At 40.8% G+C, this 71,611-nt stretch overlaps 4 protein-coding genes across 9 annotated transcripts; 2 read left to right on the top strand and 2 right to left on the bottom strand.

The window, feature by feature from the left end:
- The first annotated feature begins 7,364 nt into the window (after positions 1–7,364).
- Positions 7,365–9,374, top strand: LOC113160740. Its single transcript, XM_026358148.1, has one exon. The coding sequence runs from the start codon at positions 7,512–7,514 to the stop codon at positions 9,360–9,362; it is 1,851 nt and encodes a 616-aa protein (XP_026213933.1). The 5' UTR covers positions 7,365–7,511; the 3' UTR covers positions 9,363–9,374.
- A 2,297-nt stretch (positions 9,375–11,671) lies between these two features.
- On the bottom strand, positions 11,672–18,636 carry LOC113158843 (pyruvate dehydrogenase (acetyl-transferring) kinase isozyme 2, mitochondrial-like). The gene is made up of 11 exons (XM_026355125.1): positions 18,390–18,636; positions 17,205–17,346; positions 15,605–15,676; positions 15,275–15,462; positions 14,993–15,082; positions 14,424–14,501; positions 14,252–14,328; positions 14,060–14,158; positions 13,442–13,552; positions 13,221–13,334; positions 11,672–12,869 (listed from the first exon to the last, which is right to left on the bottom strand). The coding sequence occupies exons 1-11, from the start codon at positions 18,517–18,519 to the stop codon at positions 12,726–12,728; spliced, it is 1,245 nt and encodes a 414-aa protein (XP_026210910.1). The 5' UTR covers positions 18,520–18,636; the 3' UTR covers positions 11,672–12,725.
- A 12,893-nt stretch (positions 18,637–31,529) lies between these two features.
- On the top strand, positions 31,530–49,748 carry LOC113152032 (TANK-binding kinase 1-binding protein 1-like). Of its 3 annotated transcripts, none has more exons than XM_026344956.1 (13): positions 31,530–31,658; positions 40,388–40,622; positions 40,761–40,892; positions 41,553–41,657; positions 41,773–41,923; positions 42,456–42,649; positions 43,002–43,069; positions 43,181–43,287; positions 44,158–44,348; positions 44,451–44,732; positions 44,898–44,978; positions 45,067–45,294; positions 47,579–49,748. In XM_026344956.1, the coding sequence occupies exons 1-13, from the start codon at positions 31,576–31,578 to the stop codon at positions 47,705–47,707; spliced, it is 1,986 nt and encodes a 661-aa protein (XP_026200741.1). In that variant the 5' UTR covers positions 31,530–31,575; the 3' UTR covers positions 47,708–49,748. The 3 variants fall into 3 exon arrangements, with proteins under 3 accessions (XP_026200741.1, XP_026200732.1, XP_026200750.1); XM_026344947.1 differs by having other exon boundaries at positions 40,388–40,628; XM_026344965.1 differs by lacking the exon at positions 31,530–31,658 and adding an exon at positions 31,785–32,137 and having other exon boundaries at positions 40,388–40,628.
- Positions 49,749–53,153: 3,405 nt separating this feature from the next.
- On the bottom strand, positions 53,154–68,918 carry LOC113158119 (oxysterol-binding protein-related protein 7-like). 4 transcript variants are annotated; one of them, XM_026353832.1, is made up of 24 exons: positions 68,902–68,918; positions 68,453–68,501; positions 61,943–62,162; positions 61,493–61,636; positions 61,127–61,180; positions 60,860–60,973; positions 60,534–60,701; positions 60,035–60,173; positions 59,725–59,843; positions 59,522–59,611; positions 59,256–59,412; positions 58,498–58,631; positions 57,336–57,428; positions 56,878–57,058; positions 56,671–56,745; positions 56,086–56,300; positions 55,850–55,987; positions 55,681–55,744; positions 55,503–55,581; positions 55,083–55,227; positions 54,825–54,975; positions 54,560–54,686; positions 54,346–54,468; positions 53,154–54,172 (listed from the first exon to the last, which is right to left on the bottom strand). In XM_026353832.1, exons 3-24 carry the CDS (start codon positions 62,108–62,110, stop codon positions 54,064–54,066), a joined length of 2,787 nt encoding a protein of 928 aa, XP_026209617.1. In that variant the 5' UTR covers positions 62,111–62,162; positions 68,453–68,501; positions 68,902–68,918; the 3' UTR covers positions 53,154–54,063. The 4 variants fall into 4 exon arrangements, with proteins under 4 accessions (XP_026209617.1, XP_026209627.1, XP_026209608.1 ...); XM_026353842.1 differs by lacking the exons at positions 68,453–68,501; positions 68,902–68,918 and adding an exon at positions 63,437–63,663; XM_026353823.1 differs by lacking the exons at positions 68,453–68,501; positions 68,902–68,918 and adding an exon at positions 63,452–63,663.
- Between the last annotated feature and the right edge of the window lie 2,693 nt (positions 68,919–71,611).

The following is a 71,611-nucleotide window of genomic DNA, read 5'->3' as shown; positions in this document are numbered from 1 at the left end:
TCTCACGTGATATTGCTTATAAAATATGTGTTTTTTGCAGGTATGATCTTCTATTTTATTCCAACTACAGAGAACACAGCTGAGATAGGCTGTGTGGGCAGTGATGATAAAGGATACTCTGTAAATGGTAGGCCTGTGTGACTGCACTTCACTGGCCTTTTGTACTTCCCAATCACAGCTCCTGTGAAAGGGACGAATTATTTTCAACTACACTACAAACTGTATTAATATTCTTTGCACCAGGACACAACTAATAATAACATCCTTGTGGTTGGCTGATATATTTTAAATATATCTATGATTGCTTTTTTTTAGATAAAATCTTGAAAAGTAACAGTAGTAACAGCCTCTTTTGAATGACTGCCAAAAACAAACAAACATACTATTTAATATAAAAGACAAGATACTGAAACTTAAACACTTACCTCTGAAATGAACCATTGGGGGCAAGATAGTTTGTGGTAGTAACACTGTCAGGAATTGAAAACTATACACACCTGCCTAACTCCCACATATAAACACAGTAAATACATAACGGCTCTCACAATATAACTGCCGAGTCCATGAAGTGGTGTTGTTTATTGAAGGGTCCTGGTAATTAACCAGGACCTTAAAATACCAGTTAACTGTAAGAAATGTAGGAGGACATTTTTTAAAGAAATTATTTGCGTTTAAAGTTCAGCAAATTGCCTCTTTTTATTATCAGAGTCTGATAACAAGCTGTTTATTTTGTATATAACTAATGGATGTCATGTGATCCAGGCTCTTTGAAGTGCAGTGGCAACAGTTATATTGCATAATGTAGCTTTAAGTAATTTAAAAATGTGAACTTTCAGCCTTAAAATTTGCAGTTCTTGATCTGTGCCCATTATGGTGTCACACTCGAAAGCAAAGTTTTGGAAGAAGCACAGTGTACGGTTTCTTTCATGCTATAGACCATGTTAACTTAACTTTAACAGTATATTTATACTGTTTATATGTGACGTGAGAGAAGTTGCATTAAGTCACTTTCTGATTGGTTGGTGGGCGCCACACCTCCAGCCAGTCACAGTGGTTCATGAATAATTTTTCTGTAAATAGCAGGAAACAGGTGTTAGAGGACAGAGGGGAATCTGGGCTGAAGCCAGAGAAAGAAAACTTGATGAACTTTTGGTGAATAAACTGTTATGGATATGCTGAAAAATACAATTAGCATGTCAACACGAGTCACGACAGGTTATAATATCCTTTGTAAGATATTACTGATGTGTCAGATGGGTGCAGATATAGAGCAGCGTATCCTGGACTATGTTTTGCTGGAACAGGGCCCAGTGTTGGTTCTTACAGCTATCTGTCAAGAAGCTACCATGGTTAAACATACTGCATTCATACTGTGTTGTGTGTGAGTGCATGGTCAATACTTACGTAAGACCGAGGTCATTAGCACCATTCTGCTGACTCATACTTTTAATACTTTACACGTTTAGCTTTGGGGAGTATCTATTCTCTGATTCTAGCGCTTTTGGAAAAGGAAGTAAAAAGCTTTATAAAACATTTTGTTCCATTTTTAACACATCGCAGGCTGTGTGGACCAAACTAGTTCTAAGAAGTTCAGGATTAACTGATTTTGTTTGGGTAGAAATAGAGCTGGCTCTTGGCATAGGGCATGTAGACGTTGGCCTAGGGCCAGAATAAATCAAATCAAATAAATAATGATAATAATATTAATTTGCAGCCAGGTCTGTACAGATACTTCAGGTCCAGAGTCCAGCTCCAGAAACAGGTCTTAAATAAAAAACAAATTACTGAGCCAGGGTTCAGAGCAAAAGTCAGATCCAAATTCCAAATTGGCTAACAGAGAGGCTGTGTTTCTGGTGATTTAAGTGGGGGAAACAACGGTGCAAGATATATAAACAGAAGATATTGAAAAAATAAGGCATTTAAACCAGGATCACAAATCAGGGTTATGACGATATATTCTATTCTATTGCCAGGTGTTGTCCTTATGTCTGTTGTACAGTTAAAATGTACTCATCAAAGCCCAACAATAAAAAAAAAAAAAAAAGCTTCAATCGCCAGCAGCTTTTATTAACACAACAGACAAAAAGAAAAGTCATGTACACTTGAAACCATAGACTAACTAACTAAATTAACTCTAGGACTTACCTAATACACAGACAGTTATTCCAATCTCCAGTTTGCACTCAGAGGTTTGGCCTTGTCCATCTGCAAACACTGTGTGTGAAACCTGCCACAGCTGGCACACTGTATCTATAAAATGGCATTTCCTAAAAACATATTGTGTGACATGACTGAACTCTCTGGATCTGAATCTTACAATTATTGACTTCTCTGTTTAAAATTGTATCTTTTATAGAGTAAACTTCCATATTATCTAAAACATCCGCCAGCATCATGAATACAGTACTTTACCCAGTCTGTGAAGGAGAGTCCTGGTCCTGGCGGCTTGGATATTGGACATTGCTCAATTTGTCTCTGTGTTGAACACTGTTAAAGCTGACTCGCATAAATAAGTGGCTGCCTTCGCTTTTGTGGTCAGCTGTGAGTAAAAATGACTTCTGCCCGGATATCTGTCATTCTAATTCCTTCACCTTTCTCTTTGTCAGCTCGCTTTTCGGAGGGAAGTCAGTCCAAAAATGTAAGCACATGCAGGGTGAGCCATGTGTCATTAAAGATCAGACTGCTGCCCTGTGTGTCCATCAAGTGACAAATCATAGTGAGGATGGATGACAGCCCGACGTCTATTTTTTTGATGTCATGCGATCTACCCACATGCGATCGACCAGTAATACATATTACTGTTACTGTAATGTTATTGTACTATAGATGGGACATTTATGCAGAATCCAATATAACATTTACTAAGTTCTTTTATTAGCATGACACTGTCACCTGGAAGCCACTGATGCAGTCTAAGTGATCTTAGCTCACTCTGGTGGATGATTTAGTGTTGGCCCCCTAACATGAGAGGGTACCACAGACACAACCACTTCTGCGGTCTTTCTTTTCCATAAGGGTGAAAGCTGGACACCACATAGCTCTTCTTTGTTTTTTTGTTGTAGGGTGAAATGTGAAATGAAAGTCAATAATGGTAAGGGGTTCGACTAAGGGGCTCACATACTGTAGAATCCTCACTCCTTCTTTGTTACAGAGGCTCCTCGTCTATGTGACGTCTATTAATAAAAATAGAATAAATCTTAACTTGAAATACTGCCTCATTATGTCATGGCATAGACTCTGAAAGCATCCCTTCCTAGTTTATCACACAATATCACAATTCAGCTGTGTTATTTTATCTTAAATTAAAGACTTGAATTTTACGCATGGATTTACTCCACGCAAGGTCCCACTGGCTCTTCTCCATGATCCTCTGTGTATGGTTGTCCTGAGTAATTTTGGAATATTTAAGACTTAAGGAATCACTTTTATATATTTAGAGTATATTCCATATCATAAAAATCATGTTTTGTATTGGCAGATTTAAACAAAGGCTTAGAACAAAACTAGATCTTTTAAATTACTGTACTTGTGTTGGTTTCCGGACTGCTCTGATGAACGTCTGTGTAGGCCTGTATCATCAATTCTGAACCATTTACAACATACAAAGCAAAGGATAATAAGGTCCATGACTGACTACTTTTTAAAGGCTGACATCACCTATGCAAGATGTCACCACTACATGCAAATAAGTAAATAATAAAATGATCTCACACGTGACCGAAATGACCACTGTAAGGACATAATTAGCAAGTAGTACCACTGTAAGTTAGATTATACTCAACTGTCAACAGCTCAAAATACTAGGCTTAACTGAACTAAACTTAAGGACCTTAAGGTTAAGAACCTTCAACCCTGTCCAGCTCTCCTAGAGTAACTGGTCTCCTGGTTTCTCCTCCACACTCTTGAGACTGTGCTGTGCTGTAATCTCATTAAAAGTCTTTGAGCAGTGTATCTACAGTATATTATCCACTAGGTTAATGATAGCGTCACATACTGAAGCTTTGCCCTGTGGTGTAACCATGTGATGCTCCTGAACGTGGCACTATACGACACAATGGAAATGATGAAGGCTACGTGTCACATCCGTCGTTGTGACAACAATCAAATTCTTAATTACGGTTGTGGAAACATTACAATTTGATCTTTGGCATAAAGATAAAAGATTTCAGGTCAGGTGTTAAAAGATACAACGAGGACTTCCTGGAAAGTTCTTCACACCTATTCCAATGTCTTTCACCGGGCTTGAACTACTGTTTCTTGTGGGATAGTCCTGCATAATGTTGTCCTATCCAACTACCCCGTCTTCCTACCCGCAGACTTTTCGCTTAATATACTACATCATTGCTCTAGGTTCCAAATATTTATGTGCCAAGGTTATTATTGTGGTCACTATATTGTGGCACTGTGGGAATTGTCAGCCCGTACAGCACATTCTCATCAAATAACAACTTAAAGAAATGTATTCAAAACTGACACACATATAAACAAGTACACTTTGACTCAACAATGTACTGTTGTATTTTGTTAGAGGGTCAAGGTCACCAAGGTAACATTGCGTCTGTCACATTCTCATGGAGGCAGTAGCTCTAGAGTTGGAGGGAATATCACTATGGCACACATGTCCACATGGACCCATGCATGAGTGTAGGCAGACATCCATGCAAATTACAACTTCACTGGCTGGCAAAGGTAGTTTTATCATAATTTAGCATTGTCAGTATGTTTTAAAAAATTGATAAAACTAAATATAACTTACTAATTAAGTACAGCTGATTCTGATGAGTATGTTATTAGGTTTTCATGTATTAGGCAAAAGGCATTTGACAAATAAACATTTTGACACAATAAACACAGTTCATCTGGATGAGAAGATGGACGCTGGTGCCAAACAGCTGTCCAAAGTGTTGACTAGTTGACACTGCCATCCCTACAGCCATGAAAGATGTTACCAGGGTATTGACCAGAAACCAAAAGCAAGTTTATGCGTGTGCTCACACACAGCCTTTTTCTCCCCTCTCTCTGTGATAAGTGACGTCCATGTTCAGACCAAAGTTCCAGCCTTGCAGCAGCATTGACTGTTGTGACCTATATTCCAGGTGATAAAGCGCTCTACAAATAAATTTACACAAATACACAACTTTCCATGAGTGTTATATAACTCTCTGTCTGATTGGTCTGTTTTATACTTTGCTCTATGAGGACATTCATTGACAGTACTGTTACATTAACCATCAAAACGAAATGCCCAACCCCAACCCTGACCCCATAACATTACTCCAAAACCTAGTTCTAACAGAAACTATGTCTCAGAATGTGAGATCAGCCTCGAAGAGCACAAGTTGAATATTCCTTAGAGAATCAAACTGAGTAAGAGTGAAAGCAGGAGACTGGTGAGGGAGGCCAACAAGACACCTAGCTGAGACGAGAGACTCCACACTTAATACCCACATTCAGGTTTTTACGTTGCAGGCAGTTAAGGCAAAGGTTGCAGGGTGCAGGTATCAGCCAATGGCGTAATATGTTGACTCTGTCCAAACATGGATCCCTGATGTGCACGGTGCCTGTGATGTCAGTGAATGAGCTGGATATCTGGGTGGATTATGATTCTTTGATAACAAAGGTTCATGAAGTTTATGTAACGTATTTCAAGAGCTGAACAAAGGGGAGTTTGGGTGACAAGAACAACAAGTGAACTTAAAAACGAGAACGAGATGAAAACATCCACTCTTATCTTGCTTTTTATGTCTTTTTCTTTGACACATCACATATTTTCCTTACAGTGCTTATAATGGATGTTTAAAATGCTCCAGTGCGGCTTTAGTATAGCAGGATCCTTCAGTGACTGGAGTCACAAAAACTGGGGTCTAAACCCGCTCCTCATCCAGTCAGCATCTGTTCAATTCAATTCAATTTATTTATTTGTATAGCGCCAATTAACAACAGAAGTTATCTCAAGGCACTTGAGGTGTGGACACTGAAGTGGTGCCAGCCTACATATCTCTAGGTGTGAACCTGGACAATAAGTTGGACTGGTCAGTTCATAAGGCAGCTTAGCTCATTAGAAATCAATAATTTGGTGACAAGAAATGTCAAGAAAGAAGGTGGCAGCCAACAGGGGTGAGGAAAAGGAGGGTGACCTGAAGCAGGCGAGCGCCTTGGCGACACAGGTAACACACACACACACATCATATAGGGTAAATGAGGCTACGGGGGTGTAGATGAAGAGATAACAGCATGTGAAACAAATGAAACTATGCTGTTATTTATGTTTTGGAAGAAGCAGGTTGTCTGTGTTTCTCTCTTCCACACGTGAGCTGTTGTTTACAGATGAACAGCCATGTGTTAGTGGAGACTGCAGAGTCTCAGTTTAGCCCTGATCACAGAGTACAGCTTCTGTCGCAACAACAGACAAACACATTTGCGGTTGACATCAATAATATAGCACCTGAGATCCGGAAAATTCCAAAATAAAACCAGGATGAAACTAGAATGAAACCAAAGTAAAACAGATGAAGGCTTAACCTGGATGCTTTAGCTGTCCTCAGTTCTCCTGACAGATCTAAAAGCATGTAAATTCACAGCTGGAGAGGACAACGCCTGCAAAAAAGCAGACACCCATGACATCCCTTCAGACACTCAGGGTATTCGTGTTAAACATTGTGCTTGTTGTGTTGTCAACATTGTTTATTGTGTTGCTAGTGTTGTTTCTTTTTAATTCTAAACCAGGTGACCCGTTGCCACCCACCCCCCTCTGCTTCACTTTTAACCAGGAAGTCTACGGTGACTACAGGCTGTGACAAGTTTACTGAGCACTTGCTACACAACTCATAGCTTATTTTGTGTAGTATGTGTTTAAACTGAGATTTACAAATTCTAGAATTGCGCCACAATGCCATGGATACACTGCATGCAGAAATGTGTTTAATCACTGAAACAGGCCATTTAGCATCCAGCTGGTTCCATGTATAGTTTTATAGTTTGTAAGTTTTCTGCAGGAACAGGCTGTTGTCCGAAAAGAAATCACCAGCCCACACAAAATGTGTATAAATTCTACAGGACGCCAGTCACAAACAAACAAACAAAAAAAAAAAAAAAGACAAAATAAAAAAATAAATAAATAAATGAAACAGTAAAAAAAACACTCACATTTCTTGTTAGCATATTTATTTAATTGTATATTAAATTTATGGAACTATATTTATTATCTTGTCTTTTACATCTAATGATCAAAGATGTCAAACTGTAAAAAAAACAAACAAACAAAAAAAAAAAACAATAGTTCATAAAGTTTAATTTAAAAGAAAACAAATGTCAGTGTGGTGCCACAGCATAAATCATTTTAAAAACAAACATAAAAGCCAGAATCTTGTGATGTCACAGCATAAAAATATTTAAAAGCCAACATCAAAGCTAGAATGTTGTGATGTCACAGCATGAGGTGAAAGCCCACTGCCTTTTGAAGACTGACATTTGCAAGGAGTATAGTACAGGGAGTCTGCACCAAACTAAAGATGTCTGATTTGATTAAAGTCGCTTCGAGGAAAGACAGCAATGGCCTTACCGTCGCTGAACGGGAGATAATACTGCTCAACGTGAGTTTGGATGGAATCCGTTCAAAGATGGTAAAAGTGAAAAAGGCCATTGCAAGAAGAAAATATGTGATTCAACACCGTCAAAAAATGATTGAGAGAGGAAAACTCAACAGCAAAGAGTACACCAGGAGGAGTGAGGCAAAAGCTGCTGAAGCCATAGCAAATGTAGAAAACCTGAAAATGAAGAAACTACATTTGATGACAGAGATGGAGAACAACGCTAAGGAAATACTGGACATAAAGGTCAACATGAGCAAGGGCCGTGAATTAATAGAAAGATCTAAAATCTACAAGGACCTTTTGGACAGTCTGTCACCTGCAGACTGGCATGAGACAGTACAGAGTGAAAACCAAACGCTGGACACCGATAGCAAAAGTGTACAACACAAGGAGAAGAAGACGCTCTACTTTACTGATACTGAGCAAATGACAGATCTTATATCAACGATGGCAGAAAGGAGTGTGTATCTAATTAGATGCATCAGGAATACAAGAAAGGCATCAGAGGACATAGAGATTTCATCCGTTGAAATCCTAGGGAGAATTAAAGAGGAGAGTGCCGAAATGACACAGCAGTTTAATGAGTCGAAGGCCAGCCTTGAAGCGAAAAGGAAGCGACGTTCGACACTTTGCAAGACAATAAAACTCCACCAAAGGTTAAAACTTGAAGACCAGGACGCCGCCAGGGCCGCTGTGAACAGGAGGTTGTCACTTTTCCGTTACCGCAAGGCAACTTCTGTGACCGAATTTGATAAGATATCACACATAGAGTACATTTTGTCTTCACTCATCCAAGAAGCGGAGAATGTTCCTCAAGAAACCTTCGACACACTGAAGCAGTTAAGAGTGGTTGAGAGGAGGAACAGGCTCCATTCTGAAAGGCTTAGATTAGAATGGGAGAAACATTTAGAAAAGATGAAGAAGTGCGTGAAAAAAACCATGGGAGAACCACCTGTAATAATTGGAAAGAAGCTTCTGCCTAAATGTTTCCCCTTCGAACAGGAGATCGTAGTTGTTGAGGAAGAGGAACCTCCCAAGCCGCCAGATGAGATTGTTTGGGACGAACTGAAAAGTGTAAAGGTAGAGGACACCTTCATTGTAGCTCCGCAGACAAATGTCAGCAGTACACCTGAGGGAAAGGCTGAACAGGCGAAGCAGAAGACGGATGGGGAAAAGGCGCCTCGGTCTGCTTGTTCCCATGGACATAGAACTGCAAAGTCAGAGCAAGTGAAGTTGAAGACTCAGAAAAAGCCTGACAGGTTGTTCCCAAATGAGAAACTGAAGAATCAGGAGATGGGCGAGGGCAAACTACATCTCAAATACTCCCTGGCAGCTAAAACACCTCGCCTCCTGCAACGGGAAAGGGAGGAACGCTTTGTGACCATGAGGACAGCTGAACAGGCTTCTTGGAGGTGGAAGCCCCTCCATGAGCATGTTAAGTATGCCAATCACATAGCAGCAGAGAAACTACGACTTCAGGGACACCAGGCACAAACTTCCTTACCACCCATTTCTGAAGCAGCTAAAACCACAACAGCTGAAAAGAAGAAAAAAACGGTAAGGTTCAGTGACGTCGTTCAGACATTCAGCAGCTCCTCTCTTGATGGGGAGAAGCCAATGGCCAGTTATTCCAAACTCAAACAGGAGGCTTGCAACAACGTGGAGCTCCGCTTTGAAAAAAGCAGAAGTATCGACCAGCAAAAGTCCTGTCCGCCCCGACGACTTCCCCCCATCAAAAGTGCAGGTAAGCACAGATCCCGACACAAATGATCTGGACCTGCATCAAGCAACCCATCCATCCATCCATCTATAGAGATGGATGGATGGATGGGTTGCTTGCCATCCATCCATCCATCTGTAATGATGGATGGATGGATGGCAAGCAACCCATTCATCCATCCATCATCTGTAATGATGGGTGGATGGATGAGTTGCAACCCATTCATCCATCCATCATCTGTAATGATGGGTGGATGGATGAGTTGCAACCCATTCATCCATCCATCATCTGTAATGATGGGTGGATGAATGAGTTGCAACCCATTCATCCATCCATCATCTGTAATGATGGGTGGATGGGTTGCTTGATGCAATCCATCCATCCATCATCTGTAATGATGGATGGATGGATGGCAAGCAACCCATTCATCCATCCATCATCTGTAATGATGGGTGGATGGATGAGTTGCAACCCATTCATCCATCCATCATCTGTAATGATGGGTGGATGGATGAGTTGCAACTCATTCATCCATCCATCATCTGTAATGATGGGTGGATGGATGAGTTGCAACCCATTCATCCATCCATGCAACCCATTCATCCATCCATCCATCTATAACAATGGATGGATGGATGGATGGATTGTTGGGCAGCACAGTGGTTTGCACTGTCACCTCACAGAAAGAAAGTTAGGAGTTCAAACCTCACTTCCTTTCTGTGTAGAGTTGGCATGTTCTCCCTGTGCTGGCGTGGGTTTACTCCGGGTTCTCCGGTTTCCTCCCACGATCTCTTTTTACATCAATTTGGTTAATTGGCAACTCTAAATTGTAAACTCAACAAAATTTTCAAAATAAAATACAACAATTTCACAATAATCATTACAATAAAAAATTTGAACATTACTAAGGCAGAGGTACTGATTATTAAGATTCGGTGCACTGTGAATGGGCTACATATACTGTATATTAATGTAATGTAAGTGGAAATGTGCAAACAAACAGCACATAGAGAAGTATACATGAATGAATGAATAAGAGAAAAACCCAAAACATGGTATTGTGTACACGCCATAGACAGAATACCAGATTTCAATATTATAATTTAAATATGAAATAGTGACAGATGTTGATTCATAAGCATTTAAACTCAGCTATGCCAGTCTTGTGTGTAAACAAATGAATGTGCCAGCTATGAAAAGCTAATAATGTATTAAATCAATGGGTTTTGCAAACCTAATGTGACAACTGTGTTGATGCCCCATGTGTAGTTTTACATTTAAAAAAAAAAAATGTGCTGACGGTAGTGCTTATGAGACAATAAAAGGATTTCAATAATTGTGCAAAACAAATATTTATACTTACAGGCACTAAACGCTGTTACAGAAATCACACAGGTGACCTGTCAACAATCTAACAGGCTGATAAGCTAAAGCGTTACAAGGTTAACAGGGTAATAAGTAGGAAGTCTACAGTCAGCATTTTTTTTACATACAATTGCAGCTCAAAGCAAACTCATGTGAGAGCTGGTATCAAGCTGGTCTAGTTGGTCTAGGAGAGTCTGCAGCCAGTAAGCACAAGCACATAAGTAAGGTAGGGAGGGTGTCTTCAAACTTCTAATCAGTCAGTCTGCCTATTTAAAGGGGGAATCACTGAGTTATCACTGTGCTGTTTGATGTGTACCACAATACACATGGACCGCAGAGAGCTGAGGAGAGCGTTACCGCTTTTACATTTATGGAAAAACATGTAAACATGAAAAAGTGTATGAGCAGCACCACAAACCCTTTATGATCTGTGTCACCCAGATTGGCTCAGTTTTTGTTTTCTTTTTGATACTGCAGGTGTAGATATATGTGAGCAGTGGGGTGAGAGGCTGATGATTCTCTCTGGACATCGCACCACATGCTGCCGCCTGTGTGTGTAAGCAGGGTTGTTTGTCTCTGTGTGAGTCAGCCCCTAAGAACATTATGCAGTTTAGATAATGAATAGATGATGGACAGATGGAAGTGTCTTTAAGTAAGTAAGTAATTCATCCATCCATTACCTCTGTCGCTTATGCTGATCATGGGGGGGCTGGTACCAATCGCATTTAGCTGTTTACCATCCCTGCTGAGTGGTGCATTTATATGCGAGTGGATAGACTAGTTATTTTTTTCTTGTTGGGCACACACACACATGCATACACACACACACACACACACACACACACACACACACACACACATGCATACACACACACACACACACACACACACACACACACACACACACACACACACACACTCACACTCACACAGATTCATCCCACAAAGTATCTTTAATATTGCAATAACATTAACAATGAGCAGGAAAGTTCACTTCATTTTTAGGATGATTTAATTTTATAAAAATAAAAGTCCTTTGATGTGAATACTTCAAATATACAGTAAATGCAGGCACCAAGTGCACACTGAGATCTGTGAACATACACAGTGATTCACATCATACTGCACAGTACAACAGGATTTTTACATTTTGTCCAGTCTAATACACACATTGCAGTTTGGATCGTTACAGATCCAAGAAAACAAGCTGATTACAGTGCTTTTAGCACACGTTTAGCAAGGTTCATTAATGGTAACTATTCAACGGTGTAACATTCTAGCTAATCCCTAATCCTTGTGTGCTTTCAGTAACTGAATAGCAGAACATGTGCTTGTCCTACATCTGCGACTAGCACACAGGCCACAAAGCTCAAGATCGCAAGGTTTGCATAATCTCCCCAGTGACTGATTCACACTAAGAGTAGACCCGTGAAGCAAAGAGAGGCACTTTAGAGTTTCTGAGGAAAACCTGCTGGCATCTTGAAACCTTAAGAAGTGACAGAACTAGCTGAACAGCACCAAAGAAAGGAATCAACAAAACAGGCGTTTCTCCACGTGAGGTAAAGGATGGAGTCACACAGCTACAATGCTCCAGTTGGACTTGCTTGTTGATTTGAATGTGCACTCAGGATTGTGAAGAAACTTGGACTCTGTCAGTCTGTGAAGCTAAACATAATGCATGGTTGTTTAACCATCAATCCGATTCATCTCTCCATCTCTCTGTCTAGACGCATCGCTGCATCTTTTACTGTCCGCCATCTTGACTTAGTGTTGTTCTTCTCTCGCTCCCTCTCTCCTTTTTCTTTATCTGTAGCACACATGCAAAGAAAACAGGTGGAAATACATAGAAGAAGGTTCAAACTCCAATCAAGGAAACTCCCAGGCCATAAAGGACGCTGATGCTGGGCCGTCTCTGTCATCTTCTGTGGTCCCCTATGGTCAGCAGCTTGTGGTAACAGTTCTGGTCCCACAGTGCCCTGCCTGCAAAAGACAGTTTGTGCTCAGCTTGTGAGCTTGTTTGTGTCAGGCGTCGTCAGGTCGGGGCTGAATCACTTGGCAGTGCGGTGGACGGCAAGGTCTAGTGGCTCCCTGGAAGGAACACACCAATCATCTGCCTCCAGACTCAGCTTGTAGTGGCGCAGAGCACTCTTGTTAAAGACTGGCAGCCTCTCCACAGAGTCTGTAGACAACGCCTAGAGATGGACACAGAGCACAGACATTATCATTGGGAGGAGTGACTCCACGTTTGTTTCCTGCTTGCAGGTTTATTTGGGTTTCCATTGGTCTCACTCTGGATTTGGGCTCCGATCTTTGTTTTTTAGTGTTTTAAGGCCATTTTAAATTCATTTATAGTATATCTGCCATCAGAAGAACTAAGCTAATTAACTCATTTATTTAATCTAAATCTGGATGATAAAAGCTGCAATTTTACAGTTTTGCAGGTAAGACTAGGCTATTTAATGAATTGCAATCAGACCTATATACATGTTAAGCAAGATGTTTGAGCAACGTGTGTGCGCACTGCGTGTACGTGTATGTGTTACCTTCAGGTGTATGACAGCATCAGTGCCGTAACCCTCCATAGAGTAGAGCTGCAGGTCTCCCTGGAAGTAGCGAGCGTAGAGACGAGAGATGGGCAGACCATAGCCAAACCCAGCCTACACACAGGCACAGTAGAAAAACACACTTCAGCTCCTGCCTGGTGTTAATATTGTGTTTTAACAAAAATATAGATGAGTGGTGTGGTTTTATGTGGTTGGCTCACCAGTGGGGCTCTGTGTTTGTCACCTATGGAGGGCCTGGGAGCTGTGGAGTACATGTAGCTGAACAGACGCTCTGTCTTCCTGAAGGGAACACCGCCTCCTCTGTCACTCATCTGGAGAGAGACGGATAATATGGAGAGATGAACCCAGAAGTGAGGGCTAAATAGCAGTGACAAAAAAAAAGGATCTAACAATTAGAAGGTGGATACCTGTGTGTGTGTGTGTGTGTGTGTGTGTATGTGTGTGTGTGTTTGTGTGTGACTCCACCCTTATTATCCACATTCAGGGTTTTACGTTGCAGGCAGTTAAGGCAAAGGTTGCAGGCCAATGGCGTACTGTGTTGACCCTGTCTACATGTGCACGGTGAGTGTGATGTCAGTGAATGAGCTCAATATCTGCGTGGATTATGATTCTTTGATGATAACGAAGGCTCATGAAGGTTATGTAACCTAATTTAAGAGCTGAACAAAGATTAGTTTGGATGACAAGAACAACCAGACAATGGGTGGTTTTCAGAACGAGGAGGAAACTGTCACATCAGCGTGGATATAATGTAAAATGCTGATGTGGTTTTAGGATAGGCTGAATTAGAATGTAAAAATTCAAAAGATCTCACGCACCTTGATTGACAGGTCCTCTCCACCAAGGGCGATCATGACTTTGATAGGGGGGAGGGTCCTGCTGGCCTCATGGTTCTCAATGGTGGCTCTCATGGCATTCTGCAGAGATGAAAGAGGGAACAGGTTTATTAGCTGCTGAGTAGATTCACTCAGACGTTTTATTAAAATGTATGTTGCATCATCATTTATTACCTTGAACAGTTCAAAGAGCATGTGGTACAGGTGAGATGGGATGTATGAGATGTGGATGGGCTCTCTGTTGTTGTGGGCTAGATGACAGGAGACAACACACATCAGTCAGCGCTCTGTTTAGACACACACACATCAACACATAATGTGTTGCAGTGATTTTTGTGCGCCTCACCATTTATCTGCCTGAGCTCCAGCTCCGGTGCTCCCAGGTAATACTGCTCACACAGCAACTTAGCGCTCTCATATGCATCTGGAGAGACAGAAAGAAAAAACAACTCTATTCTATTGCCCTGTGTGCACATGATGAAAAGCATATAAAAGATAAACACGTGTGATAAATTCGAGGCTATCATGAATGGAAACATTATGGTTGTTGGACTCCAACCCTCTCTGTTCAAACACAGAAACTGGGCCAAGCTGGACGAGCAGCGTGCTAGCTCTAGTCCTATGCCTTCAAATCTAAATTTCAATCAAATCTGGTCTGTGTTGTATAATAATTAGATCTATATGTGAGACCTTTGACAGCAGTTTTGCACCTGAAAATACACACGTTAATATAGGTTTATCTAAATAGTCATATTATTATGCACTCTATTACTGCAGATCAATAATTGATTTTTTATTTCTTTATTTCTTAGCATTATCATTTTATAGAAGAAATAATAGCAGTCTACACACTGCCTTTATTATTAGTATTAACAACCAGCAAAGTGCCTGTCACTCTCTCTTTCTCTCTCTTACCTCGTGCGACCTCTGTCACGTCACACTTGGAGTCAATGCAGCCAATGGTGTTGGGGTGGGCGGGGTTTGTGCTGCCGTTAAACACTAATGCTGCAAGAATGTTAGGAAATTATTAGTTAGTGAGTTATTATGTTGCCTGCTACAACTACAGTATTGTGTGTGTTTGTTTGGAATAATATGCCAGTATTGTGTGTGTGTGTGTGTGTGTGTGTGTGTGTGTGTGTGTGTGTGTGTGTGTGTGTGTGTGTGTGTGTGTGTGTGTGTGTGTGTGTGAGAGCTCACTGTGCTGATTGATGAGCATGCGGATGGAGATGCGGCTGGTGTAGAAGCGGTCCAGGAAGTATTGGATGTTGTGATTGGTGACGGGGTCCTCCTGGCCGAAGGCCTCTTTGTACTCGATGACACCCTGAGCCATGGTGGGCACCACCTCGTTGTGCCGGTTCCTTATGGCCTCCAAGACTTCCACAAACCTGATGATTTGGTTGGTGGGCAGATGAGGGCGACCCGAGATGAGAGGAGAGGAAGAAGACAGCGGTGAGGTTAGAGGAAGAAGCAGTCAAAGCGGCTTTACACTGTCCAGTTCCAATACTACGTAAGATGTGTTACACTCACATCTCAAGGACTCTCTGCTCATCTGGGCTCTTGTCCAGAAACTCCAGGATTTCCATGAGACTCTGGATGTACCTGAGAGAACACAAACATAGGAGAGTCACTGAATAAGACTAGTCACTTTTGTATGTGGGTCTAAAGTTAGTTCATTTCTGATCTATGATGATAACACTGCTGCTAAAACTGTGGAACAAACATTGACTTGGGTCAATGGTCAAGGCCACTTTAACCTCATGTTTGTCCCGTTCTACAAGTGCAATGCTAATTAAGTTACATCTTATTCTTTTATTGCCGGTACATTGCACTGAGCAAGCAAGAAACACAGAGAGAGAGAGAGAGAGAGAGAGAGAGAGAGAGAGAGAGAGAGAGAGAGAGAGAGAGCGAGAAAGAGAGAGAGTGGAGGAGGAGGAACTGTGGACGCGCATGGAGTGGAGAATGTAAACACTTCCATAGGTCACTAGTCACTACATGTGGAAAGGAAAAATAGTGCCAGCGTGACCTTGTTTACGTGATATATGTGCCGCGGCCATGTTTAAGGAATCTGAGCTGGGTGTCATCTGACACTGAGAGGTGAAACTCAGTGTCAATAACTTCCAGAAACTTCATTAACACATAGAGTCAGTCAATCATGTTTACATCGGTGGACATTGTACGTCACTTGTAGGACCCTTGATACAAAAGACCATTGCACTGCAGATTCCATCTCAAATTTGCCTTTTCATGACCCCACACTCACCCCTCAACAAAAAGAGAGAGAGAGAGAGAGAGAGAGAGAGTTTTCTGCCAGCCATTCTTAGAAATGTCCCAGTACGATGTGTTCCAGTGCGAGCAAATCATTTCAAATAGAAAACCAAGTTTCAAATCTTAAAGTTATGCTGCGATTTCTAAAGAGAAACCCCACACTACAGATGCTTTGACTTTTTAACAAAATAAGTTGCAACACATCAAAACACAGATGATACAGTTCACACTGCATTCCTTTACACTGCACTGCTCAAATGCGACTGGTTCACTTTGTAAAACTGTATTAACTATAGAGAACAAACAGAAGTTACTCTTTCATTGGGAATAACACTGTGTTGATCTCTTTGTCGGTTCTGAACATGCAGTTCTCTTCAGCTGCAACAACAACCAGGAGAGACGAGGAAAAAAGGAGGAATAGAAAGGCGGGGTAAGAAGAGGAACTGGGACAAAGTTCAGTCAAACTCCCTCCTCCCCCTCTGCCCTGTTACATAATCTGTAAGTATATTTGTGCCGACACTGTAATGTCGCTCTACTATGTATAGCAATTAAAAAAGCCTGCAATTCTGAAAAATAGGGAACTACTCTACTCTGGTGTGAATGCATAGGTGTTTGTCTTCAAATGGCAAAGTGGCAGAATCTGAAGGGAAAAGATGAAGATGTCAAAGGTCACATAAAGATCCTGTTACGTGTCACTTAGTAAGTGTTTTAGAAACATGTTGGACATGTGCAGTGTTGTAATGTGAAGAGGATCACGACTTCAAAGTTCAGGACCGCCGTCAGTAAATCAGTCACCAGACAATCAAATGCAGAACATATTAATCAGACAGTATCCAGAGGTCTGCCTCTCTGTCTGTCTCACCAGGTCTGCAGCAGCTGGACGGACGGTGTGGCCAGCAGCTTGTCCGGCAGCAGGTTGATCTCTTTCATGATGTTGGACAGACGCACTGGAAGCTCCTGGCGGAGGAAGACGAACGACGTGCGCTCACAAGCGTTGGTTGAACCTGGAGGACAAGACACAATTAACCGCAATGAAAGTTTTCTGTGAAAAGTCACAACAGAGCAGTGAAGATAATCAGAACTGCAGTTAATTGCACTTGGTTTTGTTTTTTGACTGAAAAACTGCAACCCCCTCCCCAACAGCTTCATCACCATCAGTAGGCCACAACTTGTTTTCCCCACTTTAAACCAGCCACAGCTAGCTAAAGGAAGTCATGGCATGACACATTATCACATCAACATGTCGAACCGGTTACTTATTAAACACTCAGCAGTCATCTGGGGTCATGTTTTAAAAACAAATGAGCCATGATTTGCCGCCACTTGGCTGCCATCATCGTCTGCTCCGCCGTCACCATCGACTGCATTAAGAGACGCTGATGGGGACTGAGAGATCTCGCTGATGAGGTCACACGGTGAGATCAGGTCAATGAGACGTGTTAGGAAACCTTTAACTGGCTTAGAGCAGGTCCTGCTGATAACACACTGACCTCTGGAGCAACCATTTACTGCTCAGTGCACACTGGGCGTAACAGCCCCCGTGTGTAAAGCTTTTAACACGCCAGTGGTTACATCTGTCACTTGGTTAAATAAGGAGGTTTACAGAGGAAGTACTAGTTACTGCAGTCTTACTAGAATAAACAATGAATCTAAACTTAATGTATCAATAAAAGAACAGCAACATGCAGGAAAGTAGTGTAACTACAGTAAGAACTGTGGATAAGTACAGTACATACAACTTGATGTTACTTTTTATTATACTGCAGGAGGAAATGAAGTACTTTTACTCTATTGTGTTCTTCTGACTCTGTTTGCACATGTACATCCTTAATAAAAGAGCAATCCATTCAAAAAGTGCTGATGTATCACTTTGTCAGGTGGTGTAAATCAGCTCCACCCTCACCTGCTGCCATCATTTGAATACTGAATTTAAAAACGTGTCACACAAATCCAGCCCAGGGGACTTTTTAGGCAAGTAATTTGGCTGGTGTACTAATACTACTACTACTACTACTACTACTACTGCAGAGAGAGAGAGAGCACTCACCAAAATCCAGGAACTGCTTCATTGACAGAGGAGAAGGAGAAAACTTGGAGAAGTGATCGATGTGTTTGGGCACGTTGGCCAGCGCCGCAGCCTTCATCAGGGAGCGCACGAACTTCATTTTACTGGTCATCCTCAGAGCTCCTCTTCAGCAGGACACTGCATTCAAAACCAGGACGTCAAATCCTCCTCCTGACGGTAAATAGCGATCGTGAACTCGGTGGAAATGTGCAGCTCCGCACCGGACACTTACTTAATAGACGCTGTGAGCCAATGGGAGAGCGCGATGGGCGTCAGCCTGCGGGTCCTGTTCCGAGAATCCCACCTACTGGTACTTCAGGAAGATAGTAAACAGGGAGAGACGCGTGTCTGTGCGTGTGTGTGTGTGTGTGTGTGTGTGTGTGACCGGGTCAGATCGTGTTTTATGTAACGTTTCCTCTGACAAACAGCCTGAATGGAAAACAGAAAGTAGTTATCAGGACGAAGCAAAGACGAATAACACACACTGACAAACGTTTGGACACACTACTCCTCTATTTTGATCAGGGGTTTGTAGGGGCCCACATATGAAGTCAGATTTTTGCATTGAAGAGTCCTCTTCCTTTGCAGACAATAAAAAAAGGGAAGGTTGATGCCCTTTGGATCTTTTTAATGCACGTTTGCACCAGGTGAGAACTGTAGTGTTTGGTCTCCATCACTTATTTCCCTCCAAGAGATACCTATCTCTGAAAGGTCATTATGGTGAAGTCATGTGGGCCTTTGTTTTGGTTGTCATGCTCCGTACGCTGTTTTCAACTGTATTTCCTACGGTGTGGAAGTGCACCCTGTCTACTCTCAGCCATCTGAATGGTGAAAGCAGGCAAAAATATGGGGATAAAGCTCACAATTGAATAGACGACCCACATTTTTTTCTCCCATCGCATGTATTCGGATCTTCTGAAGTGAGATCCAATAAATGAGCCATGTTCCCTGGGTCAACAAGGAAGAGTTGTGACAGCCAACATGTTCACATTTGTCTAATAAAGTCTCTGCTGGCTCAGTTGTCCCTAAATATCTGTCAATGACAATGTCTTCTTTGTGGAGCTACAGGTGTGCCAGCACCTGAGATCTGAAAAACAACGCAAACAGCAGAACAAATGGAGACTCAACCAATATGGTCGACAATGAGAAAAACCCACAGGCACCTGGGAAGTTGTATTAAGCCTGACTGGACAACGTTGTGACACCTATCCTTTAACGTACCGTATTATTCCACAATCTCCGAGGAGCATGTGATGCAGTATGATCCAGATAGTGTTTGTTAATGCCCTGTTTCCCTCAGCATCAACACATTAGGCTACTACTCTAGGTGCAGTTCACCTGTTAATATTGGTGCAATGAACATGAAAGAACACTCAGCTCACATTTGCTCCCTGCAATCATTGTTTTACTATGTAATAAAGGTGAACTGACCACAGCTGTTACATATTTTGTGGTTCCCAGGGTTACCTGCTGACCCTGCACTGGGGGTGAATTATTAACATAGTATGCAAACTAAAAACAGGAATACGTCAAAAGCTCGACCAGTTAGAATGATGATATGTCCCAGTTGTTGACTGGTTTTCAGATCCCCCAACATGCATCTTAAAGTGTAAACACATCCTGTTCACATATACCGTGCCCTATAACGATACAATATGTATCTTGCAGCTGAAAATACCTACTGTACAGGTTATTTGTGCCTTTTTTACATTTGCTCACATTTGATCACTTGCTTTACATTCTCTCTGTGTCCCTCTCTCTGACGTATATATGTGTGTGCGTGTGTGTGATAGGCAGTAGCAGCTGTGATTGTATGATGCACGTTCCCGGCATGTGTTTTCCTACAGAGGAATGTTCTCTATCAGTTGTGAATGTTCTGCGTGTGTCTGGAGACACTCTAACTGTCACAAACACCCCTGTTGTTACTCCATGAGTCGGCCGCATCTTTCTAGGTACTCGTTCATCACAGTGCACGTCCCAGTTACAAACAATACATCATTATGTTAATATATTGATATCAGTCTATATGGATAAGCATTAGGTTTGGCTGTGTCTCTAAATCTTGTCGTTGCTGTTGGTGGTGGTGCATGTCAAACTATATAAATATTATATTTTGCGTTATTCACTATGGGGATAAAGCCACAGCAATAAGTGCATTGAGGTGTTTATGGAAACTTTTCCCCTTGAAACTCTTGTTATTTTACATGTTATTATTGCCCCTCGGAGCATCTCCCTGCGTCACACAGCCGGCCCTTCAGCATCCCAATATAGCTTGTTTACAGTGTGGAGGCTCACGTAAGAGGGTGACAACAGAGTACAGTTTAGATCACTGCCAGACACTCTGCACACACTCACATACACAATGTGTGTGGCGTCGGGAATCAAGTTCCCACTTCTGAGTAGAATATCTTCACAGGGGGAGGTGGAGATTGGAATATCCAGTGTGTGTGTGTGTGTGTGTGTGTGTGTGTGTGTGTTGCTATAGATGGTGTTTTCCTCACTACGACACGTGATGAGTGATGTTGTACCAGTGAGTGATCACAAGGAAAAGTTTGTCTGTGGTACATTGTTAAAACATCAACAGATAAACAAACACGTGAAGGAAAAACAAAACAAAACATAACACACACACACACACACACACACACAGCAGAGACAGCTGAGCTGCACTAAGGCATCATGTTGTCAGATAAACATGCTACTTTACAGTCATCTATTTCACCACAGCCATTAAAATAGTTTTAAAAGTTACTCTTTTAGACATCTTGACTGTCCCACTGTGGGGTTAGCCTTAAAAAGTTCTCATGCTAATAGTAGCCACGTTAGCCGTTTAGCATCACCTTATAGCTAATGTGGCTACATTTAACAAGCTAACCCAGTTAAAAAAAAAAAAAAGACAAAACACTGTTTAAGTCACAAACCGTTCAAATCAGTCTGTCTTTGAGCTTCAGCTCTGAAATGAATCCAGCAGCCACAAATTGTCAGAACTTCGCACACACACACACACACACACACGTGCGTGTTAGCTAATTTGGAATTACTTTCATATTGTTGATGCTAAACATACATTAACTTTATCAATTAAAAAATTCTCCTATCAGTGCTGCATAGCAGTACAGGTACTGTATTGTCAAGGTCAATAATTTGTTACTAATACCTTGTATTTTTTCTACATTGTGTACTGAAGCTTGTTTTAACAGCAGGATGAGATTTTGGTCAAACTTCTCAAAAAACTTACATGTTCTATTTTTTCTGTGTTTGTTGTTTATCTGATATTCCGCACAAACCAGACCTTGTCATCATATCGTGCCACCTTGCCAAAACCTTTTGGCCACAGAAAATATTCTACCCTCAGAAATTTTCTCCATTTCATCTTCTTTTAGAAAAAACGATTACTGACTCAAGCTACTTACTAAATAAACTGCTATTTTACCAAAATGACCCGAATGACCCTAGGAGCTATGTTGCCGGGGGCTTAAGCCCCTGGTAGGGTCTCCCAAGGCAAACAGGTCCTAGGCGACGGGCCAGACTAAGAGCAGTTCATAAACCCTTTATGACGAGTGAAAAATCAAGGTGGGGTACGTCGCCCGGATCGGCGTCACCGGGGCCCCACCCTGGAGCCAGGCCCGGGGTTGGGGCACGTAGACGAGGGCCTGGTGGCCGGGATCTCTTCCGGCCGGGCGCAGCCCGAAGGAGCAACATGGGACCGACTTCCCGTAGGCCCACCACCCGCAGGAAGGCGCATAAGGGGTCGGTGCAGTGTGGATTGGGTGGCAGCCGTGTGGAGGTGCGTCGACAACCCAATCCCTGGACAAGGAATCTAGCAATTGGGAGAAAATACAGACACCTGTTTATTTAGTTGATAGACTAAATTCAAATCTTTTACAAACCTTATTGTTGTTTTAAAAACTTAAAACACAAATGTTACACTAAAGAAAAAGCAGTTGAGAAAAAGCTTGGGATGCATAGCGACGGTAACCAAGGGGACAGGGCCCAGCAATGGATTTTAAATATTGCCAAAGTGATGTCAGGTGGAATTATGCTACCAGTAGCATGTGCTAACAACCAGGTTAATGCAAAACAAAAGCGTCTAGACAAATCAGTTTGGTGTGGAATGGCTGCAGCACAAAGATCTGTTTTGTCCAAGGCTGACTGGGAAAGAATCCAGTCTGTGTTAAACCAGCCCAAGGTCAAAGTGCACACCAGGCAGGAACTGATAGAGAAAAATGCCCTGCTTCAATTTTCCAGGGTGGAGAATAAACTCAACAAAGTCGGACTGAGAAAACTACATGCAGCAAAAACACTTGAGCGGCAGGCAAAGGAGGAATATCTGAACCAGATCGGCGCAGAGGAGGCAGAGCTGAAGAAACAACAACAGCAGCAAGTGGTCGAGAGAGCCAACGTAATGATGTTCAACCAGAATGGCTGCGTTCGAAGATTCCACCGTGCGCTCCAAACGACGCATGTGCAGAAAGAGAACGAGGCGCTGATGAAGTTTAACCAAGAAAAACAGAGAACTGTTAAAGCACAAAAAAGACAGAGTGAAGAGGAGCTGAAGCGCGGACAGGTAGAAGCTCTGAAAGAGGATCAGGAGAAAGCTCATCAGAAGCAGCTCTCCGACCAGGCTGTGGCTGCTTACCAGACGGAGCAAATGAAGGAGAAGCAGCAGCTGAGACAGAACGAGATGAAGCAGGAAAAGGAAGAAAGAGAAAGACTCAGACACCTCGATGAACTGTATACACAGGAGCAAAGAAGTGTGGCACGGAAACAAATCGAGTCAAAGAGAAAGTACTTGGAATGCCTACTGGGGGACATCTCCAGTAGAAACCTCCAGAGAGAAATGGAGGCACAAAAACTCAACATGGAGGAGCAAGAAAGAAAAAAAGCCCAGCTTAACTTAGAAGAAAAGCTGCTGCAAAGAACAAACGACCAAGCAGAAAAGTTCAAAAAACGCCAGGTACCAATAAAAATAGCAATGGAAAAACTGGCTGTCAGGATGAAGGAGCAGGCTGCTGCTCAAGCTCGAAAGGAGGAGGTGAAATTTTTAAAGGAGGTGGCTGAACAAGATGCAGAGGAGGCAGAGCGGCTGAGGGAAAAAGAGGAGAAGAAGGCTGCTATGATCAAGTCAATTGCTGCGCACAGAGAGGCAGCGGTACAGGAGAAGAAGAAGAAAGAGGAGGCACAGCAAAAGAGCAACCTGGACTGGTTTGTGGCCCAGAGAGAGTCTGACAGGCTGTTTCGACAAAAGCAAAAGCAAAAGGCTCAGAGGATTAGAGAAAACCAAAGCGAGTGTCGACGCGCCAATGACACCATGACGACAGAAAAGAGTGCCCTTGCTGAGCTGCTGAAAAAACAGGAGCAGGACTACGCAGTGAAGAGTGCAGAACAGGCTGATGGGAGGGAGAAGCAGCTCCAGCAGTACATTCAGCAAGAACTGCACAAGGCTGTGGAGAGCCAACGAAATGTCCCGCTTCTCTTAGCTGCACGCACGGGAGGGCACGGTTTCCTCGTAGATGGTGAGGAGCCCGGCTACTTCTGCATAAACACCGGTAACCCAATGCCCAGACTCATCACTGACCAAAGGCATTTTATGAAAAGGGGCCTGGAGGGCAACAGTCTGCAGCCCGGCACACCGGACATGAGGTCATCCTGTCTAAAGCTCAACTTGGCTGCAAAGGGTTCAGCTGAAGGTCATGCAGAGGGGTCCAATTGCCATGTTAAATGTAATCACTGCCCAGACATGGTACTACCCAAACCCAGGCCAACTAGCTAATTAGCCCAAATAAATAAAGAAGCATTGAAAAACAATCAAACGAAGTGTCCATGTGGTCAGAAAGTAACAAAAAAAAAACAAAACAAAAACAGGATTATCTTCAGTTTTCATGTTGACTAGAAACTCATAGATGGAGGCAGTGGACATTGTCATCTGTAAATCTGCATTGTCAGCAATGATCCTCCTATTTTTAATGCAGTACTTCAAATCAAAGTCCATTCACCTCTTGGTCGTGATTTGGTCGTGTCATGACCGTGGACCAGGCAGACAGGAACCAAAAGCAAACAAAAGACCAAAGCCAGGCAGGCTGACAGAGATAGTAGAGGTCAAAACCAACAGTAACCTGGTTGTCTGCATTAACGGATCATTTAAATGTGATGTGATCTTCATCTACAGTAGGTCAATGTGCAGAAGGTTTATACACACAAACAAAACTTTACATTTTAACTATTGATCATGGGGAAATTGTTCTCAGTGGCTACATCTGAGAAGTCACTACTTATCCAAGTAGCTTCTTCAGTCTCTACAGAAGTAGGAGTTACCATGGCAATGGAGACATCTAGTGTTTGGCTGAAGTAACACAGAGCTGCACAGCAAGACGCAGCACACACAGTACAGCTAGTGTCCACTGTGTTAGAACTGTTGAGCTCTGTGTGTGGGAGCCATTAACATTTCAAAAGTTTAGTTTCACTAGTGCAGACAGTTTCTGACTAGAAGACATGAAATGATTGTTGATGCATCAAGTTCAATTGATGCACAGTAGAATCCCTGTTTTATTGGAGCATATATTTATTAACTCAGCTTGTGTAGCAGTGTGTGCACTTGTATTAACTTAATGTACTTGTGACACCTGTCCAACAACAACAACTATGTCCTTTGCCTTCATAACATTTAGAGGAATGATTATTTGCCCTGTGACACAGTTTTTAACTACAACTCTTCCTGGCCACAGGCAGCGACTGTTTTGTATCATCACCACCTTTTACAACATGAAGTTGGTTCCGTACAGAACAATAAAGTTGTTTATTTTCATAAGTGAAATGTGAATTATTTGGGTCTTTCTCCCCCCAGCATGCTCTTATTCTGTTTAATCTGCATCATTAATATTAATTTCCTTGAACATGTGCTTTAATGTTGAGGAGAAAAACCTGCACTCAGATCCATTATAGATACCCCTGAGTTATTTAAAAGCCAATAAAAGGCCATAAAGCAACAGGTAAACAGACACAAATGGTAACTTTCCTTTGAACTCTTATTGCATTGTAAGGTATGTGACATACTGTATGCACATCCAGCCCCATGTCACATACCAGGGTGGAATACAGGTTCACTAGTTGGCTGCATCAGTTCCATTTTCCTTTTTATTAATTATTGTCGTCACCTCATTCAGAAAAGAGTAAAACGGCAGAATATCCACAATGTTCTGGTTACTATACCTAACTGTTGGTACACAGCTTACATGTGACTGAAGAGTGCTCTAACAGCCAGATGTTAGATGGTTCCACAGTCATAATTTCCTCAGGATGGAACCTCAGCAGAACATAATCTCTGAACACAATGGTACAGTCAGCTTAACAGGGGTCTTGTCCACAGCTTAGCTAAGCTGGAGCAGAAAAGCATAAGACTGCAGTGGCAGAAGTGCTGTTATTCTACCAGTGTGCTGTGTGGAGGAAGTGCAATCTCGATCACAGGGTAATGACCCCCGTTTTTGTCTGTAGTGTAACAGTTCCACATGTGACCAGTGTTTCCTGAATAACAGCATGTTTGGAGACACTGTTAACTAAAGCTTAATGTGGAATCCTGACAGAAACTGAGCTTCACTTTAGACGGTACCCGCATCAGGAGAAGACAGTCCTTGGTGATGCTAATATTTTGTTGGACCACATTTAGCTTTGATTACAGCACACAGTGTCATCGTTTCAATAAGCTTCTTCAATGTCACTCTCTGTCCCGTCCAGAGTTGCATTAATGTGTAATTAGTGTCTGTGTTTGCACTGTGACATCTGTACACTGCTAAATCACAAAGGCTTCACTTAATCTAGCAGCTTTCACAGTGACAGTGAAAATAAAAAAAGAATAATTGAAAAAATGAATAGCTTGTTCGGGAGCACTTTGCCTGTCCACTGATTTTCTTTCTCAGCCACCACATATTTGGCTGACTAGAGCTGCTTTGTGGACGTGACAGAGAACAAATCTAGAAACCCAAATGGTCAGATAAGCAGCAGTTAAACTGGTTGCACAACTGACACAGTTGCATATTCCCACATTCTGCTGCATTAGATAATAAACACATTTAGTTAGTTAGTTGTGTTTTTTTCCACCTGTAAAACTGGTTATAAGCTGCAGTCTTTCTGCCTCACAACACTGAACAGCTACCATATAATTCATTGTTGGAGCAACACACGTCTGCATCTTTTCAAGTTCACTGTGTTTTATTATATTTATTTATTTAAAATATGCATAATAAATAAAACTTGAAATAATTGAATGTTCACAATTCACCTATATCTAAATGACAAGCTGTAAAAATATTGACACTTATATATTAATTAAATCTGCACGGAACATATTTTTGTTCACCAAAATAGCCGATCTACAACATCATGTTTTCACTTCTGCGAAATCATCCAAAAATCCGATTTTGCAGTTCAACATCCAGATATGTGACTCCAACTTTAATAAAGCGTTTTATGGAGGGGTTCAGGCGCTCACAACACTGGGTTAAAATTAACTAAGCTTAAAATAATGCATGGTACAAGTTGTTCATTCAAACTCTCTGTAACAGTGAATGAATCACTTCAACAATCATCATGTGTTCTCTTTTCTCCTATCAGTGCTGCATAGCAGTACAGGTACTGTATTATCGTCAAGTCAATAATTTGTTACTAATACCTTACATTTTTTCTACATTGTGTCCCCAACATGTACTGAAGCTTGTTTTAACAGCAGGATGAGATTTTGGTCAAACCTCTCAAACATTCTTACATTTCTGAAATGTCTCTCTTGAGAATATGCTCTTTGTTGCGCTTCTTTCAGACACTGTAACTTCTCACAGCACAGTCACAGTGCGACTTCAGCTTGTGCCACCACTAAGAATAAAAAACATTTTTCACTTCAAGAACTAAACTTTTTTTTCCACAAAGATTTTCTCACAGTTTTTGAAAAGTGTCACAGTAAGATGCAAAACACAGGGTTTGGTTTTGACAATTGTTGAAAAGATAATAAATCTTCAGTAAAAGCGATTCATTTAGATTAAATGTTGTCATTTATTGTACTTAATCACATTTCTAATAAAAAATCAAGATGTTTTATTGCAAACCTAAGACAGATATCAATCTAAAGAGCTTCACAGTGCACTTACAATTTAACAATCTTGAGAAGAATGGGAAATAAATAAAGACAGAACCACACTCGTCACTCCACACCTGATTTGAAGACTGAACCAAGCAGAGCAAAGCTGGTAAACACTGTCTGATTCGTGTATATATTGAGAAAACGTGGCTCTGGAGGGAAGCAAAACTAGATACATACATATCAGATAGAAATACAGTATAAGTAATACATCTAAATATATATTACATACATTAAAATGCTTTAATCAAATCTGTGAACAAACATAGCTTATCACCAATTGTTTTCCTTAATTTGACACAAGTACATTAATGTATAAAGATTTTTGCATTGATGTGCCATCCTCTTGTGTAGTAGCTGTTTAGTTTCTCCCACTTACAGCTCAGAGCACTCTTCACGGCATTAGACCACGTATACTATATTGCTCAGGGTTTGAAGTGGACAGGTAAGGAGTGACCAGGTTTTTGCATGAGATCTGGATTTAAAGATTTAAAATTTCTATTTGCCATTTATGCATAAACCAACAGTCCAGGCATATAAGGATTCTTGAACACGGCTCACTTGGAGTCAAGTAAAGAGTTATAAGTCAAAAAAGAACAGAACTAGTCTAAGGATAAAAGACAAAAAAAAGTATTTAGTTAGTTTATATGTATTATGTCTCTGTGTGTTTGTGGATTTTATCTGTAGCCTCTTTGAAGATGGTCCTTGACAAGAGTCTTTTATAGTTCTAACTCTGTAAGGTCTATTTATATTTCACTTAGTTTTTTCGTGTAGTGGTTTTTGCAGGCCTATATGAGATACAGGGCTGTTTTTTAGTTCCAGTCAGCCCCGGCTTGTCCTAGTCACATGTGTCACTCCCAGTGACCAGGCACCCACAAAGCACTTTGTCTCTGAAAAGCTCTGATACAACTAAATTTAGAAAATAATGTTTTCAGTATCTTCATATCTTAAAACTTCAGAAGAAACCCATAAGCACTTAAATTGATCTGAGCTAATGCTCCACATAACGGTGAGTTTAAAGGAAAAGGACATCAGTGAACTTCAGAATAAACTAATTTAGTTCACAGTCTCTCCAGAAACACTCCAAACTCAAGAAAGACAGCCCTCGTACTCTCACTAACCATAGAGACAATCTGTGGATGTTCCTGTCACTTGAAACAGATGAAAGCAGAAGCAGTGGAGCATGACTCTGCCATGGACAGTACAGTAAGGCACTAAAGAAGGTTGAAAGAGAAATGACAAAGACGAAAAGGCCACAAACATGTGGAGTCTAGTCCTGCACTCATGCATTCTGTGTGTGACTAAGTTTGTCTGCTGTGGTTCTGAAAATAGAGCTGGTATCTATGTGCAAGAACACAACAGCACAACTGTCACTGTGAACCAGTCTGCACTACTGGAGCATCAGCAGCCACCATCTATCCTCTCTGCGTCTGTCGGCTGGACCCGGTTCAGAGATCCAAGCCAAATGTAGCATGACTCATGTTGGAGGAGCTGACACGGTTAGCATCAGAGCTGACGAGCAGACAGACCCTCAGCTCCCTAGCTCAAAATCACTGAGACAGCAAAACAGAGGAGCTGCGGTCAAACTGAACTTCAGTCCACCAGTAACGCCGTTAACACCAATACAGCTCAATGGCCTCGCTCCATTTTAAACCAGCTAATCAAAGTGAAACAGCACCAATATGTTTGCTTGAAATGAACAACTTTATAGCTCAATTCTTTGTTTTTCCTACAGCTTCACTACCTACGTCAGTGTAGTGATGTAGGATGCGTATTATTAGTATTATTCACAAATGTATTTTTGATGTGATCCTTCAGGACTCATCCAGATGACATGATCTGGAGGAGGTTTCTATCTAGAAGTAGAGAAATATTTTAATATAGGAAGGCAGAGGCACACTAAAGTTGATCAAAACTGGCCATGATGGCTAGGCTAACATGTTACCGTGCACATATTCTGACTGCACAATAAGAATAAAAAGGAGTTTTGGACCATATGTTTGTTTATTTAAGGCACATTTACAACATGTTACACAGTCAATAAAGATGAGCAAATATAGAGGATTTATGGTAGTACATGGCATAAAAGCAGCACACTTTGATGGCATCTGCTGTGAGGAGGTGGCATAAGTCAGTGGAGGACGAGTGGTTTCATGTTAGAGAACTGTCACATGAGGGATCAGACAAATAAAAGTCTATTCAATTCCATCTCTTCTTTCTCCTAATCAAATGAAAATTTTAGTTTTTATGTTGATGATGAATTTTCATCATCAATGTTATATGGATGTTTAAGATTTTCTTTCATCAATGTCTCATCTCCCTCATTGAAAAAGAATTTAATTCTATTGAATTCTGTTTATTTGTATAGCTCCAAATCACAACTAAAGTCATCTCAAGGAACTTTACAGTGTAAGGTTTAAGACCTTATAAAATATACCTGTAAAACCCGACAACCCCACATGAGCAAGCACTAGGCAACAGTAAGACATTTTGTATGCAGATATGAAAACTAAACTAACATCATAAATAATAACATAAAACTCCTGTAAGCAAACACTGAATTCATGCATCATGATCTTTTCTTGTCCCACTTTCTCCAGTGCACATTAGCGCCTTGAGCCCCAGGTCATTTTCTTTAAGTCTGCCGCAGTGGTGGCTCTTAATAATTATATTAATACTTATAATGTAACACAACCAAATACATAAAACAGAGAAAACTAAACTAAACTAAAGCTTAAAATGGATTGCTAAAGCTAACCAATGCAATAATAAAACTACACACACAACCATACAACACAGCATACCAAAGGTTTTTACAGATCTCAGTTTATCAGGGAAAGCATTTCAGAGACAGAGAGAGTTCACAGTGCAGCTTTCATTTTTATCTTATTACATGTTACATGTGATGGGGTTAGTGTGTGTGTGGTGTGTGAAGTGCCATTTCCAAATCACGCATGCTTTCCACACTCACCATTAACCTATTTATGACGCTGACATCATGATGTGTCAGCGTGTTGACTCAAAGGAGGTTTATGTATGGTGTGTGCATTTGTGTGTGTGTGTGTGTGTGTGTGTGTGTGTGTGTGTGTGAGCCTCAGTGATGCGACACGTGACATTTTACTGTTCGTACATCGACACAAATACAACTCGAACATGACAGGTGAGTCATTATTCATTCAACAGAAGCTGCTTTAGGTTTGGGGAATTGTTTTTATGATGAAGAAATGTGTCACCCAGTGCAGCCAGGTTGCTCGCTGATGTTTTTTTATTGTCTTTTTTATGTAACTCCCACGCAAATTTGCTAAAATTAGGGATCGATTGATAATAATAACAAGAAATAATAAATAAAAACTCATTTAAAGCAGGAAATAGTAAGACTGACTTACTAGAATGCTGGGGGCTCTAAAGCTTCATTTAATGTGCAGTTTATATATTTAGTTTCTAATTAAGTAGCACTGAGAGAGTGAAGGATCAACAAACTGAATCTGTAAGAAACAGTAGGATTGATCTTCTGCGGAACATAAATGACATAGTCGTTCAAAGAAAAGGAGTGGACATCATGATCATCATTCTTAAAACATCACAATAAGCTGTCAACCACAGTAGAATAGAACAAGCAGATCTCTTTAGTGTGTGTGTCCTGCAAGCCTGATGCAAAACTATGCATTAAGGGGGCTGGGTGACATCAAAGTGAACTCGGTCTCTGATTGGATGAAACTGAGGCGTTACAGATGTTCCATTTTGCTCTAGTGGAAACCTGCAGACATGCTTTTGGATATTTCTTTATTAAAACAAACGTGTCAGCGGCCTCATGTCTGGCTTTTATTTTGAAACAGATGTGTTATGTGAGTACAGGTTCATCTGTGAGTGTTCAGCTGAACTCCTGTGAGCTGCTTCTCCCCTGATGACAATGATTTCCTCTTTCACCCCCCCCCCCCCCCCCCCCCCCCCCCCACTGCTAGGTTATGGTCAAATGAGAGGAGGGGGAGGTACACACATACACACACACACACACACACACACACACGGTAGCATCCACTGCTGATGTCAGACTCCAGTCATGTCGACCCTCCTCAGCACCATCAGCACCATCAGCACCATCATCTTCATGGCTTCATTACAGAGACGTGAGTACACCGGCTTTTCTGCTCTTTCTTCAACTTGTCTTAATGTGTCCGTCGCGGATGTTTCGTTGTCAGCGTCGTTTGAGAAAAGCTCATCAGATGTTGCATGGCGGGACAAGCTGGGATGTTTGGGTTGCGCAGCGGCGGACTCTGTCGGGGAAAACGCTCGGCGGTGACGCGGCGACGCGGTCAGGAGTAGGAGAAGGACACCAGACAAACATCAGCTAGGGTGATGTGAGAGTGAAGATGTGAGAAACATAGATCTCACCGAGCTCGATTAGGTTCATAGAAACTCTCACCACAGGAACGCTACGCGGCGCTATGGAGACGTTAAAGGACGATTTAGGTGCAGATCGTACCACGGAATCATTTCCAGTTGTGTTCAGTCCTCTGCTGGTTTGTAATGAGGCTTTAACAGCGCCCGCACAGAGCATGGACTCACTGTTGCGTTGACGTGTTGTCGTTTTCTGGAACACATCAAGGTAAGACAGGGGCGCAGTTTTCACTGGGGGTGACAAGGGGGCGCAGACCCCTCCACGCACTTTGAAAAATCCTAATTGTGTCAGTTTTTTTTTATATTTTAGGTTCATCTGAATTTGACGTTTAACACAATTCAATGGTGGAAAAAAAATGTACATTTACTTAAGTAAAAGTAGCAACACCACAGTGTACAAATAAATAGAATTACTAGTATGACCTGTATTCAAAATGTTATTTGTAACTGCAACTACTCATGGCTCATTTTACATCAATTAATAAGATATTATAAGATGGAAATGATTTATGCATCAATGTATTAATCATTTTTATGTTCTAGTTGGTAATGATGGCTTAATTTAATTCAACCTAATTGTATTTGTATAGCACCAAATCACAACAGAAGTCATCTTAAGGCACTTTACAGTGTTTAAGGTTGAAGACTGTATTCAGAATTACATAAAAAAACCAACAACCCCACCTGTGCAGCACTAGGCGAGAGTGGAGAGGAAAAACTCCCTTTAACGGAAGAAACCTCCAGCAGAATCAGGCTCAGGGTGGGTGGCCATCTGCCTCAACCGGCTGAAGTGACTGGAAAGATGAGAAACCGAATAACAGTTCATACTTCATGTTTTTGAATTTCCTAAATTTATATTCAGGTTTGTTTACCTTATATTGGTTTGTCGTTACAAAGCCTGTCATTTTTGTTTTTATTATCCTATCACTAGCTATTAGAGCCAAAGCAGGCAACATCTCTGGGTGGCCCATGTAGTGTAAACCCTTGTTAGCCTTAACCTTGAGCTATTTACTTATAATCAACAATGTTGGTATCATCACACATCACATTTAAATACATCTAAGGAATAATAGATCGATTTTTATCTTTACAACAAAGTTTTAGTTGATGCTGTTGGCTGCATACAAAGGCTTTGTCAACCCCCAAATGAGTTACTGTGCCCCCTCACCCACAGGCCAAGCATTTGGTGCTGAACTTTGCTTTTTATAAATGAAAATATGATTTGTTCTGACACTGACTGCTTGTTGGTTACTACCAGCCCCTGACATAAGTGGTTCTTGGTGCTAGACCAGCAAAGAGATGATGCAGCTCTGGAATGAGTTTTCCTGGCAGAGGACTGGTTCTTTGACTGTTGCAAACTGAACTGGTTAGACATTAGGCGACGGCACTGAACCAGTCCTGAAACCTCCTTGGTTGCAAAGGGGTGAAAATGAATGAATGCATGATGAGAATTGGAGGAATTAGTTTATGTAAGTGACATTTTTACCATTTATTCTCTTTCATTGTCCCTCAAGCATTCAAAGCCCACAAAAATTAATCTATTCTAGTCACTCTGTCTGAAGGTTTTAAACTTGTGCAAACCAACCGGCTAACCGATAAAATTAGATCCACACAATTAATGTTTGTATTATCCTGTGCCATCAATTAGTAGCCTACATTATTTCTCTGAAAAAAAAAGAAAACACATTATACATACAGGACTCAAAAGCTGTGATTTAATTACAGCGGAGCACTGTAACAGCAATTCTGAACCTGTCGGGAACATTTCCTTTGCTCTGTTTACTACTGCTCTTCCCTCCATGCTACCGTCTATGTTTAATGTGCCATGAACATTCTGTCTTGTATGTTGCATAGTTTAAATCAGACTTGACACAGTCTGATCTTAGTGCTAGGTTGGTCATCTGCAGGTAGTAGGGGCCAAGTACAGTGCCTTTGGGTTAGGACATCCAAGCTAATGAACTATAATTATGTCTAATGCATTTGACTGGGGACAGTGCAGAAGCTTTGCCTGGAAGGCTTACTTGACAGCAATAAAGTCCAATGGCCTTGATGTCCTCTAATGGGTTCATATCAGCCCACATTCATGTTCCACAGTAGAGTTTAACTGTTGGAATGTTGCTGCTGAACTGGAAAAATTTGTAACAACAATCATTTAATGCCTTCAAAACAATCCCTGAATATTAAGAAATGTGTGTCACAGCATGAAAACACTAAGACTTTAATACTGAATTCCAGATTGATGAAACAGACCACTGGTGTTAATATATAAATTAACTATGCAATTAAACAAATTACACAGAACCAGACCGAATGATATATAATTTTAATTAAAAGGCCCATTAGCTTGAACACATGTCAGCAAAGCCTAAATATGCCTTTTTTTTTATCCCCATCTGCTTTGTGCCTCCTGCTGCTCCACGAGTAACCAGGTCTGTGCACGAGTGCATAGTGTGATTAGTTGGGAGTCAGATATTTGACTCTGCGCAGTGACCTCCTCTCCTTGCTGGTCATGCATTAGTGGACTGGATGGATTAGCACATATACTGTACATAGATAAACGGGTCGATTAATGGGCTTTCTGTTAGTTAGTGGCTTTTAACATATTGATGTGAAAGTCAACTGAGTTGACCAAGCCAGTTCTAAAAGTGTGGGAAATGCGTGTTGGATGCAGCAGCAGTGATTTTTAAACCCACCACTTACTTAAAAATGAAGCTGGCATCTATACAAAACTAACAATTGATGAAATCAGTGAGTCTTAATAACTTTATGCGATAACTGTGTTGATGTTTCGTGCTCATTTTTACTGTAAAAAATAGACCAACTCGTATGTATGTTGTGCTGACAATAGCTGCTACAAAGAGACAAAACAAATATTAATACTACCAGGCCCAAAAGTTGTGTAACTACCTTAACCAAACTGCAGCAGCAGCGAATCTCTCCAAAATCCACAGGCAGCAGTATCACATACTAAGGTTCTGATTTCAAATCTGCCAGATGTCTGAGTTTGGATGTTTCTTAGTGCCTACGTGGGTTGAATGTTGTCTGGCAACCTGTCCAGGATGTACTTCACCTTCCTTCGTGACCTCCATAAGACATATCTAAATGATGGATTGGGTTCAAAATACCTTTGCAACTTCTAACTTTAACAGTGACTGCTTTCAATAATTTACCCAAATTAGTCATCAGGCCTTTGAGTTGCCTGATGAAGTACACTGTGTACACTGCACAGATGCTGGTTAATAGAAAATGTGTGATGAAGGAATAAAACATTGCTGTAAAATACATTTTAAACTTCTTTGCACAAACAGGCAGATGACTACTCTTTGTGACTTAATAGCTGAAATTGATATTAAATCTCTACAGAGCTCTATCAGTATCTCAAAGGATCATAATACCACAAAAGACTCGGCTTCATGAAGCCGACTGAAACTCATTTGGCTTTACCTGTCATTTCTCCTTACTACACCTTCCTCCCCATCTGAAAAGCTAAAACTAGCAGGAGGTGGGTGGTCTGCTCAGTCATTCTCCTGTAGAGCAGCTGGATAAAGTCCAATAGGGCCAAGAGTATCTGCTGGCTGTAACAGTAGTACTGTTTGTTCAGAAGGTAGGGAGATAAAGGGGTTTGGAGAGCATGTTTTAAGTTGGTATCTGTGTGAACACATGTGGGAGGAGAGGGCAGAGGATGGCCTACAACATTTCAGCACCAAAGACCTGACTATGGATGGAGTACAAGAAAAAAGTACTGTTCTCACAGTGATGTAGTTTGGTCCCTCTTACAGGAAGAGATGTGAGCTAAGAAATATTCATAATTAGAGCATAAAACAAACATTCAATGGAAACATCAGAAATTGCTTTTATCATACCTGATCAGACTAGTCACTGCATTTACATCACCTGGTTGTTTTAATGTCCTGGTGAACAGGGATCAGCATGGGAACTGTGCAGCCCAATACACAGCACAAGTTGTGATTCCCTGTGTTCTGACGTGTCGATCATGTCCAGACCACCAACATCACACAGCTTGGTCACAAAAAACAAAACATTTCTGGTGCTGTAGACCTCCACATAATGGCTTATGGTTATAAGCCATTATCAGACATGGAAACCTGAACTTCTCTAGACATTACCTGGGTGAGCGGCATGTGAAAATGCAAATGTCAGAGTCGTTAGTTCAGAAATTACCCTGAATCTATCCTGAGAGTACATCAGTACAAAGTCTGGATACTGTCTGCGTGAGCCCATGCAGTGTGTAATCGCAGCGACGAGAGCAAATGAGCGATTCCTTTCTGTCAATCTTCTCAGCACAACACCAGAAAGTATGGGAAATATTTTGTTTCACACTTCTCTCCTTCAAGGTAACATACATAACACATTCACATTAATCATCTGCTTCAACGTGTAAACAAAACAACATGATTTCTACAGTGTACTGTTTGGGTCAGGCTACAGCTTGTGCAAGCTTTACCCTAAGAATACCAAATCCAAACTATTTCCCCATGTGAGAACCCAGCTAACATGAGCAGTCTCCTGTTATGTGCCGCATGTATAAAAGATCAAATCTGCACGAGGTCTGGACCAGATAGTTCATAACCGGCAGCATAATGAATAACTCAGTAAAACTCCATTAGTCAGGGCTCTTTGGCACTCCTCCTCAACTGGATCACACTATTCCTACCTCACCGGGGTAAAAGGGGTAGCATCCTGCTACTCAGAGCATTTCAGCGCCAGGAGCAGAAGGACTGGTCAGAGGTGAAGCAAAGCCAAATACAGAGAAGACATCATGAGCTGAGACTGGGGGGCGGGTTCATCTTTCAGCATGACTGATTATTCAAAGCAGACTAACCAAATCCCAGACTAGACTAGACTAGACTAGAAACCCCTTAGAACATCTGTGTAGTAACAATTTAAAGGCACTTCCCATAAAATCTGTTGGAGTTTGGAAGAGTGTGATAAACGTCCCATCTAGATTCAGGTCTGATGGGCTTGTAGACGCTTATGCCTTCTGAACTGTATCCAATCCATTTAGGATTTTCACTTTGTCATTATTGCTTATTAAATGGAGATTAACTAGACTTGTTTTTCCAATTCCAATTTAAGTTTTTGTACTTTCGTAAACTAGGAAGCACATCAAGTAGTACGACATATACTTCTCCCACCTACTTTGTTCCATCTCACTCTTGTTTCCCTCTGTCTCTGTCTCTGTCTCTGTCATATTCAGTGTTCTTTAGTTATTCTTATTCCATCTCTCATTGCTCTGTGTGTCTGTCACCCTCATTTTAAGTCTTTCTCTCCCTCGAATCTCAGCCTGTTGTGTGTGTGTGTGTGTGTGTGTGTGAGCTCACAGTTATGGTGCCATGTACTCAGCTCTTTCTCAATTTTTTTGTCATGTCTCCTCACATTTTATCATTACCAATCAGCTTTCTGCTTTGTGTTACTGTCTCTTTCTTTGTTCGTCTTTGTTTCGTCTCTTTTTTTTCTTGATCAGTTAAATCAGTTCATTTCAGCTTGCCATCTGTTACAGTTCCATGTGGCTAGTTTTTCTGCTTTGATATTTTTTCATGCTGGGATATTTGATCATAAACTCAAATTTAGTACAGTGTGTACAGTACTTTACATTCAAACTCAAACTTGGCTTTAAAGCTCGTATAAAATTGGTTACTGCATAGTTACAAAGCTACTATGTGCAGATTGTATTTATGTTAATAGTGACCATTGTTTTGCATCTACGACTTGGGTCTTGGGTGATCTGATGACAAGTGGGCAGTGCTCAACCACATTCATTTAAGTGTTCATATTATGCCCCCTCAGGGTTAAAAACAGGCCCTTAAAGTCCCCAAAATGTGCCTGTTCACTGTCATGCTGAAAGACAGTGTAGCTCATAGTGAGCAGCAAGTCTGAAAATGTGCACAAACAGACCCTCTCCAGAGCAAGCTGTTTTTCTTATTATTTTTTATTGTTATTAATTTATTTCTGTGTACAAAGGGGTAATTTGGTAAAATGCATGTTCATGTGAGCTCTTGACTTACTTAATTCTTATTTTTGTTAATCTGTGTGTAATTCCTAATGTTATCTTAGAAAAATCTTAGATAACATTAGGGGAAAATAGAATGAAATACTGATGATGGCATGATCACTTTTGCTGATCAGTGTGTATTCAACATGGATACTACCACAGTACACAATGTGATGATGAGTGAGTCCATTGAGTTTTGAGTTGAACTGCATGGGGTTGTGGGTAATGTGGGCCGTTAGTCCATTAATAAATTAAGGGACCATGTGATGAAGACATATGGCCCTACTCTGATCTGCCCTTGGCTTGGACTGCCTGTGTGTTTTCCTGCAAAAAAATCGAGCTAAGTGAATTGAGTTGAAACCTCAGAGGGACGTGTAGTGAAAACGCTGGATAGATAGATGATAGACACAAGCAGTGTGTGGGCTGAATGTGTGTGTGTGTGTGTGTGTGTGTGTGTGTGTGTGTGTGTGTGTGTGTGTGTGTGTGTGTGTGTGAGAGAGAGAGAGACAGAGTCCGTGGGTTGTAAGAGTGGGAGTTTTTCTGCAGAGAGATTCTTTGACCTCTTTCTGCTACTGCAGCTCTCTTTAGGCTCAACGCACACACACACACACACACACACACACACACACACACACACACACACACACACACACACACACACTCACATGCTGAACATGGGAGCAACAGCGTCCTGGTAAAGGACACTAGAGAGGGTATGAGAGTCGCTTAAATTGAAATGATCATAATTGTACCACTTTTACTATTCTACAAAAAAATATTCTTGCCCATAATTGACACATGGCTCTCAGAACTACAGTTGGCTCTTATGTGCTGCATTGTGACAGCCTGCTGTTCCTAAAGAACCAGGATGTTTGAAATGCAAAGGGAAGATATCACCAATAACATTCCTTTCAGCATTTCTACTGACCTAAACAATATACACTGCCATTCAAAAGTTTATCTCTTAGAAATGTCTGTTTTTCTATGACAACATACATGAAAACTAAGTTGGTAAATGATATATAGCTAAACAAATAATTCATATGGTCATTGGAAAAGTTGGAAATGTGATGCTTCCACAACAGCTCAGACATGTTGAGATCCAGAGACTGTGCTGAACACTCAACAATGGAGTTGTGCTGTGGGTCATTTTCTGATATATATTCAGACAGTGAATAATCATTTCCTTTTTAAAAGTCTCACATGACAGTTTTGCTACTTGCAGGAAGAAAGTAATCAGTTACCTTTTGCAAATTTCTCATTGGAAAGATAAGTACGACTTTTGTTATTGAGCTGTTTCAGGTTTTTGCATGTTTGGTACCATACATCAAAACAACACATGGGATTCTAGTGAAAAGGAACTAAACTATACTAACTAAATCTATACACGAAGTCAACTCTACAGTGCAGGTACAGGGAAATGAGCTTAACATAACGACTGGAAGCTGATGAAACACTACTGTAATTAGTGGTTTCACAAGGATTACCAGTAACTTAGTTCTTGCAGTCTTGTCACCTGCCAATTTCATCTGCTTGTAAGACAAAGGGGGAAACAGCAGCCTTAAATGTCAAGTTAGACATGCTGTACACACAACACAATGCATCCCAACCCACTTGAAGCATGAAAAAGACGGGACATTGCCTCCATCACGACACGATCAATCACTTAAAGGGGAGGTAAGAATCTGGCCTACATAGAGACGGGGGAGATGAGATATTGTTTAAAAATCCACTTACGTCCTCACATTAAAAAATGTGCAGTCACAGTAACTGCTGTCCACGTGTCCCAAAAAAGGCAGGATAGCTCAGATATACTGTAGGTCCTGATCAGTCACATGCTGTCAAGTCAAGTAGGATTGTTTACCACTTCAGAGAGTAGATTTGTGCTTGCATATTGCTGTTTGTGGTTGGTTCTTGGCTCTGTTGATGTGGAAATGATAAGTCTGGCATCTATAGCGTATATGTTGTCCGCATTCCAATCTGTCGCCACAGCTGCCAGCCATATTGGAGGTCCATGCTCTTGCAAAGATGTGGCTGGTAAAGCTGTCTGGTCCTTTATGTTGCCAACATGAATGTACAGTGAAGGCTTCTAACTAAAAATCTTACTGTATTTTTCAGGTATATATTTTTAGTTTTTTCATTTAAGTGGGAATTTGTTTGGAAACCACTAATGAGAGCATACTTCATGTCTTTCCTGGGAAAGTGGGGAAGTACAAATTTTATGGCAGCAGAAACACCAAACCTTTGCCTGGCCAGCCTTATGGGCTCTTGGCTGCACACTTTGGCTGTTACCTCTGCCAGGACATGGGACTTGGCAGATTTCTTGCGATTATTTACCTCCTGCTATGTGAGGTGGAGAGTGCAAAGGGACTTGCTGAACTGTCATGGTTCGTCTGACTTTTCTCCGTCTGCCCACAGTGAACCTTTTTTCTCTGTCTCCTGCAGCTGTCTGATGATGGATTTGTTCGGCAGAGGAGAGCTGGGCCTACTGGGAGGAGGAGAGGGACTGAGAGATGACGTGGGCGTACCCGGGATAAGCTGGTCGCCCAGTCGGCTGCCAGATGACATGTACCCAGCCTCAGGGTTGGCACTGGCTGCCGCCTATCATGACATCAAGACCAGGCTGGCAAGTCTGGAGAGAGAGAACAGCAGCATCAAGAGGAAACTCAAACACTACGAGGTCAAGGTGGAGAGCAGCACACAAACACACACAGTAGACACATGTTATGCACATTATACAGAGAACAGTAGAATAGACCTGAGACTGTTGTTAGACAGTGAATGCATTATTTCTGGATCGCCTTCTCATTCCTTCCAGTTTCCCATGATCAGTGAGTTTGGAGAGGAGAGGATACTGTGTTGCTCCTGTGAGCCTATCATGAAGGATACCAGTGTAATCCAATCAGAGACCACCAACCTACAACAGAGGATCAACTCCCTCACTCAGGAGGTACCTAGTACTATTATGACAGGAACTGTTAACAGTAGCAGTCGTAGCTAGTGGAGGCTGTGGAAGTCATATTAATGGCAGATCAGTACCAAACATACAAGGACTCGTACTGTGGCTTTGCGGGTGTCTCTTCTCACAACCCTTGGGGTGAGGTTATTAATTTGTCTTTGTGTGGAAGAACTGTGTAGTGCGAGGCCGCTGATTGTGCTGAAGTGTGCTCCAGATGGTTGGTGAGACACCAAATCCACGCACAGTACTTACTGTACACACAGGCACCAGAAACAACACATGGAAGCAGCTCCCACAAATGTTGTGATCAGGCAACTGAATCATGGCAACTGTTACCATCTCAGTACTACTAATCTTACCTGGATGACTGACTATACGAATCTGACATAGTATAACCAAGAAATAACAATCAAGAATTCCCAAGGAAAAAGAAACCTTTGGCACAAAAGAAAGCAACAACAATGAACCAAAGATGTATGTGCAGACTACCAATAAACTAACACACACCATAATAGAATATTTGAATACAATTCAGATCTTATTTTAGATTTTACAATATGTAGATACAGCAACGGTGATGATGGCATGATTTGCTGCTGAAGTGATGATAAGACCTAAATGTTATTCCCACACAAAGTGTCTCTGTTTCAGCTTCAGAAGAGTAAGGAGAGAGAGGAGAGGTTGGAGGAAGTCATCCAGGCTTATGAGAAGATTCATTTGGAGAAAAGCAACGTCCAGAGAGACTTAGACAAGATGGTAAACACACACACACACACACAAATAATATAATATGTTACTGTCCTTGGTAGCAGCATGGACTTCCTTTCCACCTGTGTATGCGTGTGTGTGTGTGTGTGTGTGTGTATGTCAGACTACTCTAGCAGAGCAGCATGTGGAGAGGATCCACAGTCTGGAGGTGGCTCTCAGACAGAGGGAAACCTCCCTCCAGAAACTAAGTGCGCAACTGCGCAGCAAAGACGCACATCAGTCTCAGCTCCACGCCAGCCTAGACGTACCCAGAGGTGGGTTCTGTTCTGTATCAGCACACAACCCAGTCATTAGCAAAAAAACAAAAAAAAAACCACAAAATATAGGGTTAATTATTTGTTAATCTCTATCTGTAATTATTATTGTAATACAACTCAAGCTAAGTGTCCTTTCAAGCACATATACAATTATAACTTATATCATTAATAGACCTAACCTAAAACATGTTTTTAAATGGTGTTACAGTCATATATTATTAATCAGTGTTATCATGGCAAAACACCAAGGTATTTTCATGCAGGCATTACCTTATTATCAGTTATACAAAATATATATACTGTAGATTAAATATGTATTTATATATATTACTTTTTTATTATATCTTGAATGTGATTGTAGCAGATCTGTAACAATAAAAACACTGACCAATATGTACATGGTCTATACTGTGGAAATTAAGATAATTCAAACTTCCCATATAAAAAGACAATGCTAAAGATTTACAGTAGGGATGGAAGTCTGCTCCGCCACTGACAGTATGGTAAAGCAGTGATGTGGTTTTGTCAGAGGGTCGTGGGCCAACACTGCAGAGCTCCCGCAGTCTGGACGCCCTGTCAGACCTGAAGCTGCAGCGACTGGAGGCCGAGCTGGAGGGGGCACGGCATCAGGCCGAGGGAGCCTGTCAGAGAGAGAAGGAGCTGAGGGCCGAGTTTCAGAGACTGCAGCAGGAGGTAGCCCAGCTACAGGAAGCTCAGAGACAGGTACGCCCGATGCTCTGCTGTAGACTTCCACAGGGTGGTGATTTTGTCACTTCTGGTGGTCATTTGTAGAGAGAGTTCAGCTACTAGTAATAGGCCCAGTGGAGTGGAGCATGAAATTAGTGAAATGCAATGAATATAAAATGTTAGAACTAAATTCAATTAAAGCAGCTACATGTTTATCTAAGCTTGTATCTTCATCATTTGTCTTGTTGAGCTCCACTGTTGTCCAAAAACTACTGTACTACTGAAGTTGTACTCTGGTTTAAATGACTGATGGTCAGTGGACTTAAACCTGCAAACTGTCAATGTAAAGCAATGAAAAGCCCAATAACAGCTCTGTCTCATCTCTCAGTCACAGGAGTTAATCCCACACTGTGAGCACTGCGACGTAGAATGGATAAAGAAAGCTGGGGACGAACAGTGAGTCCTAGTTCAAACCAAGAGGCTTTTTCACAGTATAAGCACAGTATATTACCATCGGTTTGTTAGCTACATGCATTTATTGATTCAGTCTCTTTTTGTGCGTTGCAGAGTCAACCTAGCGTTGGCTTATACTGAGCTAACAGAAGAGTTGGGTCGTGTTCGCAGTTTGGCTGTCAAACAGAGTGACCTTCTGCGACACGTCTCACGGGATCCTGGTAGGTCACTGGTGTCAGGACGTAATGGAATATATGGGCATTTAAAATCAGTGGGTAATTATTGAGCCTTGAGTCTAGAGTGCACTGGTATCAAATGGTGACAGTGAATCCAATGCCCCTAATTTGATTTGACGAGCCCATCTCTCTCTGCCTCTTCACTGTCAAGTATAAAATGAAGACCTAAACATCCATCCATCCATTTTCTTAACCTCCTGTCTTAGCTGTCATCTGGTGAGAGGCGGGGTACACCAAGTCGCCAGTCCATTACAGGGCAGACATACAGAGACAGACAACAATTCATACTCACATTCACACCTATGGGCAATTTAGGGTCACCAATTAACCTAACATGCATGTCTTTGAGGTGGGAGGAAGCCGACAAGAACCCACACAGGAGAACATGTAAACTCCACACAGAAAGTGTATCAAACCAGGGTCCTTCTTACTGTGATGCGACAGTGCTAACCACTACATCATCGTGCTGCCCTAGTACAAAAAAGAAAAACTCTATGAAATCATAAAAACTTGTCAAAAACTGCTCAGTTAGATATTTTGTTGATAGTTTGGCTTGAACTGTGTCCATAAGTGTCCAACAAATCTGAAACTTCCTCATGGCTTTTAACAGTCTGTGAAGTGCAGACTTCATAACCTTTAAAATCAGATCAGTGACCCATAGTTATGAATGTGAGTATGAAGGCTTGTCTCTGTATGTCAGTCCTGTGATGGACTGGTGACCTGTCAGGCTGCACCCTGCTTCTCGGCCAATGACACCCGGGATAGGCTCCAGCTCTCCCACACTGGGGTGTCATGGGTGAGGAACAGGGACAAAGCCTAAATAAATAATGTTTCTTTCTTACTTCCTTCCTACAGTCTCCCGTCCCATCCCAGCTCCTCAGCGTCTCTCCCCCACATCCCCCCAGCGCCCATCACTCTCTCCCGACAGACTGCTCCCCACCCCGTCTCCTCCTCTGTCTCCAGTCAACGGCCCGGCCTCCTACTCTCATCAGCTAACCAGCAGCCGCCTGCGAGCAAAGTTCCAAGGTCGCCGTAGTTACTCGGAGGTGAGACTACTACTACTACTACTACTAATAATAAAAAACGATACTTTATTAATTAATTAATTCTTATTATCCTTTGACCTTTCGACCTCCTCTTTTCCTCAGGTTTCTGACCCATCAGCCATTCAGAGGCCGCCAGCTCGCCTGATGAGGGACCCAGTGTCCACCCTCCCCAAGCCCAGGCCCCTCCTGGGCGAGAGGCAGGGTTACAGCCAAAACAAATCCCAGCTTCGCACTTCCTTGCTGGGCCCAGTCAGACCAGCCTCAGCTCATGGGGCTGGAGGTGAGAGAGGAGGGGGAGGTGGGGGAGAGAGAGGTGGGGGCAGCAGCCTGAGCAGCAGCCCTCATCACTGTGCTCTGGACCTGGGCTTCCCAATGGCTGCTGAGGTGAGCTTTATTTAAGTCAGCTGTATAGCTACTTACTGCTGAAGTTCACTTTTAACATCCCTGCTGCTTTCTGATTACTAATTACTGTTTATAGCACTGAGTAATATGTAATGCTTATATAAACCTATAAACTTCTCTTTTTAAATAATCCCTCCTCTCATCCAGGTGCATCACTTCTGTCACCTTGACGACCCACCTGAGCCCACCCCACTGGTGACCCCACCACAGTCCTCTGATGATGAGGAGGTGATGATGATGATGGTGATGTTTGCTCTTCCTGGATGTAAAGCTCGGTTGTTTACACATAGATTCTGTGTGTTGTGTACGTTTGCAGGATGTTTGTACATATCTGTCGCCGCCCACCAGCCCACCTCGAACCCTCGGTGCCATTGGGATTGGTTCGACGTCGCCTAGAGAACAGCCCATTCATCCCTTGTTCCCGTCTCCTAGGAAACAGCCACACCATCCTTCCTTCTCAGCCCCTGAAGGCCCTGCCACCCTGTCCTGCCATCTGCCTCTCTACATGAACACTGAGCATGCTCAGTCATGGCCCTCAATAAATGTAAGTAGAAAATGACGAGGGTTACACAATGCAACCAACAGATTTCTTGTTCTCCCTGTGGGGAGTTTGTTTTTAGCTGGTTTTGGTCTCTCCACAGATGTTCTATGTGGTTTTAGTCTGGTGCATTCAGGGACAGTCAGAGACTTTCTCAAACCACTCCAGGGCCACCTTGGCTCTATGCTTCATGTCATTGCTGTGCTGTACAGTCTAAGGTCTCCTGCTTTCTGAAGCAGGTTGCTCCCTGTATTTGGCTGCATCCATCCTCCTTCCAATTCTTCACATGTTGCTGCTATACATTGCCATATGAATGCTACTACCCAGGAGTTTGGTATGCAAAAGACATAGTGTCCTCAGAGTCTTTTAAAGTGGACACATTACGCTTCATTTAGAATTTATGTTTTATTCTAGGGCTCCACTTATACATTGTATGATTTAATGCTCTCTTTATAGGCTCTCTAGGCTCCCTCTGGCCTAGAGAGTAAAATGGTCCATTTATCGATCCCAACACCACAACCTTGAGCATCTGTCGATACCGATCCAATCTCTTGAACCATTAAGGTGCCAGATGAAAAGCATGCAAAGTCTCTATCTTAGCTTGGGAGGCTGCCATCCCTCTCACTCAATAAAAGAGAGACTGGTAGTGAAACCTGAAACTGAATATCAGATCAGTGTCCTCATACATGTAACTGTATCCAGTGTTGTGTTATGGTTTCATTGTCAAAAGTAAAAAAAAAGTTAGTATAAAAGTCAAAGAAAACACTTTCTGTGAGACATATTGTGCTCTTCAAATACTAATTACTTATTTAGTGGGTGTAGGAGCCCAGAATGACTGGTCAGTCATGGACGTTCACAATGTTTTATTTCAAATGTATTTAAAAATACGTGTTAATTAAAATATCTTCAGGACAAAGTGAATTTGTTGGAAAATGGGCTACCACAAAGGCCAGATTGATGGAGTGCTGCTGAGATGGTCAATATTCCAGCAGGTTCTCGCATCTCTGCCCAGGACTCTCCTACTGTAGCTCCGTCAGAGTAATCTTTACAGGGGGTATTGGTAGGGGAACCCATCAATTGTTAAAGTGGAATAAATAAAGTAGGAAGACCTTATGCACTGATAATTACTTAATAATTCATTATTATAGTATTTCTAAACCTGTTATGTATTTATTAACCATGTACTGTACAATCCTCTGGTCTGAATTATTATTAATCACAGAATTATTATTTGTCACAGGTCAGTAAAGGACCAGCAAACTGAAGGAGAGAACCCAAGCACAGACACAGCAGACAGGCTGGCTGAATAATGAAACAAAAAAAAAATGCTTTAATGGTTTAATGGTTCAGGTTTAACCAGCAAGAATTAAGTGTGTGAGACTAACAGCAACACGAGTCAGTGTGTGTGGCTGAGTGAAGAGTACAGTGAATAAAAAGTGGGAAAGCGGCATAGATTCCTAAAGGCTTTGTGTTGATTTGCATGCAAAGGTTTATTGCAGACAGTGGTTCATAACCACTAGATGGCAGTGTTGTGTCTTTATACTCTTTAATTTAAGCATAAGAAGGTGATGGTTCTAAAATTGGATTTAAAACTAGAATCACTGCCTCGTGGTTGTACAGTATGCCTCTGCCAAGCAGTCAAGTTGCTGTTTACATGCATTGTTTGTCAAAATGTATATTCTAATTAATATGACTCCAAATGAGCAATTGGGCCAAATCTAATGAACTTTTTGACAGCCGTTTGGCCAACAAGATCTTGAAGGAATTCCCTCCAAGCGTTTCCTAGATATCGCGATGGCAGTGTAGACAGACAACCTGAAAACTAAATGTCAATAATCAGAACAGCTGGTTTCGTCATGTCAGCTTCCTACAAAACACTACAGTTAGCAGGAGCCCCAGCTGAACCTCTGTTCACCCCGTTATCAGGACTTTATTAAGAAATATTATAAATGAGAAAAGACAACTTTTGTTCCTTCACTGTATTATAACTTATAACTTATATAACTTAACTTCTCACTGTGAACATATCATATTATACCATTAATGTCAGGTCTGATAAATTACCAGTTCCCTCTGGCTAAGTGTTCCTGAAGAAAACACTAAACCCTGAACCCCTGACACTTTAAATGTAGCCACCTCTCCACAAGACTTTTCTCAAGGAGATTAAATCAAGTAAATTCAAACATATCAAAAGTCAGCAAAGTGTGAAAAGAGCTTGTGGGATTGTGCTTTGTTTGTGTTGTTGTGCTTTGACGTACCTGCTCTCACGCCTGTCTTCTTCTGTCTGTAGTTATGGATGGAGTCAGAGGAGAGTGCTGCTCGAAGCTGTCCTTTGTGTCAGCTGACCTTCCCAACTGGTTACCCTGACGACGCCCTCATCAAACACATCGACTCCCACCTGGAGAACAGCAAGATCTAACCTTTATTATCAGGTGTTTTACACCTATTTCTGCAATAGGCGGCAGAGCCATCTTGATTCTTTTCTATATTTTGGTTAAATCCAAGAACGGTTTATTGACCAAGCATGTCTCCTCCAAAACCCCCACCTCCCCACCACCCACCTCGTGTGGAATAAACCGGGGACCTTCCAGTTTGCCTCTTGTTGTACTCTTGATTTCCAGGTTGTAAATCTCATTTTGTTTGCATCACACAAAGCACCATATCAATAATTGTGTGTTAGATGGAGGATTTCCTTCTTTCACAAACTCCAACCTAATTTGTATATAGATCTGAGGGCCAATGGAACAGCAAGATACTTAGAGCACAGTGATGCTGTATTTCCCAGATACACTGAGACGGACACACAAGATCTGTTTTCAGCTTCACATCTGCTGGACTGAGAGCAGCCGTGGAGACGAGACATGTGCTGGAAAGACACAACAACCTGAGAATGGTCAGGACCACCTGGATTTCCCTTTTCTAATGGCCTGGCAGAGGATTAAAATGAAAATGTATGGACATGTAATGAACTTTACCAAGGATAGGCTTATTTAAGTAACAGTAATGTTAGTAAGTACTTTACCTGTGTGTATGTGATGACAATAAATGTAGTCTAGAAGACTACTAGCTGACTCCCAAATACATGAGCAATCCCTATTTGAAGGGAGCTGCCCTGCTGTTCTTTAAAGGATACAGCTAATAAGTTGGAACTGATCACAATAAATGGGGATGACGTATTGGTTAGTGGAGCTCCAAAGCAAAATATGTCAAATCAAATGTGAAATGGTTTAAATGTAAAAATGTGATCAAAAAAACAAAACAATGCATGACGGATGTCACGTCTCTCTCTAAATCTGTGATAACAGGTTGTTTTCTTTATTCTCTTTAATATTGGAAAACACCTCAATTAAAAGACTTTATCACATAATCATCACTCCAGATTCTTTACAATATTTTCTATCACCACTCATTTTCAATTATCATTGCCAGTTCTAATTTCTAATAACTCTGATTATGGTATAAACTAATAATAATATCTGATCATTATGACTTTTCCTAAATATAGTGAACTTTCTCCTAATCTAGTTTTTTTGTAATCTTGTTTCTGTTTCATACACTGATCACATTTTTACGCTAAAAACATTCCACGCTCACAAATGTACGTATTTTTGTTTTGGGTGAAGACCAGCTCCATGGTGTCAGTACAATACAAGGTAAAGCTGAGTCAGTGTCACACTGAATATGTTGATACTTCATCACTTAACACCTCCATTACTTGACCACAGTGCTGTACATACCAAACGTATCTTGACTCTGAGCTGTTCAAGTTCTAAGGATGAAAGCCAAACCTACGAAGCAAAAAACAAGTTAGAATCATCATTACAACAAAATGCTTTTTAATCAAATGACCAAAATTATAAACATTTCATCAGGACATTTAGCTGTAGAAGATCACACAAGCACGCTGTAAGAGATCATGTAGAACTCTTTGTTCCACTAAAGATAACAGAGAGCAGAGTGGACTGTTTCATTCTGTCGTAACAGTTCAAATGTCAAGTCCTCATCAAGCTGCTCTTCTAAGACGCAGGTCGGCTCTGTCACACAAAGGTCCGCGCAGAATCGAGAACCAATCCTGCGAATCGCTCAACTCAAGACTTAAAGGGATGGTTCACCAAAATGAAGAATTATTACATATTTAACCTTTTCACATGACATCCTGTGATTCAATAGATGCAGTTTGCTGGTGAAGAACACGTGATACAGTTGAAAGCTCCGGAAACAGCTGATAAGTGGACATTTAGCCTAAAGTGTTGAATAGACCTTGATGGTTTAGTTTGTTTACACAGCTCTGTCTCTAAAACGTTCAGTGGAGATGAACGGACTTCCATTCGTGGTACTGAGGACAAATGTGAGGTGTGTGAAAAAAATCATGGTTATTAAACACAGCAATTGGACTAATAATCTGAACATATCCTTATAGAAATACATTCACAATATCGACCTCTGGTTTTCAGAATAAAAAGGAGTGGAGGTTTGATGCAAAAAGGTTGTGTAATGTGTTATTTACATCCACTAAATGAAAGCATTCAGGCCTCCCTGTATGCTGCAGGAATGAGACACTGCACGTCTTATTAGATAAAACCAACGTTTTATTAACCACATAGAATAAAATGTGAACTAGTTAACCTGCTGTGTGGTGCTTGTTTTCACTTTGCTGGACTACAACTAAGGCTATGACAGTAGTTCCATTACTTCAGCCAGTGTGTTTGTAGCAGTGCATACTGAAATGAAGCCCTCAAAAATGTGCATAGACAGTCCTACTCCCCAGAGGATGAACCCTCACTTTTATGATCTCCTAAGTTTTAAGTTAATACAACTATGATCAGGTTGACTGTTGTGGTTTAAATGTTTCAGGACAGACAGATTGTCATGGCGCTTGAGTCATTCATGCTCACCACAGGAAGAACAGTAACTTTAAGTTAATTAGCAAACGTTAGCATGCTGACACACTCAACTGGTCATTTCTTTTTTTCCTAATAACATTTCATCAACGCTTCATTGACGGTCGCTGTCAGAATACGTTTAATTTACTGTAGCTCCATGCACTGCTGTGCAGCCTCACAGCAGGGGTGTGTCCAAAAAACAGGCTGTTGTCTCTTTGAAGCAGCTTTTAATTATCAAAGTTTATCATAATTAGATGCTAACACTTGCACATTTGTTATTTGATTTTAAACACAAGGTACAGCTGAGGTTAATGGAAAAGTCTTAACTTTATGGTCTTAAACTGATCTACTGACAGTTCATTCTCAGGGGAACATGAATGTTGAGATTTAAAAGTCAAAATCTACCTAACTTGTATATTACCCTCTCCCACCAGACAAAAATCACTGGCCCCACATTCAGAATTTCCAGCAGCGTGGGACGGCCTTTATTGCACAAGAAAACTGTGCACACTACAGCAAGTATGTTCAGTGGGATTCAGGCTGTCAACTGTGATCAATGTTTACAAGTAATTATTCCAGTAATCATTTCACGGTTATGGGTTCGAACTATAAACTGGTTTTCAGCATGTTTGAGACTCTGACTGCACCTGTTGTTGCCCTATTTGACATGTGCTTAAGCAAAAGAGTTGTGGTGACACTAAATACTCTGATTTATCCAACTGGTTAGTACCAACAGAACTCCCAAAATAGTATCTTTATTTTAAAAATGTAAACAATGTAAAAACTTTTTTAAACCTGCTGAATTATACAGACGAAGTGACCAATGATGCACTTTCAGAATCTCTACAGTCCCCCTACAGTTCTCATAGGGCTGTAGGGGAGTGAGGATGGGCCCTGACATCATGAGATGATATGTAATGTGTGAATCTGGCACAGGAATGGCACACTGCCCCACTAGTTAAAACTATAACTAGTATGAAATACATGGATTCATTTATAAATTCAGTGTATTTAACCATGTAACTTGAGCATACATGGTTAAAAGGAAACACTACGTTTTAGTAGCGTCCTGATTTGTAGATTTCATTTGGAGTTGGAGGGCAGTGCTGTGGGGAAGAAGCTACCATGTTGGCTGCTGCTGCTTGTTGCATCTCCCAGAGGAGATTGTTATTACAACATATTACCAGAAATCACTGAATAACTCCTGTTGCTACATGTTGTATGTCATATGGCTATGTAACTCTTTTCCTTTTTAACCTTTTATCCTTTGACTTTGCATCACAGCACATTTTATTTTTATTATTTCTATTTATTAGAAGCTTCACTTAGATGTATTCACTCTGACAAACTCAATATGCACTTAACTTGTAGAATTGTTGAAATGAAGATTTGACAGGAGCCAGCAGGGGGCGCTCTGTCTTTGTTCCCCTTAATGTGATGAATACCTCACTGTTACTCCACATGTCATGATCAAGAGCCATTATTTCCAACACTAAATTCAAAGTCAGACTAACTTGTGGTGATCGAGTGATGTGGTTCAAGAAGAGACCAGCTGTGTACAGCACTGTGTGGGGGTGGGTTGTTTTGTTTTTTGTCTGACATGAGCGGCATCACATGTGGACGGTCAGGTGAACAGCTAAAGAAACACAGACAGTTATGCTCTGTTGTTATCTCAGAGTGAGGCACTGGGCACTATGTAGCTCAACTGGTTCCAACTGGCTGATGTGTAAACACCAACAGACACAATAGGAGGTTTGATTTTTTTTCTCTTTGTCTTCTCTTGTCTCTGAACCTACGACCAAGATACAACTCAAAGGCCCACCGTGCCATACACTAACAAGAAAAAGTATGTGAACCTTTTAGAATGTATAGAATTCATTTGTCATAATATGTGATCTGATCTTCATCTAACACCCACCCTGAGCCTGGCTCTGCTGGAGGCTTCTTCTGTTAAAGGGAGTTTTTCCTCTCCACTGTCGCCTAGTGCTTGCTCTAGGGGGATTAAGATTATGCATCATCATGCATGTCCTCCTAAGTAACTGTACTGTAACAAACATAAAAAAAGTGCTTATCAACTGTACAGTATGATGCACAACTGTAGATTAAGCTCTGCAACAACAGCACATTTCTGCATTTGGAATGATAATCCAATATAGTACATTGCAGGGTCCATCCTTCATCATGAATATTTAAGTACACTGTACTACTTTTGTGTACTGAAGTCGTTACAGTACAGCTTCAGCAGTATCTTTTTGTTGTACTGTTCAAGTTTTTTTAACAGTATAAATATATGCTTGAGGACTGCCAGACAAACACAGGGGCCAAGTTATTTCGTTGTTAGCTACTTTACCAGACACTTAAAGCAAATTAGTACTACGGCCTCTACACCTGCTTATTGAGAGCACTCAAATGACTCATTTGAATTTGGCTTTTACTGCTGCAGAGCACCTAGAACACAAACCATATACACCATTTCCTAATTATCAGCATTTACACAGGATCATTTCCTCAAACTTTCTGACAGCTTATAAAAAAGTGTGAAATTCATCCTTATGCTCAGACTTTTCTTCGTTGTCTGCTTTTCTTTTTCCTCTCCTCTTTCCACTCACCCTAACCGGTCGAGGCAGATGGCCACCCACACTGAGCCCGATTCTACTGGAGGTTTCTTCCTCTAAAGGGAGGTTTTTTTCCTTCTTCCTTCTAATGATTGCCCAAAAGGGATTGTTGGATTTTTAGTCTTTATACAATTATACTTTGTAAGGTCTTAAATCTTATCCTGCAAATCCCTTGAGAGTACTTGTGATTTGGTGCTACACAAACTGAATTGAACTGAACTCTCCACACACTCTTAGATCAGTTTTATCATGAGTCTTAATCATTACTGACTCATTTGTACAACAAAGGAATAGCGTTTGGTCCAGACTCTGCACTTAACTTTATTAAGTTAGTCAGTGGTGAACAAAGAGTTGAGAGGCAAAACCGTATTGATTACGGATCATTTTATTTGGAACTAAATCATTAAGAAAAACATTTGATGGGATTTAACAGCAGTCTCTTTTCCTTATTAAAATTCACTGTTGAAACATCAATAAAAATACGTCATTGCATCAACTGGTCCAAGAGACACAATCCCCATCTGTGGGCTTATTTTCATACATGCAAAAGAAGAAAAAAAAAAGCATAACTGACAAGAGGAGCGCTACATGTATCAAGCGCAAAGACAGTTCAGAAAGCTAATTTATCACCAATGTGCTGAAAATAAAATACACCGTACACCGGGTACATCAAGACCCACTAAGAAAAGAAGCAGAATACCACCAGTTCACTTCTAACACCCACCCCCTACAAGCGCCAGAGTTAAACCACCCTCTGTAAATGTATGACACCACTTCTCCTGACAAACCATTTATACAGATACAATATAACCACAAATATAAGACATTTTACATAAACAGGCCTCTATCCAGCCAGAAAGACTTGGAAGATCTTTACCCACAATTTTCTCAAGGGCAGTACTTAATGATTATACTAAAGGTTTTTCCTTTATGGGTAGAGGTAGGCGAAAGGCTGGAAAGGCATCCGGCTTCGTCTAAATCAGTCTTCATCTGTTCCACAGTGGCACCTCGCCTCTATGTGGCTTGACAGCCCAATGAGAGGTTCATGTGTGCTTTTGCGCCCTTCTCCTCTACACCCTTGCAGTAATAGTAGCAGCAGCAGCAGGCCTCTGTATGTGCATTGATAAGTACTACACTGTACTCAGACATAGGTTAGTGGACTAACATGGGTACAATTCATCAGTTTTTACTGAAGAGGGGCAATACTATTCATCATTGTATTGTGCTCGGCACCTGGCTGGTTACATTCAGCCTCAGCATCCACTTAAGTGCAGTGTCTACCACAGGTGCAGGTTTTCAGTCTGAGCGAAACCTGGGTCATTGCGGATTTTCCAGTAGGTTCCATTGTAAAGCCACACCTCTCTACCAGCCTCATCTGTAGCTTTCCTGAGAAAGCAAGCAAAGCACAGTGTTGGTGTCAAGCACTCACACCGTTTAAAAATAAATAAATAAATAAATAAATAAATAAAAGCCATAAATTTAGGATTCAGTATTATTTTAAAATTACAATTAACACTCAGTAACTGACTGATTTCATTTGTGCAGTGCTAGATCCTCACCTGAAAAACCTGGGCAAGTGCTCCTCCCCTCTCTTGGCCATCTCCTTCCTCCGCTCCCTCTGCTTCTCCTCCACCTCATCCTTCCTCTTATCTGCCTCTGCTACCTTCCCCTCCTCCAGGAGTCTGATGATGCAAACAGTCAGGAATTAAAACAACTGGGCGACATAGAACAAACTGATTTTTCACTGTATATGAATAGAATCTGGTTATGGACCTCTGGTCTGGTCTGAAGCGTGTGTCCGTAGGTGGGAGGACAGCTTTCAGTTCAGGTGTTAGTTCATTGAGTTCTCTGGCGTAACGGGAGAAGCCATAGAACTGGAAGTGGTCGTCAGGCTGCACATCTACAGAGGAAACACCATTATGCATCAAGAATTAGAACTACAGAACTGACACACTCCTCAAACATTTCTTCATCTTAAACAAGATTTTCTCAAAATCACATTAAACTTTTCCAATCTCAGAACTGAGAAGATACTCACTGGGCTTCCAGATACACTTAGGTGTAGAAAAGGTATCACAGACAATGCCTTCATGCCAGAGACCTCCAAAGCGATGGACCACCTCTCCAGCCTGGTCCAAAACCACACCCTGAACCTCGTTCTTACTGTTGTCGGAGCTCCAGTAGCGGGACTGGAATATGGAGAAGAAATAAACGGTCATTAAAAACAACACCAACACCAACACCAAAATACACAGTAACAGATGAGTGATACTGGCTAGATGACGCGTGTCCTGACCTTGACAAAGGTAATCTTGCATGTGCAGATGTCGCTCTTTGTGTTTCTGATGACCACCTCTCCATAGTGCTCCAACCAGCGCTGCTGACTCAGCACATTGTGGATACATGTCACTGCCTTGTTCCACTCGTAGTGATCACCATAGCTGCATTCACAAAACGCAATGATAAATGTTATTTAACGTGAGTAGTAATTTAGTTATTCTGCCTATACTCAGTGTGTTTTGTAAAATTAATAAGAAACTGATTTTTACACACCTCTTAAAAGTAGTCAAGACTGTCTCTAAATGATTTATAAATGTTACTGGTAAAATATACATCATCTTCGTCATGGTTTTGTAAAACTTGCTAAAAGTACTGAAGAGGCCAGTTGAATTTAACTAGTTGTTGACTTGTGTTGTACAGGGAAACACTAACTCACTTGGGCAGAGTAACGTTGACCTGTCCAGAAGAGATGATCTCCACTGATTTCCCCCAAAACTTGTTCTTCCATCTTTGATCTGAGGGCAGACAGGCCAACAGAAAAACCCTGTTAGTTTTAATTGCCCTAATGCTGTAAAGGTGGACCCAGCACTAATCAATGAGCACACAACTCTTACCTTGAAAGAAAGTGAAGTTTTCTGACTCTGCGTGGCAGGCAGAGATGGGCGGGTGATGGCTGACCTGGAAACACAACAAGCAACACAGCATAACAGTTTGTTCTAAACTTAGATGGATGAGGAGGATTCAGGATTTGTGACTGTTTATCTATGCTTTTCTGCTGGTTACCTGCTCACTGATGAAACGGAAGCCTCTGTCTTCTCTGTAATTCTCGTATGTTTCCCCCAGAACAGGGTTAAAGGGTTTGTAGCGATACCTCCAGGATGCCCAGGCATAGCCAGAAATAGAGAACGCTGCCACATAAACCTGGCAAAACACAGTTTTTAAGCATTTGTGAAGTTGGCACTGAACTCACCTGTCTCTGAACACCAGATGGTCAGGTCATACAAATAAACCAAACTTACCATTCTCTCATATGGATCATCAATGTGGTTTGCAATGTCCAGCAGGTCAGTGTACTCCAGCTCCTCACTGAGTCTCTGCAGCAGACTCAATGGCTCATTCAGAGCAACCGGCATGGAGACTCTGGACAGGTCTTTGCCGATGTTGTTGTACAGGATGGTCATGATGCCAATGTGGCTGTTGTCCTTTGATGTTGCAGGGAGAGTGGTGCGACGACCTGAATCACAGAGCACAAAATTTAAACATAAAAAAAAATATAACGTAAATCATACATAAATATAATATATATATATATGCAAAATGCAAGTCTAAAAATGTCTAGTGCTGCATTCTACAAGTGTTCAGTGTTCACAAAACTCCAATGTTTCTAACTTTTCTAAAGCACATCAGCAATTCAATTAGATTTTTTATGACAAATTCCATTCTTCACCATCTGCATTCAGACAAAGGTCATGGTGTATCCATAAGAATATTATTTAAATATGGCCTCAGCACTGAAGAGCAGAGACTGGTGATCCAGCATTACACAGCAGACCTCACTACACTCATTCCCAACATGCGTAAGTCAACACAAGTGGTGGCCTTACCAGTATCAGTGGGCACTGGTCTGGGTTTGTGAGAAGCATTGTTCAGACTGGCTCTGTAACTAATGGTGGCAGCAGCTGGAGGATGAGAGAAGAAAGTCAGTCATTCTTTCCAGTTTCTTCAGTTGTCTTGCTTAGAAAATGTTAAAGTGGTCTTTGGACAGAATAAAATGACTTCTACTGGTAACAGGCTGGTAAGTAAGCACTCACCGTGTCCCTCTTCTGGCTCCGAGTTGCTGGTGGTGGTAATATCACTGAGACCTGACTCATCGGAAGCCTCTGCCTCCGATGAAGTTTCGCACGTAATCACCTCACTGGCATCAAAATACTCTGCCATGGATTCAGCCACTGAGGGTGCACGATGACTGTGACGACTTAAAGATGGTGTCCTCTGCGAGGGATGGCAGTGGTGGAGAAAGAGAAAAGGGTTCAAACAGTGCTCAGTGTACATATACAGTGCAGTAGATGTCCACTTCAGTTATAGTGAGTGAAGGTGCTCTTACGTAGGATTCCAAATGAATAACATGACCACACAAACCACATGAAAACACTGTCATTCATCAGTATTAGGCAGTAAAAGAAAAGGTGAAAATGCATGCAGTGAGGTCATGAAACAGCCATACATAAAAAAAGACAGTGACTTTCACACACAAGCCCACAGTACACACCTGGTCTGGACGGACAGTGCAGAAGGATTCTTCAGTAGAGTCAGAGGACAAGGAAAGTGAGTGGACTTTGGTCAGACGTGACTGTATGTCAAGCTACACACATACACAGGCCAGCCATGCAGGACACAAGCAGAAAACAGACAGGAAATAAGATCAGATCATCAAGCAGATTCCAGTGCATTCACACAGCACATCACGTTGAATACTGTGTCACCATATTGCACTATGCCAAGTCTACTGAGGTGAAAATAACATCATTGTGGTCTACAACAAGTTTAAATAGGTCAATTAGGTTCTTTTGCTGCTCTGGTACTGTCTTACTAAAAAGTTCAGAAGTCTGATTTACTTGGCTTCAAAGTGTTTACTAGGTAATACCACTAAATGAAAATGTGCAACAGAAACAGTGAGTTAGACAGCGATACAGCAGTTATGTGTTCACTTCTATAAAGTTGGACTTGTAAAAGTAAAAGTCCAGAAAGGCTGCACCAGAGAGACATTTTCCCAGACTTGTCATACTCCTCATTATACAATTTTATATGTGCCATTTGCTACTCTCCTCTCAGTTCAGAGATGAGTGCAGGAGTGAACTGACATGCTGACTGTTCTTCCCAAAGTCACATCAGCTGACAATCCTTTCAAAGATACTGATAAGCAGCGCAGACAGAAAACAGGACAGGCAGCTAAGGAGAATCTTCATGCAACACCAAACAATAAGGCTATGAACATAGTCAGTTTGACAGGAATTAACCCCCTGATTAATGCCACTGCTCAGTTTGAGTGTGCAACAATAATCCTGTTATTTGTGTCACAGAAAGAGGAAAGGAAAGACTTGAGGTGTGTTGTGTGTCACACCTGTGATAACTTGTGCTTGTCCTGCCCTGAAACAGCCCGAACCTGATCTGCAGTTTCACACAGCACCTCACTAACAGACAGTGAGGGCTTGGCCTCCATTGTTTCTTTACAGGCTGAGATTTTGTGCCAATTATGAGTGATTTAACTCTGTGCGTGTCCTTACAGAGTGAGGACATTTAGTTGGTCCTCACTCAAGGAGCATTTTAAATTAGATTTAGATTAGGGTTTGGTTAAGGAGCTAGGGAATGTCCTATGTCAATAAATTTTCTTCACAATAATAGAAAGACAAGTGTGTGGGTGAGTGCGGTACCTCAGAGAGGGTGCTGCACAGAGTAGCAAGCTGCTGCGAGGTGTTTTGCCTCAGGTCAGGGCCGGTCCAGGCCTGCCTCAGTCTCTCTCTCTCCAAGGTCAAAACCTCATGAATGGCCTTTAGAGAAGTATGAACTGCAACACAAATAGACAGAAGCTTTACGATTTACAAATTCCAGTAGATTAACACGTGATTCTGCCTGTAACAAAGCATGGTGTACGCTGGAAATGGTTCTCCAATAGGAAAAATATCTTAAAAGCTAACAAATCTTTACCTCTCTGATATTTTATTAGCAAAAAAACTGCACAGAAAACATGAAGGTAAAATTAGCCGCTTTTTCTTTGAAGCTCACTATTTCTGTCAGTCTTGATAATGTGCTCTCTCCAAGCCACTGACTGTGCTGTAAGAGTGTGAATGAGGAGACATTACTCCACTTCCTATAAAGATCAAATTAATGTCCTGGCTAATAAAGCACACAGTTATGAACCTCAAACTCATTATTTCAATCAGAGTGTTTGTGAAAGTTCCAGCTGTTAGTTCAGTGTGTCTGAATGATTCACTTATATCAACAATCAACATTTCATGTCTTATGCTGCTCAGTTCAACTTTAGGTTGTCAAAACAGATTAGGCTAGATTCATGATTGTGAATGATACCGTTCCTTATTCAATAATTTTCAGAAATATGACAACAATTAAGGAAAGACACCTTCCATTCAAAGCTATTTCAGAGAACACTTCTTAGCTGGGAGGGTCATACCTTTTTGAGAAATCGTGCAGATGTCCTGCTGGAGCTTCTTGGCTTCAGGTGAGGTGGCCTGAGGGTTGGACAGCTGAGTGTAGACATAGTCAGGAATGGACTGGACAGACGTCCCTAATGTGGAGCAGCCACTAGTACTTAAGTGGCTAGAAGTAAACTGGAGAAGACAAGACAGAGCAGGAATGCTAAATTATCAATTTTAAGAACAAAATAAAAAATTAATCAATACACAGTCTACAATGTTTAAGTACTAAAGTCCGTCCTACCGTTCCCCCCATGGCTTCAACACGCGACAAAGTTCTGGCATGACCTGGCATTCTGCCCATTTTCTTCTTGGGTTTCTCAAGAGAGATATTCTTGATATATATAAAAAAAAGGAAAAACGGTTAAAAAAAAAAAAAAAAAAAAAATCAACTGAAGTATTAACTAGCAAATGATAGACATTAACAGCCGTTTCCAGAATACTCACCTGCATGCTAATTCGCATCTCCAGATCTGTGTTTGTGATTGGTAGCCCTCCTTCCAGCCAATGGAGTCGCTGGATCAGCTGAGCCAGTTCCGTCAGCTCTGACTGACAGCGAACCAGGTCTTGACACACATGCCACAGTTCAGTTGGAGAAAAAAAAAAAAACTGTCATACTAAATATTTGCATCCTTTTCCATAAAGGCAGATATATTATTGCATTAAAAAAAAAAATAGTACAGCTCTTGTTATTGCTAAATATGCAGAAATATGACCAGACTTCATTCTGCAAATCAAGATTACGGTTGGTTCTCACCATTGGTGGTTGCGTCAATGTCATGGGTCTGCTGCAGCCACGCTGACACCTTGCTGGTCACCCCAGGGTTAGAGGTGATAGGAGCAGGGCTTCCCATCTCTGGTTGGTATACTGAGGCTGAGCTGGCATAGTGAGAAGGCTGCAGGACCAAACATGTCACAGTTTACATCACAATAAAGGCAATTAATCCCCCCCCCTTTCCCTTTTACCTCTATACAACTATAAGATCACAGTCACTACGGGTGATACTGTAAATAACGCTGGAATAATTCGTTTTGTTAAAATATATTGGTGAAGTAAGAGCATCACGGTCCCACATTTTAACATTAACAAAACACTTCGGAAGAAGCCTAAGCAAAAATATAACTAATATATTAGTCATGAAAGAAAGTTATTAAACCAATAAACTGTCACATGTCAGACAATTTTGAAACGACAATTCAGTAGCTTAACTAAGAGAATTACAGTGGAATATTAATATTAACAGAAGTCTACTGACTGTTGCTCTGTTTTGCTGGGCAAGATTGGCCATGGCTGGCAGGGTACTCTGCCCCATGGAGAGAGCATGAAGGACGCCGCGATGGACACTCATTGACTCGTTTTTCCTATATACACGGTGGGCACACAGCTTGGTCAACCAGATGTAGAAGATATCACAGCTCTTTGCCTAACAGCAAAAAAAAAGAAAAAAGGAGCAAGAGAATATAAGAAGGGTACACAGAATACTTCTTTTTACTTCTTCTGTTTTTTTTTTTAATAAATTTATTTATCAGAAATAAATGTGAATCACCCTACAATCATCCAACATCCCTGTCAACTACCTACCTTGAGGTGGTAGAGGTTGTCTCCAGCATCCAGGTCTATGCGTTTGGATTTTTTGTTGATAGACATAACAGCCAGGCTGACGTCCAGAGAGCCATGGAGCTTCCCTCTCTGAATCTAAAACACATTTTACACTGTTCAACACTGCTGTCATTACCCTATTTGACATACTGACACACCAACATTCCAGTCTGTTAAATTAGACTGGAATCAGCTGAATAAACACAATACAAAGTACAGGTAGAAGCTAAACTTATGCTCACGACTTACATCTTGCTGTGTCTTTGAATACTTGAGAATCCCTTTCTCCAACAGGAAGTATCTCTGAAAAAGACCAATAACAATGAAGTGGTTGCAAAGGTCAAAAATCAACCTGCTCTGCTTCACCTAGCCCACTCTCTCCCTGCAGAAATTAAATAAATGAGAATGCTCCAAAACTTCCAAAATCAAAAATTAATTGAAATAATCTGATTAGTTAGGAGGGCTGTCTTTGCTCAAAAACATTTAGAAGCAAATATGGTGTGTGAAGCATAGAAGGCTTTCACATAGGGCAGCTTTAACATAGCACATTACTAGTAAAATAAATCATGTTACGTACGGTAGCTTTAACTGGCATGTTAACCAGCAACAACTCACCTTGTGCCAGCCTTTGAGTGGGTACTTCCTCCTCTTCATCAAGTATCCCTCACAGATACCAGGGATAGAGAGGTCCAGAGAGGCACCCGGAATGGAATTCATCTCCAGATAATGCACATCATCCATCACCTCCCAGTCGCGAGACTGCCACAGAGAGAAAATTATTCATTCATATTGATAATTTTAATATGAAGAATTACAAAATTTCAAATTACATTTGATGTTTTGTATAGCTTAGTATTTTATTTCTAAAATATGACTGTATAAAATGTGTTAGTTTACAACATTGGGAGTTTTTTTTCTACCTACATACGTACATAATTGTACAAACAATCCATTAGTATCAAAGAAAGAATTATTTGATACTAATGGATAAGGGACAGTATTATCTTTCAAAATAACTAAACACAACACAGTACAGTAAGATTCTGTACTTATGAGACTTGTTACCTGCTTTGCATGTTTAGAGGAGCCAGTGCTGCCGTTCCGTGAGTGGCTAGGTTTGTATGTACTGATTGGGGATTTGTCAAGGCTGCTGATCATAGACTGGCTACTGCTCAGAGGGGGTGGACACACTTGAGGGTCCATTGGTAAAAGGTGGTGAGGAAAGCGCTGCATTGAGTCAAAGTCACTTCAGGGCAGGTTGTTTCTCATGGCAAAGTACACACAACTGTAAAGGTCAACAAGAAGTGTCGGCAGTAGAGAAATAAATCACGATGAGTCTTAGATGTTGCTCCAAATACTGCTTCACTTAAACATTTAAGGAATAGTAATAATATATTTATTTTCCTTCAATAAATATAATCTGCAACAATAACAAGAACAAAACATGAACATTTCTCCTACAGAAAACATCAAGGCCAAATAGCTTTTGATAACTGTAAAATATATGGTTTTACATTCTAAATATCTGTTGTACCTCGTCATACATGTCACCTTTATGTTTTCTTCTTCATAGTTCCATCTGTCAATTATATATCGTTTGCCGCTTTGCCTTATCAAATGTGAAAGTATTATTCAGGAATTATATTAGACAACTCAAGTTCGAAACTTTGGTCATCTTATATTGGATTGTAACAAAAAGTTCAGATACAGCTTGTTAGATAAGTACACACACACAAACACACACACACACACAAAATTCAGTGGCTTTTCCTGTTCCTATGGAAAACAAAACAAAACAAAACAAAAAAAACATCACACCCGTCTTTAACTGCTGGCATTCCCTTTTGTCATTCAGCAAGTTGACAACAGCCCAAAAGAGGAAGTGTTCATTGTTGAAATTCCAGTTGAACATTTCGAGAAGCACAACCAGATGCTGGTGGCAGTTTTTTACTGATGTCTAGAAGCCATTATCACATGATGGTGCATTTTAGAGACAACTGGGATGTTTTCCCAACTTCAAGATTAAGATGTTATTTACACTGCATTGGCTATTTTAAACCAAAAATGAACTTGTGTATATTTTTACAGATGGTTATAATGACAGAATTTAGAAATGTGTTGTCACGGGTGTCTAGAGAAGCACTCTAAAATCACAAATGTCTTTAAAATAAATTAAACTGAAAATTATATAAGGCTGTCTTTCACTATACAGAAACAACTCCCAAAAATAAAGGTGACTCACATGCAATGAGGCAATAAATTATCCAATCAGCCACAACATCAAAAGAACCGAGTGGTTTTATTGTGGTGGTGGTGGACAGGGATCAACAAGGGTATGACAGCAAAATGTGATACACCAGGGTCAGTATTCTCTGTGCCGAGCTCCGTTTAATGCGACATTACCACCACTTCATAGTTTTAATGTTGTGGCTGAGTGGTGTACAATGATATACCAATAGGCAATGCTATTATCCACAACAGCCACTAAACAATGTAATGGGACTATCGTAAACAACTATTTAAAAATCAGAGTTGTGACACAGCAACAAATAAGCACACCTGTGTTGGCCTTACCAAGCTGCTTCAGTGGTGGTCTACAGGAAAATCCTTTATGTTTCTCTCAAAAACAGTTGTAAAGCTGCAAACCTTCACCTCCAAATTCTTTTTCAAAAGAAAAACTCAATCCACAGAAAGATATTCCTATAATGAATCCTTCAGTATCAAACTGTCCTCTACAAAACTCCCATCAACACTCAATACCACAGCTGACTGATGATGTCCTTGTCAAACGGGTGCCTTTCAAAGCCAGCGGGTATCTGGGCGGGGCTGAAAACATAGCACTCTCTCTACCTGACCAAACAGGTCTGCCAGCTCTGTCATGACAAGGATGAAGAAAATTCAGAATTGCTATTACTAGGTGCATATTAGAAACTCACAAGGTCTAAACTATAATCAGTATTCTATTCTGAGGCATACAGTGGCATCTGCTGTGTGTTATTTTAAATTATCAAATGCATAGGAGTGCATTTCATAGAATGCTACCTCACACTTTAAAAATGACAAGATGCAAACTGTTTAATTTTGCTGTTAGCAGATTTTAAATAAAGGCTGAATCCATAGATACATGGATATATGTTCTATATGTTTATCTGATTCCTGTACCACAGAGTTGTTGTACAACGACTGTAAGAAGCCACACATCTCCAGGGGGTGATATATCCTTTATCACCATTAACACACATTAGTTTCTACTGACTTAATCCCATGTACACTGTCCTCCTGCCATAGATACTCACTTGAAGTCATAATGTAGATCAATCTGCTACTAAAACTAGTCCAACAAGGAGAAATTAGGTTATTCTGGTATAATATAAAACACCTTTTGCTGCTTCTTGTTGCTCTTTTGTTGCCTCCTGTTCTCTTCCCCTCCTCTTTCCAGTCACCCCAACCAGTTGAGGCAAATTGGTCGCCTACCCTGAGCCTGGAGGTTTCTATCTATGAAGGGAGTTTTTCCTTCTTGTAGCATTGCAGCCTTGTGCTAACTCAAGAGGAATTATTGGGTATTCTATATATAGTTTACTCTGTAAAGTCTCAAACTTTACACTGTAAAGTGCCTTGAGATTACTTGTTGTGATTTAGCTCTATATAAATAAACGAAATTGAATTAAAATTGAATATTTGCTAAACTCAATCAAGTACTAAAAATCAGTTTTGTGTTGCAATGTACACTAGGTTGTTATCCTGAAACTCCCTCTAACCACCATCACAAGTAAAATGAAATGTTGGAATTAACACATTTTTCTTGTTCAGCAGCCATGCCTAGTGTACAGCAATGCTGTCTCACAGCCAATAACACTTTCTGACTTTTACCTTTAGCCTTAACACATGCTGATCACTGGAAGCTGTGACCTCACCCTCATACCCTCAAATGTATCATCCTGCGATACATTTGGAGTTACTTCCTACAGTAGATACTAAACATCCAGTAAATGAGTTTGTTTTTGGAAGCAGAGAAGAAGCAGAACATCTGAATGGAGTCCAAACGTTCCTTGCATAGTTTGCACTATACATCATTATCTCATCGGTACATACACTGGTTTGACTTACAACACCCTTTGTGTTGCTGATTATTTGAATTAAACATTCAAATAGTTATTGCACATTTCAAATTTTCTTTGAACCGCCACAATAAACTTTTGTGGTGAGTTTGTCATTTAGTCAGTTTGTCCTGCCAAACCAAGTATTAGATAACAAGAGTGAGAGGTGACCAAGAACTAAATGTTTACTTTTACAGAGTTTGAAAAGTTCCCTCCAGAAACTTTCTAGAAAGACAGCCATCTTATTAACACTCCACCAATCAGGCTTTAATGTTATAGTGGTTAGACAGATAACATAACAAAAGTCAGGTGACATCCCACTTTTTTTTTTTTTTTTTTTTTTTTTTTTAATTTGTCAGTTTGCCAGATGCTGGTTTGATGAAACAAAACTTTAATTCTTTGTGCAGAACTCCAAGTACTAAACCTCTCTAAAGATAAAGTTTTACTTTGTGATTATGTGTATAAATCAACAACACAACAAAAGTGTTCAACATGTGGAGGAGTCTGAATACCTTCTGAAGCCATAGTAAGACCTCAGTAAGCTACAGACAGACAACTGGACGACAATTCAGGATAATTAATTTTAATTTTGTTTATCAGGTATGGATCGAGGGCGGGAAATGACTACTTGCCATGAGCTGTAGATTGAGAGCAATCCCAGCCGGCCCCCCCAACCCCACACCACAGCACCAATGGCACGTATTCAAAAATACCTTTGAGGTGATGTAATGACCCAGGTATGAGAGTTTCTTGCCGAGGCATTAATCTGTAACAAGCATGAGAAGTATGTAGTCTGACCACTACACCAGAGATTGTGAAATCAATTTAAAAGTAGTAGGGCTATATATAATGGTGGCAGTATTAGCTAACACCTACTTCTAGTTATTTTTGGTTCAAGCCAATTAACTATGTAAAGTGCCTATAAGAAGTGCTCCCTCCCACCCTTTGATTTTTTTTTTTTTTTATCTACTTTTTTCAACATCATTGTCAATTTAATTTGGCTTTTCTGACAAAACAAGGATCTCTACAAAGTATTATAAATGAATTAAAAAAACAAACAAAAAAAAACTATAAAACAAAAAATTTCTTGACATAGATCTACTATTTTAACTACATCAAGTATCAGAGTTGTATTGGTGCAGGTATAAAACAGGCAGCAGTGTTACTGCTATGTGTGTCAAAGCAGTCTTGTCAGCTCCAGTATCGAGGAAGGAAGAGCTTTTAAAGAAAGGAGTGTTTCAGTCTGGTGAAAAACTTCCTCAAAAGAAATACATATGCATATAAATACACAGTATGTTGACTCACACGTCCTCCAGAAAACCTCCTCGCTCAGCTGAACACAAATAAGTGAATTGCAACATCCTACATACGACAGAGAACCACATCATTTTACACCACAAAAACAAGAAACAAGGCAAATTAGAAATAACATGCATTTAAAGAGAACACTTTTTTTGTATTACATAAAGTAAAACCTGACAATCTAAATTTAAAATTTCCAGGTGCCAATTGTATCTCATCACATTGACTTAAGAGACGGGTTGTCCAGGAACAATCTGTACAGTAACATTCATGTCTATGTGATGTCAGCACAGACGGAATTGATACCTGAGCAGACCGGTTCTCTCTTGCCACCTTTCACTTCTTACAGGAATGTCCCAGAGCAACAAGCACAGGCTGTTTGGCCACCTAGACTGGCCACAAGGGTTACAGCCAAACTTTACAGTTCTGGATGAACTTTTGTCCCAATATGTACAGGAGAACCAAAGGGGCAAGTCAACTGTGGCATGTAGGCTCAACCTTAACAACTGCTAGGTTGGAATCTGGATCAGCAACTCAATTCATGTTCATTCATGTTTTTCCAGTTGTTTCTAGCTTTCAGTATCGTAAACAATTTATAATATTAAACAACACAATGTGTTTAACTGAAAAATATATGGAGTTCTATATCGTGTATGGTGAAACTAAAATATTCATAAATGTACTTTTCTGGGAGGAGTTTCAAACCTCAAGTCTCTAGCATAAACTGAATTGTGTACTTAAAATCTAAATGTGGCCAATGTTTCACTTCTGTTTAAACAACTTGTAATCAACACTGAGCATCTGAGAACCTTGACTTCCTTTGGTTTCTTTTTGAAAATAATTTTTAGATAGACAGGTGTAGATTCAAATGAAAGTATCAAAATGCACTGGCAAGAAAAAGTATGTGAACCCTTTGGCATTTAATGGTTTTCTGCATTAATTTGTCATAACATGTGATCTGATCAATATCTAAGTCAAGAGTATTGAATACAATGTGCCTAAAGTATTAACAAAAAAGCTGTCATACAGACGTTCTCACATTATTCTGAAGAATTTTTTGATACTTTCATCTTCCACCCAATCACTGCAAGCTGGCCATGATGTTTCGTCCACCATACTTTACAGTTTGGATGATGTTTTCATGATGATATGCCAGATGTAGTGCTGCGTGTTCTTTCCAAATAGTTCAATATAGTTTTATCAGTCAACAAAACATTTTGCCAATACTGCTGTAAAGTGTCCATGTGCTCTTTGGCAAACTTCAGGTGTGCAGTAATGTTCTTTTCAGTAAGCGGTAGCTTTCTTTGTGGTGTGCAGTCATAGACACCGTGCTTGTTCAATGTTTTACCTACTGTAGACTTGTGAACAAAGATGTTAGCTAGTTCCAGTGCTGCCTTCAAATCTTTGGCTGCCAGTGTGGGCTGTATCTCATTAAAGAGTTTAGATTGTTTACCTAATTGTAGACTGGTGAATTTCTAAACTCTTTGACATCACTTTCTAACTGCTTTTTGTAAATCCACAGTTCTTGATGGTAGATCCTCTGAAAGCTCCTTATGTGGAGGCATGGCTCACATAAGCATATTCTTCTTGTGCGGAGCAAACTCAAAAAGTTTGAGTGTTTTTTGTCAGTCAAAGTAGCTCTAGTCCACACCCTCAAAATATTTTTTTAAGACTCCAGGTTAGGGTTTTTGAGGTCATTGGTTCACATACTATACTTTTTTCTACTAGCACTGAGGGTTTTCATAGTTAAATATGTGAAAAACCAAAATTATTTCATTATATTATTTTAGGTACATCATATTTGTTAATACTCTTGACTTTAATGAAGATCAAATTACATTTTAGCCAGGCTAGAAAATTATGCATAATAGACTTCTAGAAACCTCTGTAAGCCTAAATAAGAAATACACCTAGATTACTGCACAGCTCGTTGAACAAGGCTCTGAGCAGCACAGTCCAAGTTTGTGAATTTAATTCATTACTGTTAAATACAAGAGGTCACATCAAAACACATCTTGCTGCTCTGAAGGTATTTCCAGAGTCATCAAAGACAGGTCATCTGAATGAACACATTTTATTCAGATATATTTGTGCAAAAGAATACATTAAAACTCTACGGGTGTGTAAAACAAAGGGCGACACGTTAATTATGTAGAAAAGTCAAAAGGACACTTACGAGAAGTGGACAGCAAAGGAGAAGTCGACCAAACCCGAACCCAGCTGGTCTGTGTGGAGGAGAGCAGTGTGTTGTTAGCGGGAGCTTTAGCTAACTTAGCATCAACAGGTTTGCTACAGGTCAACATGACGTGTACTCCCTTTAATACCTCGCAGCTTGCTTTACGCGTACTAAAATACCTTTCAAAAATAGGCAGTAGAGCGTCGTTTTTGTGACATGACGTCTTTTAAATGTTGACGAAAAAAAAAAAAAAAAAAAAAAAAACACCTGAAAAATCACGACATGTAAATTGACCCTTACGAACGCGCGTGAGCGCACAGGGCCCTGAGCAACCAAACTGCTAAACGAGTTTCAAAAGAAGCGACAGCAGGAAACATTTCACTCAGCGTCGACGGGTAAAACTCTCCATTTTCTGGACAACACGCCACATGTTAAACTGTTCTCGTTACCTGCGGTCAGACTGCACCTGCCGAAGAGATGATGAGGAGCCGCTGCTGCTCTGCGCTCTCTGCACGCGCACAGGTAGGAGCATCGCAGGTTCACCTGCAGGACAGGTGCATCATGGGAAACGCCTATTCTTTTATTGATTTGTTTGTTTGTTTGTTTGTTTTATTTGTTTATTTCTAAACACACTATTTCAAATTCAAATGTACAATTGTGGAACATTGTTAAGAAAATAAAATCTGAAAATGAAGGAAAATACTAACTATTTTTTTCTTCTAGATAAACAAACATATTTAAATAATTTGCTTATATTTACTATGTTAAAAAGTACAGTAGGCCTGTATCTTAAATTAAAGATAGGTGCTGCTCCTGCTTAAATGGGTGGAGTGTCCCTTCGATAAAACACAGGAATGTGGAAGATCCACCAGCCAATGTAGGCTTATCTAAGGCCTGCGTAGGTGTTCACAAATGTCTGTGTGCTTTTCGTCTTGTACTTGTGAGTATTTAAGCGCCTTAGTCCAATTTGAGGGAAATCGTACTGCTCCAACATACAGTGCTATATATTTTAGACAATGCAGTGCTCCCAACTTTGTGCCAACAGTTAGTCTTTGTCTCTTTCATGTTGGAACATGAAAATATCTCCATGCACTTGAATAGCACCATGGAGGAGTGACTTTACCAGTTCTGACTAAACGAACTTGACATTGCAGCCAAATACCAGGTACTGAGCCTGCTGCACAGTACTCTAGATAAAGTTCACCATCTAGTGGATAAAGCGTTAAACTCAACTTTTTCCATTGTGCTTTATTACAGTGGGAGGGGGCATGAAATATTGTGGGCAGAGATGTAAATACTCTAAAGTACTTAGCATGGGCGGTGGGTTCACAACAGTAGTTCAAGTTTTAATTTAAACAGCATTATTTACAGACATTTCACTGTAACCTCTGTTACTTTCTGGACACTTACTGACTCTCACACTTGTTCCCACTCTGACTGTTCTTGTCTCCCAGTCTCCCCACATGTCTATTCGTAGTTCCTTATTTGTGTCTTCAGTATATACACCAGCCAACAGTCTGCTCCATGGCCCCAGCTGTTTCCGTGGCTTTGCCAGTTTTCGTCCTTGCACAATTGTGTTAAACTCATTTGTCCTCCTTTCCACATAATTTAGATCTGTCTGTTTCCTGAACCATGTCTGTTGGATGTATCCCTTGAGTGACTGATTTTCCTGGATTTGATGAATGCCCTGCATTGTGTTTTCCATTTCCCGTCTAATGGCCTGGACTGGAAGAAACCTGTATTATCAGGGATGCAAGTAAAAAAATAAATACTTTCTTGTAACTGTAATACAGTATTATTTTATGTACTTTTTAAATATTTTTAAAACTCCTCTCTGAATTATGTATTAAGAAGTGATGTGACCTCTTAACAGCAAGGCCGTTGTTCATTTCATGCCAAGATGGTCAAGATGAAATCCCACAGAAGTGAATTAAATGCATCTCTAAATGAATTTAAATCAGCCATTTTCAGCTGAGGCACAAGTTTAATCATGAAGAAAGGATAAATTCAAGTTCAAGAGGGCAGCAGGTTCATTATTTGATTAAAACTTAACACAAATTCTGCAGCCAACATCTGCAAGCCTGTGCAGGTAAGTTGATTAATGCTAGATGATTAATGCCAGTTCTGCCAATGCTGGCTCATGGTATTGGCAGCAAAGTAATAACAATTTGTCTTTGTGTGAAAACCCAAGCTTCTTACCCACTTGGCTGGTCAACTTGCCTTTCAGAAGTGACATCATGTTTTATTCTACCTAAAATAATTATGCAGTGTTTTTGTTTTGTTTGATTATTAAATCTGAAATAAAAAAGACATGTTAGATCCTGCACTGTCTTTAAAAGTAAAATAAAAAAACAAAAATAAATGTCTTAAGATCAATTTTAAATATCTTAAAGTCAATTTGAAATAAGTTACTTTTACACAATAATTTTACTTCATTAAAATGGGCCACAGTAACAAGTAGGCAACTTTTCATTAGAGTAAAATAATGCAGTACCTTTAAACCTGTCTGCCTCTTCATGCTGGTCTGCATTCACACCTTCCTTTTCTCCACCCAATCTCTGAACTGTGAACTGTGAACCACCACACATAATGTAAAGCCTATGGGCCAAGCAGAGTGGACAGATGGCACCAGCACAAAAAACACAAGTGTGTAGGTGTAGTGAGCCGCACAATGTGTAACCAAACCAAGAAGCCCGAAAACCTTTTTGGTTCATGTGCCAGGAGAGCATCTGGACATGTTTGAGGCCAGTATCCAGCTTCCATGACACATAAACAGGCATATCTAACACATCAACAAATCATTCAAATGTGCCCATGATGAATTCTCTTCATCATCTTCTGATTGTGGTTCAAATAGGACAATATAGCCTAACAAGTGTTCATGTAAAGACACTAACAGTGTTGATAGCATGAGGCAATATTGTCATCAGATATTCTAATGTCCAACGGAATCCTGTCAGGGGCGCCAGAGGATGTTTGGGCCAGGGAACCAAAAGGTTCAGATCCGGCCCTGTCCACGCGTAATGTTTGAGCACAAAGACAGATCATTGAGTCTGTCAGCTACTTACTGCTGGTTGACCGTGCAGGCAATAAGCGAGTTATTTTTTAAACTTAAAAAAAAAGCATTCACTTTGGATTTCGAGCTCTTTCCACGACAAA

The sequence above is a fragment of the Anabas testudineus genome, chromosome 8, assembly GCF_900324465.2.
Source record: "Anabas testudineus chromosome 8, fAnaTes1.2, whole genome shotgun sequence".
NCBI lineage: Eukaryota > Metazoa > Chordata > Actinopteri > Anabantiformes > Anabantidae > Anabas > Anabas testudineus.
Note: the sequence above shows the minus strand (reverse complement) of the source record. Positions and strands in the feature narration are given on the sequence as shown.

Excerpts from the sequence above, each read along its gene's own strand:
- LOC113158843 (XM_026355125.1), bottom strand. The coding sequence starts at position 18,519 with ATGACCAGTAAAATGAAGTTCGTGCGCTCCCTGATGAAGGCTGCGGCG. Across the intron at positions 15,677-17,204 it reads GTCCAGCTGCTGCAGACCTG|GTACATCCAGAGTCTCATGG; the intron begins GTGAGACAGACA and ends GTGTTCTCTCAG. Across the intron at positions 15,083-15,274 it reads CATGCTCATCAATCAGCACA|CATTAGTGTTTAACGGCAGC; the intron begins GTGAGCTCTCAC and ends ACATTCTTGCAG.
- LOC113160740 (XM_026358148.1), top strand. The coding sequence starts at position 7,512 with ATGTCTGATTTGATTAAAGTCGCTTCGAGGAAAGACAGCAATGGCCTT.
- LOC113158119 (XM_026353832.1), bottom strand. The coding sequence starts at position 62,110 with ATGCAGCGCTTTCCTCACCACCTTTTACCAATGGACCCTCAAGTGTGT. Across the intron at positions 59,844-60,034 it reads CATTGACGCAACCACCAATG|ACCTGGTTCGCTGTCAGTCA; the intron begins GTGAGAACCAAC and ends ATGTGTGTCAAG. Across the intron at positions 55,228-55,502 it reads GTCAACGTTACTCTGCCCAA|CTATGGTGATCACTACGAGT; the intron begins GTGAGTTAGTGT and ends TTGTGAATGCAG.
- LOC113152032 (XM_026344947.1), top strand. The coding sequence starts at position 31,576 with ATGTCAGACTCCAGTCATGTCGACCCTCCTCAGCACCATCAGCACCAT. Across the intron at positions 41,658-41,772 it reads AGAGAGACTTAGACAAGATG|ACTACTCTAGCAGAGCAGCA; the intron begins GTAAACACACAC and ends TGTGTATGTCAG. Across the intron at positions 44,733-44,897 it reads GCTTCCCAATGGCTGCTGAG|GTGCATCACTTCTGTCACCT; the intron begins GTGAGCTTTATT and ends CCTCTCATCCAG.